Below are 66,614 nucleotides of genomic sequence, written 5' to 3' on the forward strand. Positions count from 1 at the left end.
ATGTCGCGACAGAAGGTGGCGATTGCGGTGAGGAAAAGCAGCAACACCTCTCCTCCTCCTCCTCCTCCAGCAGCTGTGGCTCGGAGCGAGCAGGTCCAGCAGGGCTGCCAGGGGAACAGCTCAAAATCACAGAATCAGGGAATATCCCGAGCTGGAAGGGACCCCACAGGGATCATCCAGTCCTGCACAGAACCATCCCCAAAAGTCGCATTTCCCTGGCGAGGATCCTGCAATGGGTCTCCTCTCTCCTGTGCTGGGTGCTTCTGAGTAAGGGAATGAATTATTGTGATTATCTGAATTATTGCGATTATCATGGAAATCTGGAATGGGTTGGGTCGGGAGGCACCTTCAAGACTGTCTCGTGAATTATTGTGGTTATCATGGAATGATCACAATTATGAATTACTGTGATTATCATGGAATTCTGGAATGGTTTGGGCTTGGAGGCACCTTCAAGAACATCTCATTATTGTGGTTATCATGGAATGATCACAGTTATGAATTAATGTGATTATCATGGAAATCTGGAATGGTTTGGGTTTGGAGGCACCTTCAAGACTGTCTCGTGAATTATTGTGATTATCATGGAATGAGAACCACAATTATGAATCATTGTGATTATCATGGAATGATCACAATTATGAGTTACTGTGATTATCATGGAATTCTGGAATGGTTTGGGCTTGGAGGCACCTTCAAGACGGTCTCATCCCAATCCCCTGAACAGACCAAATTCCCTCAGCTACCTCTCCTATGGTTCCACCTCAAAGTGCCACCTTTGGATGCTCTCCCATAGCTCAGTGTCTCATCTTTTGGTGACCAAAACTGCTCAACATACTCGAAGTGGGGCCAACCCCTGTGCAGAGTGTGGTGTTGTGGTCTTCACTAATGAAAAATGTAACTAATTATCTGTAAGAACCAATCAGGTCCTGGCAGAATGGGTGTGGGGGTTCTCAGTAATTAGATGAGCCATCGGTCTAAATGTGGCAACTAAATTGAAAAAAAAAAAAATTAGTCACTGGTGGAAAGGGTGTGGGGGTCGAAGTAATTGCAGGAGAAATGGGTGTTAATGTTTTTAGTAACGACACAATTTGAAAGAACCACTAATGTTCCGGAGGAATGCTTGTGAGGATTTAAGAACCTCAAACCGTTTGAAGGTCAGGACAAAACGTGCAGGCTTGATAGATTTGTGAGTATGAACTTCATCCAGAGCCAGTTTAAATCCAATATTAATGGGCGTACAACTGTGCTGGGGGATACATATGAAATGGGGAATATGTAGTATTTGGGACTGTACCTCCTTACTGCCTCGGCCAAGGGGGAAAAGAGCAGGGAAACGTGGTCGGGAAATGCGGATAAAAGGAAGCCGTGCCTTCCAAAAACTCCCGAGTGTCCCCACAGAGGTGTGGCGCAGTGGCCTCTCTCCGTTATCCGAAAGAAGTTGATTTTTGCAGGATGCTGTGTCTCTCGCTGGACACTGGCTCATCCCAGCAGCATTTCCCGCACAGCTTGTGGGGTGTGCAGGGGCCACCATGACACGGAGACAGACGGAGAGGGCGCTGCGCTGACGCCGATTTCGCGGAGAATAAAGCGTTTACTTAACGTTTTTCCTGAAAGAGTTATTTATTTAACGTGTGGCAGCCCCCAACCCGTGCCCTCAGCAAACATGGCAGCGCCCCTCAGCCCTCAGGGCCGCGGTGAGGGCGGAAGCGGCCGCGGGGCCCGGCCCGGAAGCGCTCGGGCCTTGAAAGAGTGGCGGGCGGCGGGAGCGGGAAAGCAAGCGCCGGGAATCCCGGGAAAACGCCGGGAATCCCGGGCAGAACGGCACGGCTGGAAGGGCTGAGCGGGCACCCGAGCTGCTTAGGGGGAGGTTGGTCGGCGGGGTGCGGTGTGGTTGTTGGGAGGGGGCGGTTGGGGCTGGGGGGGCGAGGGGCGTGAGGGGCGTGTGAGGCGTTGGGGGTGTCGGAGGGAGGGGAGAGGAGTGGAAATTAAAGGAAATTACTTTAAAGACCATCCAGATTCACCCCCCTGCCGTGGGCAAGTTCTGCTTCAGTTAAAACCCTTGCTAGATTTTCCTTAAGTGATTCTTGTTAGTGAGAAATTGCCTCGGAATCAGTGCTGAGATTTTTCCCTCCCTGGTGGCGTAACACCGTCACTTGTGGGGAGGGATGAGGAGGGGGATGTTGGGGTTTGGGAATGGGGATGTTGGGGTTTGGGAATGGGAAACGTGTGGCAGCCCCCAAGGTGGGAGGGGGAGATGTTGGAGTTTGGGAAGGGAGTGAAATGGGGGATATCAGAGTTTGGGAATGGGGATGTTGGGGTTTGGGAATGGGGTGAGATGGGGGATATCAGAGTTTGGGAGTGGGGATGTTGGAGTTTGGGAATGGAGTGAGATGGGAGATGTTGGAGTTTGGGAAGGGAGTGAAATGGGGGATATCAGAGTTTGGGAATGGGGATGTTGGAGTTTGGGAATGGAGTGAGATGGGAGATGTTGGAGTTTGGGAAGGAGTTGAGGTGGCAGATGTTTGAGTTTGGGAAGGAATTGAGGTGGGGAATACTGGAGTTTGGGGAAGGGGAGAGGCAGTAGCATTGTTCCAGTTTTTCCCGGTGTGGCTGGGTTAAAGGACAGCTGAATTGTTAATAGGAGTTGTTGTCGTGGAATTCTGGAACAATTTGGGATGGGAGGATCTTTAACAGCAAAATTCGGGGAGGATAAAAAACCCCTCCAGCACTACGTAGTGACAGTGAGTCAGGCTTTACTTTATTCTGGTCAGGATGTGCCACGGAAAATATTCCATATACAGATGGCTTTTTGCTGGACATGTTGCAGATTTATACACACAAAACCCAAAGCAATTCCCATCCATTGGCCCGAAATTTAATGTTCATCGTTTCCACCAGTCCAGTCCCACCACTTGCCGTGGGCAGGGACACCTTCCACTCAATCAGGATGCTCCAAGGAACATCCAGCCTGGCTTTGGGCACTCCCAGGGATCCAGGGGCAGCCACAGCTTCTCTGGGAACCTTTGCCAGGGCCTCCCCACACTCCCAGGATTTGTCCCAAAATCCCCTCTAACCCTTCCCTGTCAGTGGGAACTCATTCCCCTTCTCCTCATTCCACAGCCAGTCCCACCAGAAGAACAGCTCATCTCCTGTTTTCAAGTTTTTTCTTCTTTTTTCCTCTCCTTATTTTCAGGGATCTCTGAGCTCTGCATGGAAACTCCAGTGGGTTTTGAGGTTCTGAGTGCACTGAGGATGAAACATCTCTGTCTCTAGTGTAATTTACCCAGAAGAGAAGAAGAATTTGGGCCTCAGAGGAGTCTTTTTCTTCCCTTGTTGAAGGAAACACCTTAAAAGTACAAATGGACAGGCAGTGTTACCCTGGTGGCTGCCAGGTGGTTCCAGTTTGGAAGTTGGTGGCCATGTGGCCATCAGGAAAGGTGGAGGAGGAGGAGAATGTAATCCTGATCAGTGATGATGATGATGAAGAGGAGAGCACCCAAGGGAGTTCTGTCCTGTTTGTAGAGCCACAGGGTAAGAGCTGTTCCCTTGCTGCTGCTGGAGTTCCCTGAAAGATTTGGGGAATAAATGAATTAATTCTGTGTTATGCTTGAAATCTGTCCTTGTGCTGCACAAGTGAATAAAAGCAGGAGGAAATCCCCAGTTTGTTGGGATATCTTTGATGGCACTGCTTCAAAGGATGCTGCTGTGTGGTTTTCAAATACTTCAAACTGAGCTCAGGCTGGGCTTTTTCAGTGTCAGCTGGCTCCTTTTTGATTTGGTTTGGTAGTTCATGGAAGTTTTGTGTGCCATTCTGTCAGATCCCCCCAAAAAAAATGTTCAAAAAGTAAACCTCACTAATTTCTAACGCTGGTTTACACCTCGTGCTCTCTTTGCTGCAGAGAAGCCTTCCCTGCAAGAGAAGAAATCAGAAGAACTGGTGGATGAGGAGGGGGATTTAGTGGTCACCTACTGCAAACAAGCCAACGTGATGCCTCACGCCCGACACGACTGCACCACGCACCCCTTTGAGTATGTCCAGGGCTGGGCAATCCCCTTTGGGCTCCCCTCCTCCACGTTTACCTTTGTCACAGCTGCAGGCAGCAGTAGAGCTGGGTAAGGGTGTGATTTTTGCTAATTAACCTTCTGGTTTTCAACCTTGCAGGAGGAGAGAGAGTGATACTTGCTTCCCCCTTGGGGAAAATGCAGATATTTGTGACCAGTGCTACTGCTACATCTGTGACAAACTGGCTGCTGAGGTAAGGGCAGGGCACAGCCTGCAGGAGACAAAGCTGCATCAGATGGGAGCTTTAGCCAAGCCCTGCCTTAGGCTCAGATTTTTGGCAGCAGCTCTGCTCAGGTGACTGTGCCTAAATCACTCAGGCTCACGAGTTCTTAAGGTCAGGTCTAATATCAGATGAGTTATTTGTTGAATGGACAGGAGGGAGCAGAGAAAGGGCTTTTAACAATTATTTATTGCACAGGATAGAGCAAAGCAGGTTACATAAAGCAGTGCACAATAACAAGGTACCTGTACCAAAGCTGGCAATGAAATAGGATAGATTAGGAGTCAGTGATTCTACCCTCCCAGGAAAGAGTTAAGGGCTTTAAAAGAATAATACAGGAAATTTGATTAACAGCTCCTCATAACTACTCAAAGTGTGGTTCTGTTGGGGTTTATTTGTTGGAGTAAACATACATTTATTTATATGTCCTGTTTGCTTTGGGCACACAGTGCATTTTGTAAAACCAGATTACTCATTTTTTAATGAATTAGAGAAATGCCAGCTTTCTAGACTGTCCCCACTGGAGTTAGGAGTGGAGGGAATTGTGTGGGGATGCTTTATTTGCTTGGACCTTTTGTGAATTTCAGAAGACTTGGAGCTGTGGGCAAAGTTGGGGTGACCATGCAAAGACAGGGCTCTGTTTCCAGTTTCCATTGGGGAGGGTGCCAGCCCTGAGGCTCTCTGTGAGGGGCTCAGCAATGACAGGTAATCAATAAGGGACTTCTTTGAAATGATTGCCATGATACCAAATTGTTGCCTGTCAAAATATTTACTCAGGTGCAAGGAGGATAAAAGGAATTGGAGCCCCTCACTCAGTGCTGAGGGGAGAACACAAAAATCCAGCAACCTCTCCCTGTTTTGTATTTTCTGACACAGTGCCAGCTCTGGACAGTCCCTTCCCTGTGCCACTGCAATGCCCACAACAAGAGCAACTTCTGGAAGGCACAGAGGAACTTTGCCCTGGCTGGAGTCCTGGCCACCTTCAACCTGGAGCTGCTGGAGCTGGACACAGAGCTGCGGCACGGGGGTGGGTGCTCTGTCCTGGGGCTGCTCAGCTCCTGTCCTCTGTCCCCTCAGGGACCTGCTCAGGCTCTGCCCTGAATGCTCTGTCCCCTCAGGGACCTGCTCAGGTCCTGTCCTGAGTGCTCTGTCCCCAGGGACCTGCTCAGGCTCTGCCCTGAGTGCTCTGTTCCCAAAATCTGGGGCTGCTCATGCCCTGCCCTGGCTGCTCTGTCCCCAAAATCTGGGGCTGCTCAGGCCCTGCCCCGGGGAGCAGCTTGGCTGCTCCACTCCAATCCTTGGGGAGTTTTTAAGGAATAAATTGCTGTGCCTGCTTTCTTTTTCCATGCTTGGACCAGGGATGGGTTTGCAGGTACAGTTTCCTGCTTTCCTTCATCTGGGAGGATCATAGAATGGTTTGGGGTGGAATGGAGCTGGAAGATGGTCTCATTCCAGCCCCTTTCCTTGGGCAGGGACATCTCCCACTATCCCAGGGTGCTCCAAACCCCATCCAGCCTGGCCTTGGACACTTCAGGGCAGCCACAGCTTCTCTGGGCACCCTGTGCCAGGGCCTCCCCACCTTTCCAGGGAATAACTCCTTCCCAGTATCCCACCTAAATTTCCCTTCTTTCAGCAACAAAGCTTTCCTGACCAATAAAACTGGATGCAAACAATTTCCTAAATAATTTCACATGGGGAGCTTTCGTTTTTGATTTTGAAAAAAAACATGCAAAACTCATTGTGCAATTTTTATTTTTTTTTTGTCTTAGGAGATCTCCTAGAAAAATTCATCAGGGATCTTTCTGTAGCCTATAACAAATACCTGACAGGAGAAAGGATCTGTTCCCCACGACAGGAATGCTGCTGCCAGCCAAAATTGCCCCCGGGGCAGTGCAATCTCTGCAGCTCACGGAACATGGAGGTGGTGTACAAGTAAGTGACAACAGATTTGGGTTTGTCAGGGCAGCTTTGATTTATTTGATGAGTTGTAATCAAAACTGTGGTACCTGAGACAGCAAAAATAGAGGGGAGAGAACTTACAGTAACAATCCCAGCCCGGGCTGCAGCACAGCAAGAGTAACATGAACACGCTGAAGGACCAGTGGGATTTGGGGCAGGAGGGATTTGGGGGAAAAGAAGAGGTTGGATGTGAGAGGGAAAAGTTAAGCAGGAATGAGAGTTTGAGATGACTTAAAAATCCCTGCCGAGGGAAAGCCAGATTTAATATTAAACAACAAAGTTGGTTGGCAAGATTTGCTCCAGTGCTTACAGGAGAGTTTAGGCACAAGAAAGGAAAACAAGCAACAACAAAAGCCAACATAATCCAGGCATTCAGAAAAGGAAACGAACCGAGAACCACCGAGGGCAGTGTGGGACAAAAGGAACAGCAAAATGAAAAGGATCTCGCCTTAAAAGCTTAACAGCACTCCCACTTAATAGTGCTTTACATTATACCTTAAGCTTAACAATTCAACAAAGAAACAGCACTTACACCTAACTTAAGCTTAGTTTAAAACTTAACCTTAAGGATTTAAGGGGAATAACACTTTAACAGCATTTAACCTAACTTAGAACTTCGAAGTTAAACTCAGCAACTCAGCAAAACACTTCTCAACAGCGAACCTTAAGGATTTAAGGGGAATAACACTTTAACAGCATTTAACCGAACTTAGAACTTCGAAGTTACACTCAGCAACTCAGCAAAACCTCAACAGCACAAGGAGCTTTGTGGAAGCAGAACATTTTGGGGTTTGAATTCAGGGCTTTTGGTAAAAGAGAAGGAAATGATTTCTGGATTGGTTTGAAACAGCAGCTCCCTTGCAGTTCCTGCTGAGGAATGATCCAGGTTTGCAAGGAGCAGGCTGCTTTGTTAGCTGGGAATTTTTCACTGTCTTTTGCACTTCAGCACGTGTTTCAGTCTTTGCAGGAATGTTTTTCAGCATGCCAGCTTCCAAGATTTTTCCTTAAAAAGTGTTTTCCTCAACGGTTGAGTGCAAAGAAGGGGGAAAGGCAGGAAGGGGAGCCAGGCATTAATTAGTGTTGGTTTTTTCTAGGCTCAGGAGCTGTCAGAACCTTGGCCACACTGCTTCCCTAAGGATTGCTGTCCCATTTCTGTTCCAAAGGTGAGATTGGTTTCCTTGCTGGCTGCAGACTTTCTGCTGGCCTTTAAAATGTGTTTCAGGTGACAAATCCCCTGTTCAGTGGGAGTCCAGGGCAGGTTGTGGTTGTTCCACCAAGGTGTAAATAGTGGTTGGGAGAGGTCACAGCACAGCCTGGCAGGATTCCCCTGGGATGGAGCAAGAGAAGCTGCCCCAGAGGCTGGAGAATGAGGACACCCAGCTCCCTTGGCTTAATTCACTTCCCATTTTAGCTCTGTCCTTCACCTTTCCCCCCAAATTCACCTGCCACAGAAGGTTGATGAGTGAAGAATTCAATTCTTTCCAACCCAGTTCTATATTCTCACCATCTCTGGAACTAATGACAGGTACAACCCAAATCCTTCAGCAGCTCTCATTTTAAATTGCTCTTCTTGATTTTTTTAATTTCTGACTTGGAACAAAAAAGGGAAAAGTTTGTATTTAGCTCCCTGCCAAAATTTTGAAGAGTAAACTCTTCTTTTTTATCTCCACTTATCAATTAATACAGAAATGGCTCCAGAAATAGCAGGGAAGGTGCAGGAGCTTAGGCCCAGCACAGTTTGAAATGTTTGCTGTACACATTCCTTGGAGATCTTTGTTTTAAAGCTTAAACCTCACAGAACCTTGGTTTTAAAAATAACAGCACAGTAACAATTTTATTATTCACTACAAAACTTAAAGCAGAAATTCACATACAGATCCAAACAAAAAAAAAAAAAAAAAAAAAAAAAAAAAAAAAAAAAAAAACAAAAAAACAAAAACAAACTTGTGCAGTTTCCCATATGTTTAAAAAACACAGCTTGTTAGTAACTCACCTCATTTTAAAATACCCTTTTTCAATTATTTTTCTTTTCAAATCACAGGATTGTAACCCGACTTCAGAGGATGCTGGTGCTGTGTGACTTCCCAAAACTTCTGTATGACAAGTTTGTTGAGTTTTTCCAGTCCATCTCCCTTCCCTGCCACTGCTATGCCTTCTCAAACAGGTGACTTCTTGGGCCTCTGAGTATTCCCTTTGGATCCATTGCCTGTGGAATGTTCTTTCCCTGATAATAAAAGTGGGACCATTTTAGGAGAATATTTCAGCATTTGCTGCTTTCCCTGTTTGATGCCATGACTGAGCTGTTCTCCCTAAATTTATTTCCTTTCCCCCAGAACTGAGCTCTAAACCCCAAAACGTTTCATTAATCAAACTTCTCAATCCTTGAAGGAGCTAATTAATGATGTACACCAAAACACAGTTAAACATTATTTTATTTTTCTCCTTCCAGCTTGAATGTTTTGCCCTGGGACCACGTGTTACTGACCACAGTTTTAAAAGGCCAGAACATCACTGGGCAGAGGAGACAGAAGGGAAGGAAAACGTACCTGTGGGAAGCACTCCCTGTCGTGGAGGCTCGAGTGGAGAAACTGCTGGAGAAAAAGAAGTGAGATTGGTTTGGCTTTTTCACTTTGTGAACTCAGTTCTTACATTTTGACTGCTTCAAACTCCTGTATTTGGTATAATGGGGAAACACAAAACAAACTTCCTTTGGTAAGGTTTTTTTTTTTGTTTTGTTTTGTTTTTTCTTCTCAACAAGGCCAGAAGCTTTTTAAAGTTTCTCAAAGCCCTTTGAATGCCTCAGGACCAAAAAAAGATTGCTGGAGTGTCTCCATAAACTCTGCAGGTTTTACATGTTGATTTTCCAAGAAATTCCTCTTTGTCAAAGCCTGGCGAGTGGAAGGCAGCCAGAAGAGTCTGTTCTGGGTCTTCGGAGGGCTGTCCTCCAGAAAATCCAATATTCCAAAGAATCCAGTCCACTTAAAGAATCCAGCTGCAAGGCAACCTCTGCTTTTATTTTGCCAGAGCTGAGATAATCTGGGAATAACCTCTAGGAACTTCTTTCCAGTATTTCTGTCCTGCTGTGCAATGTCTCCTGCGTGGGAAGCTCTCCTGGTTTGCTTCTCTCACTGTAGGAAATGTTTGCCCTGTGCACAGTTCTGCACTTCCTGCCCCTTCCTTCTCACCTTGCTCTTCTCTCCCCAGGTACAGGGAAGTTGTTCGCTACCTGAGAGCTGTGAAATGCAATGAAAACCAAAGGTAAATGGCTTCTCCTTTTCCCTCTCTTTCCCCCTATTCCCCTCTCTTTCCTCCATTTCCTTTTCCCCTTCATTTTTCCTCCCTTACTTTTCCCCCTCTCTTTCCCCCCTCTTTTCCCCTATTCCCTTCTTTTTCCTCCCTTTCCTTTTCCCCTTCTTTTTCCTCCCTTGTTCATTTTCCCCTCTCTTCCCTCCCCTCTGTAATGGTCAAGCACAAGTAGATCTCTCCCAAATCCTACAAAAACCTCATCCAGATGAAAGCCAAACCTTCATTTCCTCTTGCCAGGCTCCGAGACCTTCGGGATCTGATCCCTTTCTACCTGTGCAAAACTGGGAATTTCCTGGATGCTGCCCACTCCCTGCTGTTCCCTGTGAACAGCCTGGCCTGCTGCTCTGCCTGCAGGATCACTCCCTGCCAGTTCAAGGTCTACCTCAAGATCTTCAGGACAGGCTGTGTTCCCTCTGGGAATGACATGCTGGACACAGGGCCCTGGGTTACAGCTGGCAAGTGTCACTTCTTCCTTCCTTCACTGGGAACTTCATTCCAGCTCTTCACTGGCAGTCAGAGGAGTGACATCCTGAGCCCAGCTGGGAATTGGGTGAGGGTGGGGAGGCCCCTGCATCCCTGGAAGTGTCCCAGGCAGGTTGGACAGGGCTTGGAGCACCCTGGGATAGAGGGAGGTGTTGGGTTGGAACTGGATGGGCTTTGAGGTTATTTCCACCCCAAACCATGAAAACACCAGGCAGGAAGGATGACTGTACTGGAGCATGGATTTATTCACTTCACTTACAACACTCATTTTGTCAGCTCATTTTCTGCTGAAAGCAAAGCAAGAGGAGCTATTCAAAGAAAATCCAAAGCCCTTCATTCCCTCCCAGCATCCCCACTGTCAGTGGGGGACTTGGCTGTATGTCTCAGCCATGACCTTGAGGAGAAAACCTCCTGATGGTAAATGTTTAATCATCAGAATCACGAGCTCAGCCTCTGATAATTGCCATCATCTGTCCTGGGCTTTGTCACTTCTCAGGGTGTCTTCTGCCACAAAAGATTTATTTGGGAGTTGTTCCCTACTGGCAGAATTCTTGGAAGTGTGAGATCCCTCAGTGGGGTGTGATGTCCACAGCAGACAGTTCCTCTGGGATCACCTGGCTCAGCCTGGATGGTGTCCAGACTTTGCAGCTTTCCAGAGCTCTGGTTTGTAGCTGATGTTTTTCTGTTCCACCACAAACCTGTGCAGAACAGCTGGAAACACTTGCTGGCTCTGCAGCAGCAGGTCTGGAACCAAGTGAACATCCTGGTGGTGTTCCTGCTCTGGAGTCATCTGGGGTGTGTAGGATCTGGGTTTGATTCTTTTCATTTCCATCCCTGCAGGCTCTCCCCTGAGGAACACTGTGCTAATTAAGCAGGCACTCAAACTGCTCTACAGCAGCAAGGCACTCTACAGGAATGTGAGTGAGGCCAAAATTCCCTCTTTTCTCCTGTTCCCACTCCTTGAGAGGGCAGGATTTACTCTGACCCCTTTTTTCCTCTGAATAATTCACCCCTCTGCCCAGATTTCACTTTGTAACACAAATGTGCTGTTGTTTTTTTAGGCCAAATGTTGGAGTTCCTTCATCACGATTTTGGGGAGCAGCAATATTTTGGAAAAGAGGGGGCACCTGCTTCCCTTACCCCTGGTAGAGCCCCCCCTTGGCTTCCAAGAGGTACCAAACAGTGCTGGGAGCTGGGAGAATCTCCTGGCTTGGCTTTGGACAAGATTCCTTTGGATGTGGGAATTGCTCCTTCTCCCAGATGCCAGAGTGAACTTCCAGTGCCTCGTCTGGTGCTCCTTTGCCAGGGTGGCTCTGCAGGGTGTGGGGGTTCAGGAATGTTGAAGGCAGCAGGAAATGGGTTCATTCTGCTCCCAGCTCAGGGCCTGGCACTGGTTCTGGCTCTGCTCGTGGTGAGATGGATCAGACCAGAAAGGGCCTGGACAGGGGGAATGGCTTCCCACTGCCAGAGGGCAGAGCCAGGTGGGAGATGGGGAAGGAATTCCTGGCTGGGAGGGTGGGCAGGCCCTGGCACAGGTGCCCAGAGCAGCTGGGGCTGCCCCTGGATCCCTGGCAGTGCCCAAGGCTAGGCTGGACAGGGCTTGGAGCACCCTGGGACAGTGGGAGGTGTCCCTGCCATGGCAGGGCTTGGACTGTGGTCATTTTTCCATCTCAGCCCTACAGAAATGAAGAGTTTTTGATAGGGTTTGGTTGGTGCTGCAGAGCCTCAATTCCCCTTGAGTGTGGTGTGGAATAGGCACCATCCTCTGCAGAAATGCTGAAGAAGTCACTGAAAAGCACATTAAACCCCCATTTCTGGTTTGGGATTTGTCTGGGGACGTTCTGCCATCCTTGTCCCTCACTGTCCCCTTGCAGAATGTGCTGGCAGCCAGTGGCAACTTCCTGGAGGATCTCAAGTCTGGAGTTAATGTCTCTTTGCCATCTGCTATTTTCTCTGGTCAGGTGAGTGATGACAACAAAGGAATTTCTCCCCAGCAGTGAAAAATGTTGGGTTATTAAGAAAAGCTTTCAAGAGAGGCCTGGAAGATTTTTTGGGGGGTGATTAACTTAAGATTAGCACAGTGAATTCTGGAGCAGATATGGAGGTAGAGAACTGAGGGTCTCTTCTGCCCTGCACATCTTCAGGCCAGGAGAAATCTTTATCCCTGTCCAAATTGATGGATTTATAAAGGAGGAGTGCTGGGAATAATTGATTGTGTCCTAACTTCTCCCAGGGTTTGGCTCAGACAGGACACTGGGGCTTCTCAAAACTCAGAATTGCCCAGAAGTTTTAAATTTCTTAAATTAAGGGTTTCAGGTATGTGAAACTTGTTTGAAGGTAGCAGGAAAAACATTCATATTCAATGCAGTCATCTAAGGGGCTGCCTTACTCTTTTTTGACTTTTTTTGGAGGAAATTTCAGTTTATTCTCCAAAGGTGTGACTCCTGAGCTGGATTTTTTTTCCCCTTTGATTCCCTATTTCTGCTCCTGTGTGAGATTTCACTTTTACGTGAACACTTTGAGAGCACCAGCAATAAAATCCCTGTTTATAACTCTTGATAAGGTTCTTGTGGATTTGTTGTGTGCCCTCCAAGCTCTCTGGCTGAACTGGCATAACTCAGTGCTGGTCTGAGTGGATAAATAAAGGGAAAGCAGCTGTTAAATCCATTTCTTTCCTTGTTTCTGTCTCTTGTGTAGCTGCACCACGAGGCTTCTCTCATCCTGGCAGTGCAGGCAGTGCAGCAGATGCTTTGTTGTGACCTTCCCCACTTGACTTCCTTCTTAGAGATAGTCCTGGCCTTTGGGGTGAGTCCTAGAAACTGATTCCTGTTCTCAGAGATGAAAACAAATCATGTTTAAAATCTCTGTGATGTTGAAAACACCATCCTGAAAGTTTTAGCCGCGTTTAATTTGACTCCGTTTCACCTTTATTCTTTTTTTCTTTTATTTATTTATTCTAAGGAACGATTAGCACTGAGGTTAAATCATCTTTTGTCTCGTGTTAGAAAAACTTCTGGGCTCTGAGGCTGTTGCTGGACCTGCTTTCCTGTGAGGAGCACACCCTGTGTGGCACTGCCAACCTGCTTTTGAGGGACCTGAGTCGGGAGGAAGGCACCGTGCTGAGAGTGTGAGTGCAGCCCTGCCCTGGGGGCCTTGGGAACGCAGCACAGGATGATGAGGGGTGCACAGCTGGGGTGAAATTCCCTCAGCATGGTTCTGGGGAGCAGGGATTTGCTGGGAGAGAGGGGGCAGCCTTATCCCCGGGGGTGCCTGGCTTGGCTTTGGATGGGATTCCAGTGGATGTGGGAATTGGCTCCTGCTCCCTGAGTGAACTTCCAGTGCCTCAGCCCTTGTGCTTTTGTTGTTCAGGTGGCAGAACCTTGGCCCCCAGTACGTGGGGGAGTTCCTGTGCCTCTTCCTGACCTGCAGACACAAGAGGATGCAATCTGTGGGGCTCTTCAGCCTCAACGTGGTCATAGAGAACCTGCATCTGTGAGTGAGTGGGGACTGCCCCAGGGCCCCCTGAAATAAATCCTGGGATTGTCCCACTGGGACTGCCCCAGGGCCACCTGAAATCCTGGGATTGTCTCACTGGGACTGCCCCAGGGCCCCCTGAAATCCTGGGATTGTCCCATTAGGAACTGCCCTAGAGCCACCTGAAATCCTGGGATTGTTCCATTAGGAACTGCCCTAGAGCCACCTGAAATCCTGGCATTGTCCCCCTAGAAAATACCCCAGAGCCACCTGAAATAAATCGTGGGATTGTCCCACTGGGAACTGCCCCAGGGCCACCTGAAATAAATCCTGGATTGTCCCACTGGGAACTGCCCCAGAGCCACCTGCAGATCCTGAGGTTCCCCCCAATCATTCTCCTGTAAATCTGGAAAACTGTTGGATTTCTGTGGGTTTTTGAGTCCTGCAAAGGCAGGAGTGGCTGCAGCTGTGGCCAGCTGGGAGGGACTGAGTGGGAATTTCTCTCTGTTGCAGATGTTCCTGGGCCAAGCAGCTCTGCACCTTTTTCCACGAGTCAGTGAGTATCCCAGGATTTGTGGGATTTAGCAGCAGAGCAGATCAATGATACCCCTTACCAATTAAATATTGAAATGGTTTTTGTATTTAAAAAAACATTCCTGAAGGGAATTAACTGTTTTTTTCTCTCTTCCCAGGGGTTGAGGCAGCTCCCCTTTGGCACCACAGTTCACCAGGAAGTTTCCAAGTTTGTCAGTGCTTTCCAGAAGCTCTGATTGGGATCAAATCCTCAGGAATATTTTCCAGTTGGTTTTTCATTTAACCAATCTCTTCCTGGAGAGTTCCTTGGGTTTGCTTTGGTTGTCACCTCCAGGAAGAGTTAGCTAAAAACTGACTTCCCTGGCTCTGGGGTGGGAGCAGAGCCACATTTTGGGCATTTCTTGCAGTTCCACATATTCAGGAGTTGTTGGAAGAGGCAGCAGGTTGGAATTGTTTCCAGAAACACGCATGGAGCAGCAAGCAGCAAAGAATTTTTCCTCCTGTTGGGACACAAACCTTGCAAGAGTCAACTGCTGAGAGCTTAAACCTGGAAAACAGGGAGCTGAGAACTCCCTCTGCAGCAGTTTGGGGTCAGGTGCTGTTTGCACAGCTCTGATTTTGGGTTTCATTGTAAACCAAGAGGCAGGAAGATAAAACTGAGCTTTATTTTCTTCCAACAACCCCAGTGTGGAGCAGTGGAGAGCTGATTTTATTTGGAAATAATCCAGCTTTCAGGCTGGGCCTTTATTTTCTGCTGAAAATAAGATTTAGATTGGTGCAGGTGGCTCTGTGCATTTCCCAAATCCTAATTCTGGGGGGAATTTGGAGTTCACTGACCTGGGCAGGTGAAAGAACTCTGGAGCCTGGGCTGGGCTCTGCCCTTTGGGATCCCCCTGTGGCCTGGGCAGGCAGGAAAACAAAACTCAGTGTGTGCCCAAGGGCACTTTGCACATTTCCACAGGGGGCTGGGGGCTTCTGCAGCTCTGCTTGTCCCAAAGTTCCCACCAAAAAATGCACCTGGGTGGAAATCTGACACCTTGTTCATTAAACTGTCCGTGTTACGTTGACATTTTGGGTGGTTTTTTTTTGGCTGGTTGCTTGGTTTGGGGTGGGATTTTTGGAGTTGGATTTTGTTTTGGGTTTGGTTTGGTTTTTTCTGGTTTTGGTTTCTTTGGGGTTATTTATATTGGGGTTTTTTTTAATTGGATTTTTTTTTGTTTTTTGAAGGTTGGATTTTTTTTTGCTTTGAGTTTATTTTTTTTTTTGCCTCTTTGGGTTTATTTTGCTGAGGGATTGGGTTTTTGGTTTTTTTTGGGAGGTTGATTTTTTAAGAAGGTGAGGATTTTGGCAAGGATTTGTGTTATTTTTAGGAAGCTGACAGATTTTGGGAGGTTGGGGGTTTTTAGGATGTTGGGGGTGGGGTTTTTTTGAAGTTGAGAGCGTTTTGGGGGGGTTTAGGGCTTTTTAGGAATTTTGAGGGTTTTTTTAGGAGGGATTTTGAGGGTTTAGGGGGTTTTTTTTGTGGAGTTAAGATTTTCCTTCGAGTGTTGGGTTTTTGGTTGGGTTTTTTTTGAGGTTTGAATTTTTGCCTGGGCCAGGCTGAGTCTCCTCCAGATCCCCCCATCCCAGAACCCCAGAGAGGGAGTGGGAGCAGATTTTGGGCAGGTGCTTTGTGTCCCCTTCCAGCCTGGATTTCTCCCCCTTGGCACAGGAAATCTGGGAAATCATTCCTGTGAGCAAACCCTTCTCCATTATTGATCCCTGCTCCGTTTTAATGCCTTGGAGCAGCCCTGTGGATCCTTTAGGTAATGATTTATTCTTTTATGGATGAGGAAAAAAACCTTTTCTGGAGCTCTGCACTTCCCTTTGGGCCTGGAGTGGTCCTGGAGGAAGGCTGAGCTCTGCTCCAGGTCAAATGGAGAGGGACAGAGCTCATTAAAAATGGAAAAGTGGCTTTTGGAGCAGGAGTGGGGCCCTGGAGCTGCCCCATCCCAGTGCTGGAGCACTCACAGCTCAGCAGGGCTGCCAAGGAAGGAGCAGAGCTGCAAGGAAGTGAGGGCACCAAAAATGGGATTTCACCTGGGAAGTGGTGAATTTCCCATGGAAAGTGGTGAGTTTCACCTGGAAAATTGTGAATTTCACATGGAAAGTGGTGAGTTTCACCTGGAAAATTGTGAATTTCACGTGGAAAATTGTGAATTTCACCTGGAAAGTTGTGAATTTCCCATGGAAGGTGGTGAATTTCACCTGGGAAATTGTGAATTTCCCATGGAAAGTGGTGAATTTCACCTGGGAAATTGTGAATTTCACCTGGAAAGTTATGAATTTCCCATGGAAAGTGGTGAATTTCACATGCAAAATTGTGAATTTCCCATGGGAAGTGGTGAATGTCCCCTGGAAAATTGTGAATTTCACGTGGAAAGTGGTGAACGTCCCCTGAAAAATTGTGAATTTCCCATGGAAAGTGGTGAGTTTCACCTGGAAAATTGTGAATTTCCCATGGAAAGTGGTGAATGTCCCCTGGAAAATTGTGAATTTCACCTGGAAAGTTATGAATTTCCCATGGAAAGTGGTGAATTTCACCTGGAAAGTGGTGAATTTCACCTGGGAAATGGTGAATTTCACCTGGAAATCATGAACAGGGACAGGAGGAGAGGGAACTCAGGCTCCCCCGGGTTGGATATTTGGGAAAATTCCTCGATGGAAGAGCTGGAAGGGGCTGCCCAGGGCAGGGACATCCCCGGGAGCGCTGGGGGCAGGAGCCAGTGTGGGCAGTGAGCAGGCAGGGATCCATCCGAGGTTGGATTTGGGGATCATGGAAGGGATTTTCCACCCTGAGCCTCCCCTGGCCCAGCCTGGGGCTGTTCCCTCTCCTGTCCCTGGTCACTTCCCTGCTGTCCCCTCCTGTCGGGGACTTGGCAGAGCCAAAAATCCCCCCTGATCCCCCCGAGCCCCTTCCTGGTGCTGCGCTCCCTGCCCCAGCCCCTTGTCCCTGTCCCTAAATCAGGCAGGGACAGCTCTGGGGAGCAGGGCTGAGTCCCTGCCCGGCTCCCCTGGGATCACGGGGACTTCTCCAGCTGCTCTCCCAGCCGGAAATCCCGGCTTTAATCCCGGGCCTGCGGAAATGCCAGGTTAACAGATGGCTCTGCTCGTGAGTACTGCAGAGCCCGGGGAGCCCCTTAATCTGCAAAAACCGGGGGGGCTGCACCCCAAATCCCTGGAATCACAGCCTGCTCCTGCCTGGGGAGTGGGATGGACCCCAAATCCCTGGAATCACAGCCTGCTCCTGCCTGGAGAGTGGGATGGACCCCAAATCCCTGGAATCACAGCCTGATCCTGCCTGGAGCATAGGACAGAACCCAAATCCATGGAATTACAGCCTGCTTCTGCCTGGAGCATGAGATGGACCCCAAAATCCCTGGAAAAACACCCTGCTCCTGCCTGGAGCATGGGATGAATCCCAAAATCCCTGGAATCACAGCCTGCTCCTGCCTGGAGAGTGGGATGGACCAAAATCCCTGGAATCACAGCCTGCTCCTGTCTGGGGAGTGGGATGGACCCCAAATCCCTGGAATCACAGCCTGCTCCTGCCTGGAGAGTGGGATGGACCCCAAATCCCTGGATGGAGCTGCATTCCCTGGGATCGGTGGCTCCTGAATCCCCTGCCCCGCTCAGCCCGGGAAATCCCGGGATTTCTCACTCGTCCTGGGTTTGGGATGGTCCCAAAGCTCAGCCTGGGTTTAGGATGTCCCAAAGCTCATTCCAGGTTTCAGATGTCCCAAAGCTCAGCCTGGGTTTGGAATGTCCCAAAGCTCATCCCAGGATTGGGATGTCCCAAAGCTCATTCCAGGTTTGGAATGTCCCAAAGCTCAGCCTGGGTTTGGAATGTCCCAAAGCTCATCCCAGGATTGGGATGTCCCAAAGCTCATTCCAGGTTTGGAATGTCCCAAAGCTCAGCCTGGGTTTGGAATGTCCCAAAGCTCATCCCTGGGGAGTGGGATGGACCCCAAATCCCTGGAATCACAGCCTGCTCCTGCCTGGGAAGTGGGATGGACCCCAAATCCCTGGAATCACAGCCTGATCCTGTCTGGGGAATGGGATGGACCCCAAATCCCTGGAATCACAGCCTGCTCCTGCCTGGGAAGTGGGATGGACCCCAAATCCCTGGAATCACAGCCTGCTCCTGTCTGGGGAGTGGAATGGACCCCAAAATCCCTGGAATCACAGCCTGCTCCTGCCTGGAGCATGGGATGGACCCCAAAATCCCTGGATGGAGCTGCATCCCCTGGGATCGGTGGCTCCTGAATCCCCTGCCCCACTCAGCCCGGGAAATCCCGGGAATCCTCACCCGTCCTGGGTTTGGGATGGTCCCAAAGCTCATCCCTGGTTTGAAATGTCCCAAAGCTCAGCCTGGGTTTGGGATGGTCCCAAAGCTCATTCCAGGTTTGGGATGTCCCAAAGCTCATCCCGGTTTCTGCCTGCAGGGCTGGAGGGGAGCCCAGGGCACCATCCTGCTCTGGCACGTCAGAGGGACACAGAAAAGCCATCATTTAAAATAGATTTTAAATATTTAATGTATCTATTTCCAGTATATGTTCTGTAAGATGCCTCTCTCAGGAAGCCTTTAAATTTTTATTTTTATTTTTAAAAATAATTTTAATTTTTTCTTTATTTTTAAAATATATTAATCTTTTTTTTATTTTTATATTTTTATATTCTTTCTTTTTATTTTTATATTTATTTTACTATTAGTATTTATTGTCATCAATTTTATTTTCTATAACTATTTATATAATAGCATGCTAATTCTAAATATTTATATAATTGATATATGTGTGTCTATTATTTATATCTTTATATTTTCCTATTTTATGTTTTATATATTTATTTTTATATTTATATCTATTTTGTGTATATATATTTATATTTTATATATAGACACATAAATGTAAGCATGCACGTGTATGTGTGCATATTATGTATTCTATACATTATTGGTTACCCATAACGCCTAAAAATTAATAAATCTGATCTAGAAATTGTATCCTATCTCCATAAACATATATGTGTAATATGAATTTATTTTCCACTGCAATTTGATAAGGATTAAAATATAGATTTGATTTTATATCTAATTCGGTATGTGTAAATATATTTTTATATATACACACGTGCACTCTCTTGTCTTTGTGTATATATATTAGACATAATTTATTTTTTTATTATTTATAAAATCGTGGCCCTGGATGGTCTTTAAGGTTCTTACCAACCCAAACCATTCCATGATTTTCTTCTATATATATATATTTTTAAAATTAAATATATATGTATATATTCTACTATATAATACCTTTATAATATTATTTATTCTGTCACATATTTATAATATTTATTCTATTTATATATTATATTTAATCTTAAATATAAATGATAATGTTTTTAATATTTTTATAATTTTATATTTCTATCTGGCCTTCATCTCCTCTGTCCCCCAGGGAATTCTCTCCCTCAGGAAGAGGGGATGGCTCCAGCCCCGGTTTTTGGGGAGGGACAAGCCCAGCCCAGCCCAGGTGTGATGCAGAGACACAAGATCCAATATTCAATCCAAATTTAAATCCCTATTCAATATTAATAAAATATCAAACCCATATATTAATATTAACCCGATATTAAATCCATATTGATATGATTTTTATGTCTATAAATATTCTATAAATATTTATCCCCCGGGGAAGGAGGAGCCCTGGGCTGGGCTTTGCTTTGTGCAAACCTTGTTTGTTTTATTTTTTTAAGCCACAACTTTTACCCCAAGTTCACTTTCAATGCCTGAACGAAGGTGTGGGGGTCACACCTCTGCTTTTCCATGGATTATTTTGGCTTTAATCAGCTCCAGCTGTCCCGGGCCTTTTGTCCTTCCCCACAAATCCCTCATCAATAATTGTGATTAATAATTCTGATTATTGGTGACGCTGCCCTTCCACCCACCAGATGTTCTGTCTCAGCTGCTCCCTTCTGCTGCTTATCCTTTTATTTTCCACTTTTTGAGTCATTCCCGGCCTCTCCAACTGCTCCAGCACCGGGAAGGGGAAAAGCCACAAAATCCAGAGGGGAGCAGAGCGGGAAAGGGATGAGGGGAGGATGAGGGAGGGGATGGGGAAAGAGATGAGCAAGAGATGAGGGAAGGGATGAAGGAAGGGATGAAGGCAGGCATCAGGGCAGGGATGCAGGAAGGGATGAGAAAAGGGATCCTAGCAGGGATGAGGGAAGGGATGAGGCAGCCGGGATAACCCCGATTCCAAAGCCCGGCCGGGATAACCCCAATTCCAGACCCGGCCGGGATAACCCCGGTTCCAAAGCCCGGCCGGGATAACCCCGATTCCAGACCCAGCTGGGATAACCCCAATTCCAGAGCCCGGCCGGGATAACCCCGATTCCAAAGCCCGGCCGGGATACCCCCGGTTCCAGAGCCCAGCCGGGATAACCCCGGTTCCAGAGCCCGCCGGGATAACCCCTCTTCCAGACCCGGCCTGGATAACCCCGATTCCAGGGGGAGCAGCCGGGATAACCCCGGTTCCAGACCCGGCCGGGATAACCCCAATTCCAGAGCCCGGCCGGGATAACCGCGGTTCCAGAGCCCGGCCGGGATAACCCCAATTCCAAAGGGGGCAGCCGGGATAACCCCAATTCCAGAGGGGGCAGCCGGGATAACCCCGGTTCCAGACCCGGCCGGGATAACCCCAATTCCAAAGCCCGGCCGGGATACCCCCGGTTCCAGACCCGGCCGGGTGCCGGGAGCTGCCTCCATCCCGGGCGCTCCAGCGTTGCCGAATCCCCCGGGAGCGGCGGGGGGAGGACGCTGCCGCGATCCCCCCGCACCAGGCGTGCACGACCAGATTATCCCGAGCCTTTGGCACCGCCGGGAGCCGGGAGCGCTGCGGGAGGAGCTGGGCAAGGCCAGGCTGCAGCCGCGGCCCCTTTTCTCTGCTGCCGGCATTCCCAAACCAGGTGGGAGCGGGAGGCGCTGGGGATGTGCGGGATGGGGGCCGGGGAAGGGGCTGATCCCGCTCCCGGTGCAGCTCCCGGGATGCCAGGCTGGGATGGAGCCGTGCCCTCGGCAGGGTTTCACCCTCCCGGCGCCTCCAGCCCGTTCTCCCGGAGCCGGGGCACCCCCGGGGGTCGTGGCTGGGCTTGGGGACAGGGGAATGTCTCCTTGTGCCACCAGGTTTTGGGGTGGCACGGGGGCCACCCCGCGGTGGGCGCTGCTCGAGCCCCCTCAGCGGCCGTGCCTCAGTTTCCCCATCACGCCCGTCCTCCCCCAGGGTCACTGCTGGGGGGCAATGGGGTGGGGGGTGCACAGGGGTTTGCTCTGCTCCCCAAATCTGTGCTGGCCGCCCCCTGAGCCGTTTCCAGCCCCCTTCAGAGCCGTGGCCAGGCAGGACAAGGACAAGCAGCCCCTTCCCAAACAGCCCCGGGCTGCTCTTGGCTGCTCCCCGCCCAAATTTCAGTCAAATCTGCCTCAGTCCCTGTGTTTTGCATGAGAAGGGCACCGGGCAGCCTTTGCCTCCACCAAAACAAACCCAAAAAAGGCTCCCGGAGCCCTTGCCTGCTCCTCTGTGGGCTTGGAAACCTCCCCACATCCTGGGACACGTTGTCCCCATCCTGGGGGAGCCTTTGGGGTGCAGTTGAGGGGTCAGGGCAGGACAAGGCACCAAAATCCCCGTTCGCAGCCCAACGGAGCCCTCGGAGAGCGCCATGGACGAGTGGGATCTCCCACAATGGAAAAAAGAGGTGGAAAGCCTCAAGTACCAGCTGGCCTACAAGAGGGAGATGTCCTCCAAGACCATACCTGAGTGAGTGGGGGTTCCCTTCCCTTCCCTTCCCTTCCCTTCCCTGTGCCCCCACGAGCAGAACCCAGCCCCCTTTTCCCCCCTCAGCTCCCCAGGGATGAGATTTTCCCTTTCTGGGTCTCCAAGCCCCAGGGTCAGAACCCCCCCCGGTGTCCCCAAGCCCCCTCCAGCTGTCCAGACTCTGGGGGTGCCAGGATGTGGTGGCACCATGGGTGCAGATCCCCCCTTCCCAGAACTTCCCAAAGCTCAAAACACTTTAAATCACCGATGGCTCTGTTCCCTGCCTGCTTTGTCACAGAGCTGGGGACACCCCCATGTCCCCCCACCCGAGCAGGATTTCCCCTGAGCCCCCACCCCCCCCGGGGCTGTGCCCACCCTCCCTCCCCTCCCTGCAGGTTCGTGAAGTGGATCGAGGACGGGATTCCCGAGGATCCCTTCCTGAACCCGGAGCTGATGAAGAACAACCCCTGGGTGGAGAAAGGCAAATGCATCATCCTCTGAGGCTGGCTCCCCCCTGCAGGGGGCTCGGCCTGCCCGAGCTCCAGTTCCAACACCAGAACCCGAGCAGAACCCTGCCCTCACCTCCTTCCTCCTCTGGTAGCTGTAGAAGGGGTTTTAGAAACAGGGGGACACGGGGGAACCCCCAGGATGGAGCAGCAAAAGCTGCTCCAGGGCTTCGCTGCAGCTTCATCTCTCACTGCTGCCACCCGAAAAAGGCAGATTTATGCAACTTGTAAAGAAGCTTTTTATAAAACCCGCCGTTTTTAGTGATTTTAGATACTTTAGATACTTTTAGAATCTGACACCTCGAGGTTTATGACTGAAATAAACAGAGCAATACTTCACCACTGATTTATTTTTTTTAAGATACATTTTATTTCTTCTTTTTTTTTTTTTTTTAACAAAATAAGAGGGTAATAAAAAGATCACGGCCCGAGATCATGGCCACAGAGCCCAGCCATGGGCTGGAGAGTTGGGGATCCCTGCAGCCCTAGAGCAGGTCCCTGATGTAGAGGTTCCTCCTGACAGCGTTGGAGAAGCCCTCGTTGAAGCGGAACCAGACGTCGCTCCTCCCCACGGCCTTTCCCATCTGCAGCTCCAGGGATTCCTCCTTGGAAACCTGAGGGGCTGAGCAGGAAAATCCACTTTAAAAACATGCAGGAAACCTTCAGGCTCTCAGCTGTGCCCTGGCTGGAGGGGGGGATTGGGGGAGGGTCTGCAAGGGCAGAGCTGGTGCTCCCAAATCTCAGATGCTGCAACCAAAAATTGACCCCAAATTCCCTTTGGATGGGGCCAGAATCCATGGATGTGCCCACAGGAGCTCCCTGCCAGCTGGGCTGGGCTGGGTTTGTCCCTGCTGCTGTCCCCTGGGGACGGGGCTGAGGGACAGGAGCCCCTCTTTGGGAATGGGGAGAGCCCCTGGTGGCAGCCAGGGCCACCCCATCCCTGTGCCACCCTCCCAGGGCTGGAGCCACCCTGTCCCTGTGCCACCCACCCAGGGCTGGAGCCACCCTGTCCCTGTGCCCTGGCTGGAGGGGGGGATTGGGGGAGGGTCTGCAAGGGCAGAGCTGGTGCTCCCAAATCTCAGATGCTGCAACCAAAAATTGACCCCAAATTCCCTTTGGATGGGGCCAGAATCCATGGATGTGCCCACAGGAGCTCCCTGCCAGCTGGGCTGGGCTGGGTTTGTCCCTGCTGCTGTCCCCTGGGGACGGGGCTGAGGGACAGGAGCCCCTCTTTGGGAATGGGGAGAGCCCCTGGTGGCAGCCAGGGCCACCCCATCCTGTGCCATCCTCCTGGGGCTGGAGCCACCCTGTCCCTGTGCCACCCACCCGGGGCTGCAGCCACCCCGTCCCTGTGCCACCCTCCTGGGGCTGGAGCCACCCTGTCCCTGTGCCACCCTCCTGGGGCTGGAGCCACCCTGTCCCTGTGCCACCCACCCAGGGCTGGAGCCACCCTGTCCCTGTGCCACCCACCCAGTTCTGAGTCCACCCTGTCCCTGTGCCACCCACCCAGGGCTCAGGGACACTCTGTCCCTGTGCCACCCCAGCCTGTGTCACCTACCCGGGGCCTTGGCTGCCTCTTTCCGCTGGAGTGGCCTCCCAAAAAAATCCAGTTCGGGCTGTGGGAAGCAAAAAGCAGGAATGGGGGTGGCTCTGGGGCACCTGCACTTCCAGCTGCTGCTCAGAGAGGGACAAAACCAGGGCAGGGTCGTCCCAAGGCTCTTCTGAGCAGAGCAGGAGCCAAATGCAAATCCTGCAGGAAGGGCCAGAGGCCTGGGAATGCAAACAGCATCCAAATTTGGGGGAAAGGCAAAATGTGAGGCTCAGGTGGGGTTTTACACCCAGGAAAGGGCTGGCAGCTGAGCCCTGGAGAGGGGCAGCGCCAGGGAAGGATCCCAGCTCCTCCTGGAGCCCGGGGTGGGATCATTCCAGAACAGCTTTTCCAAGCTGCTTTCCCACAGAGCCCAAACTCAGCTATTTCAGCCCAAATTCCCACAGCTCCTCCCTCCCCCAGCCCTGAAAACTTCCCGGGACACATCCAAAATGTCACCCAGCTCCAATTCATGCCAATCCCAGCGATGCCTTCACAGGACACAGCTGGGCTGGGCTATTATAGGAAATTGGACTAAAAAACCAAATTCCAGTGGAGCCAGGGAGAGCCTGGCAGGAAGAGCTGGTGGGAAGTGGGGCAGGAATTGGGGCAGGAATTGGGGCCTGACCTTGTCCTGCAGTGCTGCTCTCCTCACGATGTGCTCCAGGCGCTGCTGGTGGTTGGGGGTCCCCGCGTCCCCTCGCTCCTCCCTGAGGCCATTCCCGGGGTCCTGTGGGGAGGACAGAGCTCAGGCAGGCTCCCCTCGGGGTGTCTGAGCTCCAGGCTTGGGCACTGAGCATCTGTCACCCCCTGGCCCCCATCCCACCCAGCCCCTGCTCGCTGCCAGGCTGGACTGCAAGATCCCGGGGATTTTTCCATCATTTTCTGCCTCGTGGGATCAGCCCCTTTCTCTAGGATTTCACATCCATACCATGTAAACAAGGAGCCTTCAGAGATGTTTTTGCAGCTTCTCTTTGTCCCACACATCTCCCAGGAGCCCTTCTCCTGCTCCAAGGGGCTCCCAGGGATTCATTATCCCGCTGGCACCAGGGCAGGGCTGGTGCATCAGCTACACCCAGGATGTTTCTCCACTTTTTCCACCCCTTCCCATCTTTTTCTGCCTTCAGGAGAGTGGGCAGAGCCACTCTGCTGCTCCTGGGGGCTTTGGGACCCTTGGAAGTGTCAGCAACCAGGGAAGGGGAGGCAGGGAAGAGTTCACCTCCCACACGGCCAGGTACAAACACCAGCCAAAAATCCCCACCTAAAATTCCCACCTCCTCACACCCCTCACTGGAAGGGTTCAAAGCTTCAACTTCCCTCCAGAATTCCTACAAAAAGCTGAGCCCTGCAGCCCAGCTGTGCAGGGAAACATCTGCAGCCAGGGGGGTTAATCCTGGATTTCCACCCAGCAGCCAAAGCCAGCGGCTGCTTTGGGAAAAACAAATCCCTGGGGATTTCCTGCACATCCACAAGCCCTGGCAGCCCTTTGGGGGTGCCCACCTGGGCCAGGCTCCGTGTCTCTGCCCTCCTCATCTTCTCCAGCTCGATCTCCCTGGCAATGAGCTGCTTGGCCTGGTAGCTGAGCTGCCTGCGGGCCGGCAGCGCCGGGAAGTGGCACACAGCCTCCACGTCCCTGCAGCACAGAGAAACGGGGAAGCAACCCCAAAAATCAGCCAGCTCTGGGCAGCCTGAGAGCCCCAGACCTGCCCAACCCCAAAAATCAGCCAGCTCTGGGCAGCCTGAGAGCCCCAGACCCGCCCAACCCCAAAAATCAGCCAGCTCTGTGCAGCCTGAGAGCCCCAGAACCTCCTAGATCTGCCCCTGGGTCACTCCAAGGGGAACCAACCCCAAAAATCAGCCAGCTCTGTGCAGCCTGAGAGCCCCAGCACCACCCAGACCTACCCCTGGGTCATTCCAGGGGGAAGCAACCCCAAAAATCAGCCAGCTCTGGGCAGCCTGAGAGCCCCAGCACCTCCCAGCCCCGCCCCTGGGTCATTCCCCACTCAGTTTCCCCCCCGTGCAGGAATGGCAATGGGAATGCAGGAGGGATTAGAGGGGTTTAATCCTGGCTTGAAAGCAAAAAGAGGAGATTGGAGCTGTGCTGGACAGATTGCCCTGAAAAGCTCAGGGGCACAGCACAGCTCAGGCACGGCAGCAGCACGAGCTCCAGAGGCACCCCGAGGTGCCCCCCAGGACAGGTTTAATGGGAATCCAGCCAGGAACAGGAATTTGGGATCAGCAGAGCAGCTGGATTCTTAACAGGCCTGTTTCAGTTTCCCCAGCACTGAGGGAAACCAGTCCCCCTGCCAGCTCTGAATATTTCATCTTTATCCACTATTTATCCACTAATTTTTTGCTATTTGTCCACAATTTATCCACTACTATTGCCCTAAAATAAAAGGAGCAAAGCCTGGAGTCAGGTGGCTCTGCAGTCACTCAGAAATCAGTTGTCAAACCAATGCTTTAGAAAGTTTTAAAGAAATAAAAGCCAGGTTTTGCTGGTGACATCAGATTTGTTTGCCAGAGATGCTGGGCACTTCAGCCCTGTCCTGCCACCTCCTGGTGACAGCCACAGGAAGCTGCTCCCTTCCCTTTAATCCCATTAAATAAACCCAACCTGCTGAGCCTCAGCCCGAGGCAGTGATGGGGCAGCTGATCTGGGGAAGGAGCAAAGCCAAAAGTCCCAACTCCTTCCTGAGGATCATCACAGAATCCTGGAACGCTTTGGGTCGGGAGAGATCTTAAAATCACCCAGCTCCAACCCTGACACCTTCCACTTGCTCCAATTCCCATCCAACCCAGCCTTGGACACTTCCAGGGACGGGAGAGCCCCAGCTTCTCTGGGAATTCTGTTCCACCCTCCCAGGGGAGGATTTTGGCTCCCAGTCCCCCTCCCCAGCCCCGGCACTCACGGATCCAGCTTGAAGACGTACTGGCCCTCGGGCAGGCGCTCCTGCAGGTAGGTGAGGTTGTAGGTGAGCATGGTGCTGATGAGCTCAGCCAGCTGCTGCTTCTCCTTCAGGCTGTAGAGCTGCGTGTTCACCTGGCCAGGGGACAGCAGAGAACTTGGAAACCCCAAACAGCCCAAGCACGGGGTTTGTTTCTGGGTGAGGGAGGACCCAGATCAAGTTTAGTTTTCTCTTATGTGGTCACCATTTTGTCGAAGAAGGGAGAGGTGACACCAGATGGTCATCAGCAAACTCTAAATTTAATGATAGTCATACACTTGGTTAAATACAATACTTAATTAGCTCATGCATAGTGCAAGACTATAGCTCATCATTGGTTAATGTGTTATTTGCGTCATTACATCATCTGAAGGTCTCTTCTGCATTTTTGTGATTTTAGAGCTAACTCTCAGTCCCTAATTCTGCAACTTATTGATACAGTCTTACCGAGACTTTCCCTCCTGAAGGACACCGCGTCCTTCAAGATATCATTAGCCTCCTTTCCCATCTAGTTGTATCAGGCCAGTTTGACTGTGTCCTTTCTCATCAAGCCATTCCTGCACAAAATTCTCTACATTCTTAGGGACACATGTCCTTCCCAGAGCAGGGACAGACCCTCTCCTGGGTGGGGGTGACTAGGAGAGCTCCACAAAGCCCTGCTCAGCCCAGCCCAGCCCAGGTGGGGCCCGGGACCCCTCCACACAATTGGGAACCCCAACACCCCGCCCCGAGCTGCGACACCAAACCCAGCCCGGATTGGGGACAGCAATCCAGGCTGGCTCAGGGGGTGAGGTTTGCAGAGGGCTCCGTGGAGCGGGGCCAGGGGCTGGGGACACTCACAGGCCGCAGTTTGGGGGCGATGATGTCCAGCAGCAGGCACAGCACGTCCAGCACCAGCGCCTGCTGCCCCGCGCGGCTGCGGGCGCCGGCCGCGATCCCCGACACCATGGACAGCAGCACGTTCTGCATCCGGCTCAGCTTGGCCACGGCCTGGGGACAGCACGGGGACCCTCAGGCAGTGACAGGCACGGCGTCCCTGCAGGGACAGCGCTGTGGCAGGCTGGCAGCACTTACCTCGGGCTGGCTGCTGGGGTAGGCCAGCCGGGGGACGGCGGCGGCCGCGAAGAGCAGGTGGAAAGCCACGGGCAGGAAGGGCAGGTAGCGCAGCAGCTGGAAGCTCTGCCCCTGCAGCACGGCCCGGCCCAGCAGGTCAGAGAAGCCCAGCCACTCCAGGGCCAGGCACACGGAGCCCAGGCTGGAATCCCGCACCTTCATGTTCAGGAAGTTCTCAAAGAGGCCCTGCAGGAGGGTGTGGGGTCAGATGGAGCCCAGCTGGCGGGGGGTCTGAGCTTCCCTCCAGCCCCCTCTGGCTGCTCTCACCTGGGCCAGCTTCTCCTGTTCTCCCGAGGAGATGGAGAGGTGCAGGATGTGGTGGAAGCGGTGGGTGGAGGAATTGAAGCCTCCTGAGCCCCCAGGGTGGGACAGGTCCTCGTCCCCCAGCAGGAGCTGGGCTGGCAAAGAGGGGTCCATTCCTATCCTGTGCCTGGGGGAGGCCAAAGGGAAGAGCTGAGGGTTTGGGTTTCCCAGTGCTGGAGGAATATTTGGATCCTTGGAAACTGGATCCAAAGCTTATTGAATTATTGGGAGCTAAGTGGAGTGGTAACAAAGCATCTGGAATGGTTTTAAAGTGAGAGGAAACGTTTAAAAGGAACATTGAGAAGGAATATCCCCTGGGAGGGTGGGCAGGCCCTGGCACAGGTGCCCAGAGCACCTGTGGCTGCCCCTGGATCCCTGGCAGTGCCCCAGGCCAGGCTGGACAGGGCTTGGAGCAGCCTGGGACAGTGGAAGTTGTCCCTGCCAAGGCAGGGGTGGCACTGGGTGGGCTTTGAGGTCCCTTCCAACCCAAACCATTCCAGGATTCTATGATGAACACAAACCCCCTCAAGAAGCTGTTCTCCAGGACCTTGCAGGTCCCATCCAGCCTCCCTTGAACACTTCCAGGGATGAGGCAGCCACAGTTTCTCTGGGAAATGGGAATACCACTCCCCAAGCCCCCAAGAGATGTAAAAACCCCCTCCTCCTACCTCTGGGGCCTGGGCAGCTGGAAGATCTCTTGCCAGATGGAGAAGAGCCCCTTGTTCTGGTCCTTCAGGCCGATCCTCATGGTCTGCACCAGCTGCACACTCAGCTCCTTCTGCCCTCGGCCGTGCAGGAACTGCAGCAGAGCCAGGGGATGGAGGGGAGGGGATCCCAAAGCCCTTGGGAACAGCTGGGCACAGCCAGCCCCCTCTTCCTCCACGTGCAGGGCTCAAAACACCCCAGGGGCTTCAGGGATCTGCCTGGAAGGGACTTTTGTCCCCTCTGTGCCTGTATGAGCCTGGAGCTGCAGTGGGAGCATGTCCCCAGGGCCATTGCTGCGTCCCCAGGGTCATGGCCGTGTCCTGATGGCCATCCCTGTGTCCCTAGGGCCATTGCTGTGTCCCCAGGGCCATCCCCATGTCCCCATGGCCATCTTCATCTCCCCAGGGCCCTCCCCACGTCCCCAGGGCTATGGCCATGTCCTGATAGCCATCCTCATCTCCCCAGGGCCCTCCCCATGTCCCCAGAGTCATCCCCGTGTCCCCAAGGCCATCCCCGTGTCCCCAAGGCCATGTCCATGTTCCCAGAGCCCTCACTGTGTCCCCAGGGCCCTGGCAGTGTCCCCAGAGCTCTCTCCCTGTCCCCAAGGCCCTGGCAGTGTCCCCAGAGCTCTCTCCCTGTCCCCAGAGCTCTCTCTCCCTGTCCCCAGGGCCCTGGCAGTGTCCCCAGAGCTCTCTCCCTGTCCCCAGGGCCCTCTCCCTGTCCCCAGAGCTCTCTCCCTGTCCCCAGGGCCCTCTCCCTGTCCCCAGGGCCCTCTCCCTGTCCCCAGAGCCCTGGCAGTGTCCCCAGGGCCCTGGCAGTGTCCCCAGCACCTGCAGGGTGTTGATGCAGGAGCGGATGTCGCTGTCGGTTTTCTCGCAGAGCGCCAGCAGCGCGCCCGTGTCCGCCCGCATTCCCTGCCGGAGCGCGATCTGCGGGGCAGGACAGGGCTCAGCGGGGAGGGGACAGCGAGCCACGGGCACGGGGGACAGCGAGCCACGGGGAGCCCGGGGGAGCCCAGACCTCGCTGAGCCGCTGGGCGAGCCGGGAGGGCGCGGTGCGGGGGAAGCTGAGCAGGAAGGATTGCTGCCGGAGCGGGCGCAGCGCGGGCACGAACCTGGGGGAGGGAAACACGGGGTGAGAGAGCCCAGCAGGGAATTCCCTTCTTAATCCTGGAATTATTGAGCTTGGGAAAGATCTCCCACAGCACTGAGTCCAACTGTTCCACCAGCACTGCCAAGTCACCATGAAATGATGTCCCCAAGTGCCGCATCCACACAGCTCTGAAATCCCCTCTGGGATGGGGATGCCACCCCTGCCCTGAGCAGGACCAACCAATACCTGGCTACCCTTTCCATGAAGGAATTTTCCCAAAATCCACCCTGAGCTGCCCTGGCCCAGCCTGAGGCTGTTCCCTCTCCTCCTGTCCCTGTTCCCTGGAGCACAGCCCGACCCCCCCTGGCTGTCCCCTCCTGTCAGGAGTTGTGCAGAGCCACAAGGTCCCCCCTGATCCCCCTTTTCTCCAGGCTGAGCCCCTTCCCAGCTCCCTTAGGAATTCTCCAGCCCCTTCCCAGCTCCATTCCCTTCCCCACACACACTCCAGCCCCTCAATGTGAGGGGCCCAAACCAACCCCAGGACTGGAGCAGCTGCACTCAAACAGAGACACCCCCAGCAGCCACCTCCTGTCCGGGGGTAGGGTTTGGTGTCCCTGTCCCCCTCCCGGGCAGGTGACACTCACTGGTCATTGCAGATGCAGATGATGGGCCGGAGCAGGAGCCCCCCCTCGCGCCGCCGCCGCCGCCCCGCGCCCGCCTCGCCCTCGCCGTCCTTCCGCTGGATGATGGCCAGCAGGACATTGATGGAGGCCTGGGGGGAAGGAAACCAGGATGGCAGGGATGGGTTCCTGCCCGTGGAACGGTGGGGGAGCTGTTAATGGGGTGAGGTTTGAGGGGCTGGTGCCAGGGGCTCGGTGCAGGGCTCACCGCGGGCGCGCCGTCGATCTCGTCGATGATGAGGCAGTTGGGCCTCTCGTGGGAGCCCAGCACCGACCTCATCTGGGTGGCTGCTTCAATGCGGGTCTGGAACACCTCGGGGCTGCGGTCATCGCTGTCAGGGGACACGGGGACAGGTGATCTTGGGGGTGGGGATGCTGCCAGCATCACCTCCAGAACAGCAGCACCCCCGGGACAGCATCACCCCCGGGACAGCATCACCTCTGGGACAGCATCACCCCTGGGACAGCATCACCCCTGGGACAGCATCACCTCCAGAACATCTCCATCTCTGGGATACCATCATTCCCAGGACACCATCACCTCTAGGCCACCATCATCTCCAGCATCACCTCTGCGACAGCATCACCCCTGGGACAGCACCATCACCTCTAGAGCGCCATCACCTTCACAGCATCATCACCTCCAGCATAACCTCCAGAACATCTCCATCTCCGGGATACCATCATTCCCAGGACACCATCACCTCTAGGCCACCATCATCTCCAGCATCACCTCTGCTACAGCATCACCTGCCCCCTTTTGTGGGCAGGGCATGGGCTCACCTGGCACCCAGGGCTCACCTGGCACCCAGGGGCTCACCTGGCACCCAGGGCTCACCTGGCGTTCATCTCCACGGCGTTGTACCCCGCGTGCCTGGCGATGACGTGGGCCAGCGTGGTCTTGCCCAGGCCAGGGGGCCCACAGAGCAGGGCCACCTGTGGCACAGAGGGGAGGTCACCCCTGGAGGGCTTCCTCCTTGGAGGGGACAACACTACTCCTCAGCTGGTGGCAGCACAGGGCGCCGCAGCCACGTCCCCTCCTGCTCACCTTGTGTTTGGGTCTCTTGTGCTGGTCCAGCTCGGCCTCCAGCATCTCCTCGGTGAGCTGGACCTTGGTTTTCCACTTGTTGGGATGTTCCTTGGGATGGCTGAGTGGGGGATGAGCTACAGAGCTGGGCTTGGGCTTCTTGACAGCCTTGTCCTTGCCAAACACCACCGTGTCCCACAGCTTGAGCCACTTCAGCAGGCAACGGTTGGTGTACTGCAGGAGAGCAGGGAAAACCCAAGGAAAAAAACCATGGAACCTGGGAAAAACCCAGTTGAGGCAGAGGAAGGCTGTCCTTCATGGAGGAGGCTGCTCAGGGCTCCACCTGGCATCTCCCTGGGACAAGGTGGGAATGTTTCCCTTCCCAGCTCAGCCCCATCCCTCAGGGAAACCCTGGGTAAGTCACATCAGCCCCATCCCTGCTGTCTTGGCTCAACTCAGCAATCCCCAACCTCTCCCAGCACATCCAACTCCCTACAAATCTTCTAACATTCCCCAAAACAATTCAAAACGGCCAACAATTTCTGGTTAAAATCCTCTCAATGCTTTTTGTCTCATTTCGATGACGTTCCATAGGTTCATCTGCCAGAAGATCCCCAGCCTCCAGTGCAAACCTGCCATCCCAGGCTCCCAGGGACTCAGGACTGCTCCCAGGCAGAGCAGCACAGACACAGCCCCCTAGGCAGTGCTTCCAAAGGCAATTCCTGATCCCTGCAGAGGTGCTGACCCCACCCATCCCAACCCTCCCTTGTCCCAGCACCTCACATCATCACTGAGCAACTCTATGTAGCGCTGGGGGGTGAACTTGTCCACCCAGAGGCAGTGGGATGCAGACTCCTCCTCAGCTGCTGGAGCTGTGTCCATGCTGGCCTCCGGGCTCTCGGCGCTGGGCTCGCTCCCCAGGCAACTGCAGCATGGAATTAATTTACCCCAAAGCACCCCAGGAGCCAGGGCAGGGTGGGAACTCCACCCAGACTCCCCAAGCTGGGGGTGATGAGGGCAAAAAGGCTCCTCTGCTTGCACGTCCCCCAAAACTTGATTGTGAGGGAGGCAAACCCAGCAGCGTGGCAGGGACTGGGGAGGGATTTTATACCAACATCTCACCTGTTTATGATCTCTGTCAGCTGCTGGGAGGCCTCCAGAACCTGCCTGCGACGCTTGAGTAAAACAGAGAGAGGGGTCAGAGACACCCCCCAGTCCATGGCTGGGGACAGGAATTTGGGAGCCAGCCCTGTGGCCAGCAGGGGTGGCAGGGCCAGAGGGGAAGGTCAGGGAGATGTGGTACCTCCTCATCCACCTGCTCCTTTAGGTGGGAGAAGGGCACCCCCAGCAAGTGGAGCGGCCTGCGAGCGTTCCAGCCCAGGGAATCCGGGAGCTGCAAGGACACAGCACAGCCAGCTCCCTCCTGAGCCACCTGGAGGCCACAGAGGAGCAAAGCAAAACCTTCAGATCCCTCCTCACCTCCAGCCCTGTCCTGCAGGGATCATCCCTCAGCACCAGGAAGACCCTGGTGCCCTGGGTGGATGTCACGTTGATGTAATCCTCCAGGATGGGGGGTCTCCTCAGGACCCTCTTCTTTTCCAAGGGCGGTGTGGTCTGCATGGGGATCATTCCACTCATCTCCAGGTGGTTCGAGCTGGAAAACACCAAATTCCTTCAGTAGGAGAACGGCCCTTCCCCTCTCTCCTGTTAAAAATGGGGCTCAGGGTGGCCGACCTGGTATTGTGGGGAGCCAGAGGCGCCTCTGGGCCACCATCCCAGGAGACATCCGGAGCCAGCTCATCGTCTGCACCGAAATCCAGCTTCTTAACAGCTTCCAGGCGCTGCCGCTTCGGCTTCGGGGCTGCGGCGAGCGAGAGCATCACTGACGGACCGCGGTACCCAGGGGATGCTCCAGCACCCGGCACCGCGCAGGGCGGGGGCAGCAGCGCCCGGGGACGGGGTCAAACCTACTGCGGGGCTCGGCTGCTGCCGGGGACACGGCGGGGACACAGTCCCGGTCTCTCTTCTTGGCGCCGGTGCCGCCGGGAGAGTCCCCGGGAGCATCGGGCTCCTCCGGCGGCTCCCTCTTGCCCCGGAACTGGGATGTTTTGGGGCCGGCGGGTGGGGACGGCTCATCTGCAAGAGGGGTCAGACCACGGTGCCGGTCACCGGAGGGGACCCGCGGCGGGACGGGCACACGCGGGCGCGCAAAGCACGGTCCCGCCCGCTCCCTCCCTCCGCCGCCTCCCGTCCCGGTGCCGCAGCAGCGCCCACCTCCCAGCTCGGCCAGCACCTCCAGCTCGTCGGCGAAGCGCTCGTAGAAGCCATCCTCGGCCCCATCCTCGGCCCCATCCTCGGCCCCATCCTCGGGCTCGGGCTCGGGCTCGGCGCTCGCCATGGGCCCCGCGCCCGCCGCGCTTCCGCCCGCGCGCGCCGCAGGGCCAGCGCTGATTGGGCGCGGCACGCGCGGGCGGAGGCGGGGCCGGCGCTGATTGGACGCGGAGCGCGAGTGGACGCGGCGGGGGCGGCGCTGATTGGACGCGATGCGAGCGCTGCCGGGAGGCGCTGCGGGAGCGGGCGGGGCCGGCGCGGCGGGGGCACTGCGCGGGTTGCCCCAGCCGGCTCCGGGTCGCTCCGCCCGGCCCGGGTCACCGCTGCCCGGCCCGGGGTCCTCTCCGCCGTGCGCGACCCTTGTCCCCTCCCTTCTGTCCCGTGCCCTCCGGCCGGGCTGCGGCGGGGAGCGGGGCGAGGCCGATCGCCGCCGCCGGGATGGGCAGAGCCGGCAGCGCGCGGCTGCGGGGCCTCCACGCGTGACAGCGGGGCGGGCATGGGCCTTCCGCGCGTGGCGCCGGGGCGTCCCGGGACAGCGGGACAGCGGCGGAGCCGTGCGCTGTGACATCGGCATGGCGGCGGCTGGAGCGCTGCTGTAGCGTCCGTACCGCTGTGGGACCTGCATCCGCACGGGGACACCGGTGAGGCTGGGGCACAGGCAGGTGACAGCAGTGTTGCAGGTGACGCTGGTACTCGGCAGCACCGGTACATGTCCATTCCCTGCTGGGGTGGCCTCCAGGCCCTGCTCCCTGCCCGTCCCGTGTGTCCGGGGCTGCTGTGCCCGTCCCGCAGCTGGCGGATCCTCATCCCGATTCCCCCTCGCTGTCTCTGCCCCGCAGGGCTCTGGCCATGGAGCCGGGCACCATCGACAACCTGTCCATCCTGTACCAGAGCTCCGACTTCATCGTGGTCAACAAGCACTGGGACCTGCGCATCGACAGCAAGATGTGGTACGAGACGCTGACCCTGCAGAGCCAGCTCAAGCGCCGCTTCCCCGAGCTGGCCGACCCCGACACCTACTACGGCTTCAGGTGAGCACCCGGGCACCGAGCCCGGCTCTGCCCTCAGCTGGGGACACTCCTGAGATACCCAGGACGCTCCTTTACCCCCGTGTCCTTCCCAGGTTCTGCCACCAGCTGGATTTCTCCACCAGCGGGGCCCTGTGCGTGGCGCTCAACAAAGCGGCGGCGGGCAGCGCCTACAAGTGCTTCAAGGAGCGCCTGGTGACCAAAGCCTACCTGGCCCTGGTGAGCCCTCCCTGCCACCTCCTGCCTTGGCCTTCTGCTGTTCCTGAGCAACTCTGCCCTGAGGGAAAGCTGAGGAAGTTGGGAGTGTTCAGCTGGAGAAGAAAGATGCAGAATTGGAGCCTAAAGGGGCTCAAAGAGAGCTGGAGAGGGATTTGGACAAGGGCATGGAGGGATAAGACACAGGGAATGGCTTCCCACTGCCAGAGGGTGGGGTTAGGTGGGATATCAGGAAGGAATTCTGGCACAGGGTGCCCGGAGAAGCTGTGGCTGCCCCATCCCTGGAAGTGTCCAGGGCCAGCTTGGATGGCGCTGGGAGCAGTGTTGAAGGTGACCCTGCTGCCGACAAGGAGCTGGCCTTGGGGAAATGGATGGGATTTAAGGTCCTTCCAACCCCACCCTTTCTGTGATTCCGTGATTCCTGTCATGGGGGATGGGTGAGGAGCACCTGCCAGGGCTCAGTTTGCACGTTCCTGTCCCCAGGTGAGGGGCCACGTGAGCCAGAGCCGGATGACGATCCGCTACGCCATCGGGAAGAACACCACGGAGGGCATGACCCACATGATGTGCATCGAGGGCACCGAGGGTGAGCAGCCCCGTCCCCTGCTCTGCCCACACCCCCAGGGATGCTCTGGGGCATCACAAACCCCCTCTGGATCTCCTTGCAGGCTGTGAGAACCCCAAGCCGTGCCAGTCGGAGCTGATCGTGCTGGAACATGGATCCTACAGCGGAGACCCTGTCACCAAAGTGCTGCTGCAGCCACTGACAGGTGGGGAGCTCTGACGCTCTGACATGGAGCAGAGCCTGGAAAAGCTTGAGGAAGTTGAGAACTGGCATGCTCAGGGGGACAAATGCCATTAGTATTGTCACCATGCCCTGAAGGAAGGATTCAGGAATTTCCCTGTCCCTGATTCCCGCTCTCCCCCCAGGGAGGACTCACCAGCTCCGGGTTCACTGCAGCGCCATCGGCCACCCCATCGTGGGGGACTTCACCTACAGCCACAGGCAGGACAGCAATCCCTACAGGATGATGCTCCACGCCTACTACCTGCGCATTCCCACCCGCAAGGAGCTGATCGAGGTGTGCGCGCCCGACCCCTTCGTCACCGCCATGGACAGCAACTGGGTGCCCCAGCACGTCACCCAGCGGCTGGAGGATGTCATCCAGGAGCTCAAGGATAAGGGGACACAGATTGAGGAGGAGGAGGAGAGCCGGGAAGCTGCCAGAGAGGAGGGAGCGGGGGGTGAAGGCAGCAGGGAGGAGACGGAGGAGCAGCGGGCGCGGTGCGAGCAGTGGCTGGCTGAGTGGGCTCTGGAGTGAGCACGAAGCACATCCCTGCATTTCCAGCTCCAGCCTTGTCCCAGCGGGTCCCCACGGAGCCCAGCGCTGCCTCCACACCTGCACTCCCTCTGTGGCTTCCCTCGCTCCTGGGGCTGGCATCAGGTGGATTTTAGGAGTGGTTGAGGTGGGGTTGTTTTGTGGTGCCCATCGTCCATCTGGTCATGGGATGTCCCTTTCCCAGTCCTGGGCCTCGGCAGCAGAGTCAGTGTCACATTCCAGCTTAGAGTGACCCCAAAGCTTTCCATCCCTGTCCTGGGGCTGGGGCACAGCTGGGCACTGCCTTTGCCATGGACATTCCCACAACCTTTCCATGCTTGGATGCAGAATTGCAGCCCAGCACAGGGAGGGGAGAACATGCTGGGTGCAGCTCCAGTGTCCCTGTCCCCCATTCCCTCACTCCAGCTGCTGTATCGTGTGGGATGTGGGAAACTGGGGGCTGGAGCACATTTTGAGGACACTGATAGTCCCCCAGTCCCAGGGTGTCCTGTGAAACTGGACTGGGATGGGCATGGAAAGGTCCCTGCCCCTCACCCCCTCCCTCCCTCAGCCCACCTGGGTGGTTTTTAAAGGTGTGGTGAAGGTGAAGGAGTTGCTACCAATAGATTTTAAACTTTTTTTAAATTTCTAGAAAGAGAATCTAGTCTTTTAGGGTTTGTAAAATACAGGTGGTCTCAGGAATGAGGTATTTTTAGTACTTCTGTGGTCGGAGAGCCAGCAGCCCAAAGCTTTTTTAATGGATTTTATTATTCCTTTTACTAGCACTGCCTTTCCTGCTTTTATCCCTGCTGAGACAGGTCAGCGGACACAAGTCCCTTTCTGCTCACCCACCTGAGGAGGCATCAGTGTCCTGTGTAGGTCCCATGGGGTGGCTCCTGCCCGGCAGGTTTCCAGAGGGTCCTGCGGGCAGGTCCTTCAGCTGGGCAGTCTGGGAAAGCTCTGGAATAGTAGGAAAAGGACAAAGGTGAAAGAAAGGCTAAGAACTGATGTGAAGAGCAGGCAGGAGCTCAGCTTTGACAGATGCCAAGAAATTTCCTTGGAAGTGCCCTTGCTTTGCTGGTCATCCTGCTTTGCTTTCCCGTTCCCTGCTCATCCTCTGCAGCCCTTGGGGGACATTTGGAAATGAGGAAAAAAGGACAGCTGGGGAGGGACAGCTGGAGCCACACAGCCCCATCCCAGGGCTTTCAAGGACCACATCAGCACTTGCCCAGACCTGTCACCTCACCAGCCCCATCCCGTTGAAAACACCTGATGGGGTTCACACAGCTGATACTCCCACCCCGAGGGGGGAATAAAAAGTCACAGCCCTCTCCTTGTGGATAAACACGCCCTGCAAATCACCAAAATCCCTGGGGGGGGGGAGAATTGGATCACCTGTCCTGTGTGTCCCTTTCTGTTGTGGCTTGGTGCCACCGCTGCAGGGTGGGGATGGCCTGAGGTGCCAGCCCTGGGCACTGGGTGGGCACGGTGGGCTCCGGGCTGACGCCAGAGGAGCAGGAGCCCCTTGTCCTTCCTGCCAGAGCTCGTGGATGGAAGGGACCGGGCAGGTCCCGCAGCTGGGAAGGAACACAAGGAATCTGTTTGCCAAAGATTTGAGGGGTGATGCTGGAAAGGGACAAGGGATTCGCACGGGGGGACCCAGCCTTGTCCACGCTGGAACCTCATCCACGGCCGGGATGAGGGGTGGGGACATGGGGACATGGCTGGCACCCCGAGCCCGCCGTGTTTGCGTCTAGGAGCTCCCCACACCCCAGCCCAGCCTGTGCGTGCTGCTTTTCCCCAGCGCTACAGATAAAAGGGAATTTTCCTTACCCTGCAGAGGGAGTTTTCCAGGCGCCTTTCCCGGCTGCGTTCCAGGGCAAAGTCCCCGTCCTGTCCCCTCCTGCCCGCGGGGCTGTGGCTCCTCGGGTGCCCTGGGGTTGTGGTGTGGCTGTGATGTCCCGTGCACTCAGCAGTTCCAGTTTTCGTGTATTTGCTGTATTAAACGTGTCTCTGCCCTTCACTGTCTGCTCTCTGCATCCATCTTCCGGGGGCTTCCAGGAATGAGGGGAATGAGGCCGGACCGGCCCCGCAGGAGCCGGGCTCCGACCAGGCCGACCTGTTGTGTGAGGGAGGATCGAGCGCGAGAGGATTGTTGTGTGAGGGGCAGGATTATTGTGTGAGGGAGGATTGAGTGTGAGAAGATTGTTGTGTGAGAGGATTGTTGTGTGAGGGGATTGTTGTGTGAGGGAGGATCGAGTGCGAGAGGATTGTTGTGTGAGGGGCAGGATTGTTGTGTGAGAGGATTGTTGTGTGATGGAGGATTGAGTGTGAGAGGATTGTTGTGTGAGGATCAAGTGTGAGAGGATTGTTGTGTGAGAGAAGATTGTTGTGTGAGCTGTGGGATGGTTGTGTGAGGGGCTGGATTGTTGTGTGAGGATTGACTGAGAGGATTGTTGTGTGAGGGATACTCATCCTCAGGTTGGAGCAGAGAGAAAACCCATTGAAGACCCAAGGAATTATTGCAGTCTTTAAGACTGGGAGATTTTTTTGAAGGTTATGAACCAGACATTGACAGAGGACAAGTGGTAAAGGGAGAGGGGCATTCCCAGCCCTCCTGGCACAGGGAGGTGCAGTCAGAGCTCACAGCTGACCTGGGAATGTCCCCAGGAACAGCCTGGGGCAGATGTTCCTCCACATGTTCAAGTTCAGGGTGGATCCTCCAGTGGCAGCTCCCGAGGGGGTTTCAGGGCCAGCTTTGATCTCCACAGGGACACAGTGGACGCGGTGACCCCCAGAGTGGCCCTGGTGTGTCCCTGCCCTCCTGCTCCAGCCACCTCTGTCCAGCCAGCCCGGGGCAGGGGCTGTGTCCCTCCAGCAGCCTCATAGCATTCTGTAATTTTACTGCCCCAACAGGAGCTATTTTCACAGTAAATCCTTCCAAAATAGAAACCAGCAACACCCATGGGCGTGGACCCAGCCCTAGGGCTGCAGGACCGGTTGGGGACAGGACAGGGCTGGGGGTGACAAACCCCTCTTGACACTGTGCCAGCCACTCCAGGGACCCTTGGTGAGGGCTGGGACCCCCAAACCTGGCCGAGAGGGGGGTGCAGCCCTGCTCCAGCCTAGCCACCCTTCCCTTTTCCCAGGATAGACTCTCAGATAAAGGTTGTGCTCACAGCTCCTCCAGGTTGTCATCTCAGAGCCTCGGGAAGGATTTGATTCCTTTGGTCTTGGTCCCCTTCATGACACGTGCTCGACAGCATTTTGGAGCATGATCGGGGAAAAAGCTGAAAAAAAGGGCATGGGGTTGGCTGTGATCCAGGGAAAAAGGAGAGGCACAGGGGAAATATCTCCCAGAGGGTGCTGAGCCCATCACTGAGCTCAGTCTGTTCTGCACCCCAGCTGCCCTATAAAATAACCCCTGAGCAGCTCTACAGGTTTTCCCCTCACCGACAGCACCTTAATCCCCCTCAGGAGCACAGAAACTCCCAAACCAGGGGCTTTAACTCCTTCTGGGTTCATTTTCGGTTCAGCTGAACCCAGAGCTCAGTGACCCTTTATGAGAAGTAGGAAACAACCCCAAATCAAAACCAGGGAGAAGGAAAGGAGCCTGACAAAACAGAGTTGAGAAACTGCCCCGTCACACCCCGTGTGCGGAGCAACATCCCCACCCCGCACAGATAAAGTGCCGAGCGCTGCCCAGCCCCTGCCCCAGCCCCACCAGCACCTTCCCGGCCGAATCCTCCCATCCCGGAGCCAAATCCCCCTGGACAAGGGGAAGGAGAGCGGCTCGGCACAGCCACGGTAGGATTTGGGGGAGGAAAAAGGAGATTGAGGGGAGAAAATTCCTTGCGTTGAGTTCAAACGGCGATAACGGATTGTTGTGGGCAGCCCCCGGGGAATTTCAGGAGCAGGGATTGATTTTCTATCAGGGGATCACCCTGAGGGGTGTAGAGGGGTGGGGAACACCTGCTGGGTCCTCCCACTGCCTTACACTGGATTTCTCCCAGTCTGTGCTGGTGAGGAGCTGGGGGATGGAGGGGGACCCTGTCCCTGCCGGACAATTGTGAGGTTTCTTTTAAGAACGGGTGGGGAAAGTCCTGTTTTCTGTTATGTAGGATTTAAAATCTCACCTCTGGTCGCTGGGGGTTTGTGCAGCATCGCAGAGACGGGGTGGGCACAGTGAGACCCTTGACCCCACAGCTCCAGCCCCAGTGCTGGGTGACAGAATCAGCCCCAGGACCTCCAGTGCGGTCCCCAAGCTCTGACCCCGAGTGTGGAACAGCTCCAGCCCGTGTTGGGTGACAGAATCAGCCCCAGGACCTCCAGCAATCCCAAGTGTGGGACACGGCTCTCTGGACCGGCTCCAAGGACGAACCCCCGGCACCACACCATGGCGTGGGCAGCCCCAGCCCTGGCAGCTGCCACCCTCTGCCTCCGTGAGTCACATCCTGTCCCCAAAAACTGCCCCGGGACCCCCAGGCACCCTCTGGCACCAGGGATGCTCCAGCGGTGCTGCTCCTCATCCCAATCCCGCTTGGTTCAGCGCTCCCAGGGCTCTGCCTCCTGCTCCCCTCAGCATCTGCAGGCTTCTCCCAGGGACACATCTTCCCAGATTTCCAGGGATGGATTTAACCCTTTTTGTCTTCCACACCCTCCTGCAGGGAGCCGGGGGTGCTCGGTGCTCGGGATGGGGGCTTCATAGTGATCCGCAGCATTTCCTAAACATGAAATTAGCAAAGGAAAAGCTCTTCCCAGACTTCAAACCTGGAACTGCTTGGAGCAACCCCGAAGAGCCGTTCACAATCCAGGGATGTTTCCTAACCTGCTCTTGCTTCCTTGCAGGTGTCTCCGCAGACCCAGTGAAAGCCACAGCGGTGAGTCCCTGCCGGCTCTGCTGCCTCCCACCGTGCCGGGGCTTTCCCAAAATTCCCCAGCTGGCGCTGGAGGTGCCACCATTCCTGCCTGCTGTCCCCTGTGCAGAGCATGGCCCTGTCCTTGTCCCATCCCTCACCTCCATGCCCTGCTCCCAAACCCAGCTCCAGGCAAGCAGGGACAGACCCACCCGAGTGTCCCCGCTGCTGAGAGTGGCTTTGGTGGCTTTTGTCCCCACAAGTAACCCAGGGGCTGCTGCAGCTCCTGGCTGTTCCCACGGGCAGCAGTCTGGGTGCTCCAGCCGGGTCAGATCCCATTCCCTGCATCTCATTCTTCCCTTTCCTTACCGGGGCTGAGCGTCCCCCCATTCTCTCCCCAGGCTGCCCTGATTTTTGGAGCCGTCCTGTCCAACGCTGAGCATCCCCAGTAAGTACCAGCCCCGGCAGGGGCTCTGGGGGTCCCGGGGTGTCCGGCGGGATGAATTTGTGTTTATCCCACATCTGCTGCTGTGCCGGGTCACCGGAGCAGGGAGGATTTACAGCCCTGTGCAGCCGGTTCCGTGCTGGGATTCCGGCGGGCTGGGCTCCTGCAGAAACACAAACACACCGAGAATTCTCCTTCCTCCACGGGGCTGCAGCGGGAGCCTCGCCCCGGCTGAGACCCGGGCGCTGCTGCTTTGTCCCGCACCCAAACCCCGGGATACGGGGACACCCACCCGGCCGTGGGGATGGCAGCGCCCTGGCACTGATTTTAGGGGACATTTTCATGACACCCCACGTGTACAGCCTCGGGGCGCTGGTGTGTGACCTGGAGCCCGGCAGCATCCCAGCCTTGGATCCCAAAATCCTGGAGAAGCTGAAGCTCTGCCCGGCGCTGACGGCGGCACAGCAGGACGCCCTCAATGCCCTGCTCCTCTCGGGGGACACAGCGTACGGGTGAGCAGCCTTCCTGCTCGGACAGGAGGGGTGGGGATCCACGGCGATGCTGAGCTGGTCCTGCTCCTGCTGCCGCAGGCATCCCTCAAGCTGGGATTTACAGACTCTGCAAGATTTGGGGCCGCTCGTGCTGGCGTTGAACCAGACCACGCTGAGTTTGGTGGCCGAGGTAAGATCCCTCCTCGGGGGGGAGATGACCATCAGGCAGGTCAGCTTCGAGGCTGGGGGCCCAGCATCCTGTGCTCTCCGGACCTAGAACCCTCTGCCCCTGTGCCCCCGGTCCCAGCACCCTCTGTCCCTGTGCCCCCGGTCCCAGCACTCTCTGTCCCTGTGCCCTCGGTCCCAGCACCCTCTGTCCCTGTGCCCCCGGTCCCAGCACTCTCTGTCCCTGTGCCCTCGGTCCCAGCACCCTCTGTCCCTGTGCCCCCGGTCCCAGCACTCTCTGTCCCTGTGTCCCCCGGTCCCAGCACTCTGTCCCTGTGTCCCCGGTCCCAGCACCCTGTGTCCCCGCAGGCAGCACGGGAGGATTTCAGGAGGAGCATCGCTGCCGCCTACATCAGCCAGGGACGTTCCCAGCGGGAGAAATCCCTGATCCTCCTCAGGGCACTCGCAGCAGCATCAGCTGCCTCCCAGCCCCGGCTGAAGCGCAGCACGGACCGTGAGTGTTTCCCTTCCCTCCGGCCACGCCAGAGCTCTGGGAGGGGACAATGCCCGGGGCTGGCAGGATCTGGGAGCTCCTGGCTGGACCAGGCAGAAATCTGAGATTCCCACAAACTGGGGAAGTGGGGAAATGTCCTTGAGGCACAGAGAGGGTTTGCTCTTACCTGGGAGCAGGGATGTGGTGGCAGCACTCAGGAAGGAGCTGGGACAGTGGGACAGTCCCCAGGCAGGGCCAGAGCCAGGGCAGGACGCTGCAAGAGCAGAGGATGCTCATGTAGGGGACATGGAGCAGTTTGGGCTGCCTTTAACAGGACAAAGCACAAGTGGGCTGCAAAACATCACCAGGTTCTTCTGGAATGACTTTAGGGAATGACAGCAAATGAGGCACCTCCGTGGACTGGGGACCAGGGGATGGGAGCAGGATCCACCGTGGCTTGAGCCACGTTTTTGTGATTCCCTGTCCTTCACCAGGGCTCTGAGCCCTGTGGCAGCAGCAGGGCCAGGTGGGAAGGGCACAAACACAGCACACACCTCTGGCTGACACAATTCCTTGCCCTCAGGCTGCCAGTCCAAGCCCATCACTGCCAGCAACATCGGTGACATCATCTTCTACCTCTCCCCTGACATGCTCGACCAGCTTGACCTGTGCCTGAGCAATGATGTGCTAATACAAAACCTGGAGGATGTGCTGGCTTGGCCAATCACCTCAGATGCTTCCTGGGTCCTGAAAAAAAAGGTGGATGAGGTAAGGGGTGGCACAGGACAGGAGCCCCCCAGCAGCACGGGCCAAGCTGGGATGGGCAGGGAACAGGGCTCAGTGGGCACAGGGATGAAGGTGTCCAAGTGGCTCCTTTGCATTCATTCCTGCCCTATTTTCCCTTCCCTCACCCTTTGTCCTGCCCCCTGGGCTGGTCCCCACAGTTTTTCCAGGAGTCAGGGATCCCAGAGGAGCAGCTGAAGCGCCTGGGGGTGCTGTCCCGCCTGTACACAGAGCAGGAGATCAGCAAGTGGCCGGTGACATCCAGTGACACCCTCTCAGCCCTGCTCAGTGGCTCAGGAGGAGAGTGGGATGATTCCCAGGTAAATCCACGGCAGCAGAAGGGGATGGATGGTGAGGAACCCAAACTGGGAATGCCTCTGTTCCAGCCCATCTCAGGGCGAAGACATTGTGGGGTTTTTGGGGGTTGGCAGCACTGCCATCCTTACCAGGAGTGCCTCCCATCCCTGCCTGTGTCCTTCAGGTGCAGCAGCTGCTCAGCAGGTACCTGGCCCTGGGGGGCTCCTTGACGGGGCCCCTGCTCCAGGAAATCGGAGGCAGGCGCCTGTGCAACCTGCAGGAGGAGCAGATCCAGCAGATCCCTGCTGCAGCCATCGGGTGAGCCGCTTCTTGGGGCTGCTGCTCAGCCTGAGAGCCCCCAGGGCTCTGGGGAGGTGGGATGGAAGAGCCCCAGCTCTGTTGTGGATGTCCCCACTCCCAACCAGCACAGTGGGATGGCCGTGTCCAAATCCCAGATCTCACCTGAGCTCCAGGACCATGAGCAGGGATATCCCCCTCATCCCTCCCAGCACCAGAACAATTTATCTGCAATTTGGGGTGCTGTTGATGACTTGAGAGGCTGCCTGGAACAGAGGCTGGGCAGAGTTAAAGGAATAAAGCAGGGATTTATTAAAAGGCCTCAAAGGATACACCCTGGGCAGAACAAGAGCCTGGCTGTGGCTACCCCCAAGATGGACAATGGGTCAGGAGTTTTCACACTTTTATCAGTTTTGGTCCATTTCCACCTTGGGGTTCATTGTCCAATTCCAGCTCAGGTGATGCAGTCCCATCCTCCCAGACTGCTCTCCTCAATTCCCTGTTGTTTGCACTTTCTGGGGCTGAAGCTGCAGCGGTGTCCTTGGTTCTGGGGCTGGCAAAGGATTGTTCTGTGTGACTGAGCTGTGAGGAGAACTGCTGACACTTTATGTGAAGTCCAGAATGTACCAGGGCAGTCCAGAATCTGGAAATATGAAAGCTCAAACTTAAGGATCAGGGCTGACCTGTGCCCCCCTTCCAGGACTGCTGGGCAGTTGAAGATCTCTTCATGCTCCCAATCCAAGAAGAAGCAGCTCTATGGGAAGGCCCGGGAGGCCTTTGCCAGCCTGGCCAGCACCCCTGGCCCCTATTACTGCCAGATCCGGCCGTACCTGGGTAGGTGCTTCCCCTCCACCCTCCTTCCCACCACCAGGTTCGGGGTCTCTTCTCAGCCACAGACAGGTCTGGCAGTCTCCAGAACCTCCCCAAATCCTCCCCAGAAGTGCTGGAAGGGTTTGCACATCTCCAGGTGTCCCCTGGGCTGTCTTTAAGGTGGAGCTCCAGCAGAAGATCTGAAGAACTTGGCTAATGGTGGTGTGGCCATAAACATGGATCTGGACACCTTCCTCACCCTAAATCCTGAGGAATTGCAGGTACAGCCCTGGGTGCTGCTGTCCCTCTCCCCAGGGAAGGGCAGGGCTGGCTGAGGGCTGAGCAGGGGGAGCTGAGGTCAGAGCTCAACCAAATCACCAATTCTGCACTTTCCCACCTTTATAAATTTCCTTTAGGAAGTTCTAGCTGCTCTGCAGCCCCGTTAGCAAAGCCTTTGGGGCTGTGAGGGTGAGGGAAGGAGGTACTCTGTGTGTGTTGCAGAAACTCAGCGTCACTGACGTGAAACTTTTGCTGGGGGAAAACCTCCCTGAGCTGAAGGAGCACGAGCAGGAGCCCGCGGTGGTGAGCTGGGTGCAGCTGCAATCCCAGCGGGAGCTGGACTGCGTGCTGGGCATCGGCCTGCAGGGGGGGCGGCCCGAGCCCACGGGGACAGCCAGCCCTGCTGCCACCTCCACGGCCGCTGCCACCACCCCCGTGCCCACCACTGCAGCCAGTGTCACCTCCACAGCCACTGCCACCAGCCCTGTGCCCACCACTCCAGCCAGTGTCACCTCCACGGCCGCTGCCACCACCCCCGTGCCCACCACTGCAGCCAGTGTCACCTCCACGGCCGCTGCCACCACCCCCGTGCCCACCACCCCTGCCAGTGTCACCTCCACAGCCACTGCCACCAGCCCTGTGCCCACCCCTCCAGCCAGTGTCCCCTCCACGGCCGCTGCCACCACCCCCGTGCCCACCACCCCTGCCAGTGTCACCTCCACAGCCACTGCCACCAGCCCTGTGCCCACCCCTCCAGCCAGTGTCCCCTCCACGGCCGCTGCCACCACCCCCGTGCCCACCACCCCTGCCAGTGTCACCTCCACAGCCACTGCCACCAGCCCTGTGCCCACCCCTCCAGCCAGTGTCCCCTCCACGGCCGCTGCCACCACCCCCGTGCCCACCACCCCTGCCAGTGTCATCTCCATGGGCACTGCCACCACCCCTGTCACTGTCACCTCCATGGCCACTGTCCCCACCTCTCCTCACCCTGCCACCTCAGCCAATGTCACCCCTGTGCCCACCACTCCTGCCAGTGTCACCTCCACAGCCACTGCCACCACCCCTGTGCCCACCCCCCCTGCCAGTGTCATCTCCATGGGCACTGCCACCACCCCCGTGCCCACCACCCCTGCCAGTGTTACCTCCATGGGCACTGCCACCACCCCTGCTGGCCCCACCTCTGTCACTGTCACCTCCATGGCCAGTGTCCCCACCTCTCCTCACCCTGCCACCTCAGCCAATGTCACCCCTGTGCCCACCACTGTCCCCACTGTTCCCAGCACCTCGGGCAGTGCCACCACCCTCCCCACTGTCCCCAGCACCTCAGCCAGTGTCACCACCCTCCCCACTGTCCCCAGCACCTCAGCCAGTGTCACCACCATCCCCACTGTCCCCAGCACCTCAGCCAGTGCCACCTCCATGACCACTGTCCCCAGCCCTCCTCACCCCTCGGCCATTGTCACTGTCCCCACCACCACTGCCATTAGCAGCCACTCGACCCCTCAGCAGAGCACAGTCCCCCCCAGGACCCCAACCCCCCCAGGCACCCCCCCACACACTGGGGGTCCCCTTGTCCCCCCTGTCCCCACTGCCACCTCCACTGCCCATCCCTCTGTGACCAGCGCAGCGCCCTGCTCCACCCAGCAGGCCCCCAGCACAGACAGAGCCACCTCCCCTGCTGTCACCCTGCTCAGCACCCTCCTGGCCACCAGCAGCCCCAGTGCCACCCCAGTCCCTGCTGTCACCTCCGGGGCCACCACCAGCACTACTGTGGGCACTAACCCAGCTGGTACCACCCACAGCACTGTCACCCCTGTCCCCAATCCCACCTCTGCTCCCACTGTCACCTCTGTCCCCAATCCCACCTCTGCTCCCATTGCCACCCACAGCACTGTCACCACTGTCCCCAATCCCACCTCTTCTCCCACTGTCACCCCTGTCCCTAACCCCTCCTCTGCTCCCACTGCCACCCACAGCACTGTCACCACTGTCCCCAATCCCACCTCTTCTCCCACTCCCAAACCCTCCTGTGCTCACACTGCCACCCCTGTCCCTCACTCCTCCTCTGCTCCCACTGCCACCCACAGCACTGTCACCACTGTCCCCAATCCTACATCTTCTCCCACTGCCACCTCCGTCTCCAATCCCACCTCTGCTCCCAGTGCCACCCACAGCACTGTCACCACTGTCCCCAATCCTACATCTTCTCCCACTTCCAATCCCACCTCTGCTCCCAGTGCCACCCCTGTCCCTCCGTCCCCCTCTGTCCCCAGTGCCACCCCAGCCCCACACACGCCCACCCCAGTTCCCAGCTCCACCATCCCCACCCAGACAAGCCCGGGCTCCTCCACGGCCGCGCCGTGCCAGCCCAGCTCCCCTGCCAGCCCCAAACCCACAGCTGGGAGCGTCCCAGAGCCAGCACAGACACCCTCCAACGGCTACATCAACCTGCAGCCTGAGCCTGGTGAGCTGGGAACGTGGGAAACCTTGGGAATGCCGGGGAGGACCAAGCTGGCTGATCCCCCCAGCTCCTGCTGGGATTCAGCGCTGGGGGACGGGTGGGGACGTGGCCCTGGGGCTGCCCTCAGGTTCTCAGGTCACTTCAAGGTGTCCCATCACCTCCTGAGCCCACAGCCCTCCCCAGGCAGCTGGAGAATCCCATTGCTGCGTTCTCCCTGCAGGATCAGGATCCAGGCTCTGCTCCTGCCTCGCTCTCCTGCTGGCAGCCACCGTGGGGAACGTTCTGCTGCTCTGAGCCCCCCTCAGCACCAGCCACCCTGCACACCCCTCCCTCCATCCCAGTGCAACTGCGCCGGGCAAGTCCCTGCTGGGCAGCAGGACCCCAGGAAAGGGAGGAGAATGCATCCACATTTGATTCCAGCACAGGATTTGATTATTTTTTGAGGCTGGCCAGTGAAGGACAACTTCATTTGTTGTTTTTCCAGCCCAGAGAAGCCCCACAGGTCCTTACTAGAGATTTACTCCCTGTAGTACAACCAGCAGTGCTGCTGACTGCTCTGCCAAGGCAAGAACACCGGGCCCAGCTCCTGCAGGGATTTCCTGTCCATCCCATCCCACTGGGATCTGTTAAACAGTGGGAAACTCAGGGATTTGAGTCACTGGTGGCCCTGCACTGCAGCTGAGAGATCCCCAAAAATCCTATTTAACTTCTTTCACGAGCTGCTTTTTGATCAAGGTTTGTTCAAACCACACACAGACTGTCATGGGATGATTAGCTGGAGATAAATTATCTTGATTACTGTTCAGTGCTATACAATAAAACATCAGTCTGGTTTTTCCTAATCCAACGTGTCCTTTGAGGTGTTTAGTGCTTTGTGGGGAAGCTTTTCCAGCATAAATCCAAAATCTGCACTGAAGGACAGATTCCCTCTCTAGAAAGCTCAGACAGTGAAGATTTATAAGACATGAGATCTACAAATCCCTTTTTCCCTCCCAGATTCTCCTCCTGGAGGAAAGGGGAATGTCAGGAGCTGGATACAGGTTTCACTGATGGGTTTTTTTTTTTTGACAGATATTTCCAATGAGTGGGGAAAAAAATATGGAAAACCTTGTGCAAAGTTCCTTTCCTCCACGTGAGGAAGCTGAGAACAGTTTCAGCTCCTAAATGTTGAACAGCCAACTCCAAGGAACAGGAACAGGCAGATCCTGGGATTCTGAGCCTTCATTTTTGGGGATTCCTGCAGACAGGAAGGTGAGGGCAGCCCCAAGGAAGAGCAGACACTCATCAGTTTGCTTCTGGCATTTTTACTCAGTTCCAGGATTTATTTACAAGCAGCTGGCAAACTTCAGTCCCACCCTGAGGTCTTGGCAGTGTCACGAGGTCAGGCTCTGGGAAATGTCATTTTTAACCTGCAGGACTCACCCTTAAACCCAGCACTAAGATGGGGTTTAGCAGTGGTTTGGAGCTGAGCTGGGCTTGGGCTGTCCCAAAGGCAAAGATCCTGCACCAAAGAGTCTGAATCTTCCCTTCAGACAAAACTGGGATTTTTTTTTCCAAGTGATTTGAAAGCCAAAAGTACCTAAAAGTGAGTTCTGGGCTGATCCCAGCTGCCTGGAGCTCTGGGCACTCCTGAGGCCAGGCCTCAGAGCAGGTCACAGGCTGGTCCCTCTTGGTTCCTGGTGGGAGGAGATGGTCAGGAGAGGATGGACACCATGAAGAAGCTGAGGAGCAGGGCGGGCAGGAGGTGGAACACCGTGGCCACGGCGCCCAGAGGGGCTGAGGACATTGCTGGAGGACAAAGAGGGCATCAGAGCAGAGAAATCAGTGACTGAACTGTGGGAAACGGATTTGTAGAGATAAGATTTGTTCCAAGATAAGAAATGCTGGCTTAGAAATGCCATGGAATGAGACAGGAATTGTTGAGAGAGGGAAATGGAACTAGAAGCAAGTTTTAAAGGATGGCCTTGCAAATAAGGCTGGATACTTTGGAGAAGTAGAACTATGAAAGATGCATTTTAGGACCCACAAGGGGTAATTTTAGATTATTAACTTTAAGGCATTTACAGCATGGTGTGGCTAAAGCTGATAGGCCCAGAAATGCTTATAATATAATTCAGAAATAGTTGGATTCTGATTGTGCTGGTGTGAGTTGTAACATCTGCATTGTCTCACCCTTCACACGAGACTGAAAATGGAATAAAAGTTTTTAAAACACATCTCAGCTACCCCATCTTAAAGTAAGAAAACAACTTAATCTGACAACTGAACCACTCCTCCACGGGGAAAACATCTCCCTGTGCCCCCTGCAGGGATTCTCTTCTCCTGTGTAACCACGGCTAACACCAAGCTGAGTTTGGGTTGGAACTGGAGGATCCTCAAGTTTCCTCCAACCCCAACCCCTGTGATCCTGCTTCTAAGCGAGGAGGAAGGCCTGGAAGTGGTCAGAATGAACCCCAAAAGTGGATAAAATTAACCCAGAATTCACCCCAAAATTAACCTAAAAATGGCCAAAACTCACACAAAATTCACCCCAAATTTAACACAAAAATGGGCAAAATTAACCCAAAAATAACCCAAACTCCCCCCAAAACCATGCAAAATAAACCCAAAAATTCACCTAAAATAAACCCAAAATGAACCTAAGAATGGGAAAAATGAATCTCAAATTACCCCAAAATTAACCCAAAGTTCATCCAAAATGAGCCTAAAATTCACCCAAAATTCACCAAAAATTAACCCAAAAATAACCCAAACTCCCCCCAAAACCATGCAAAATAAACCCAAAAATTCACCTAAAATAAACCCAAAATGAACCTAAGAATGGGAAAAATGAATCTCAAATTACCCCAAAATTCATCCAAAATGAGCCTAAAATTAAGCCAAAATTCACCAAAAATTAACCCAAAGTTCACCCAAAATTCACCAAAAATTAACCCAAAGTTCATGCCAAAATTGAGCCAAAATTAACATGAAAAACAGGGAAAACTCACCAAAAATTAAGCCAAAATTTACCAAAAATTAAGCCAAAATTAAGCCAAAATTAACGTGAAAAACAGGGAAAAACAACCCAAAATTAAGCCAAAATTCACCAAAAATTAAGCCAAAATTCACCAAAAATTAAGCCAAAATTAACATGAAAAACAGGGAAAAACAACCCAAAATTCACCCAAAATTAAGCCAAAATTAACATGAAAAACAGGGAAAAACAACCCAAAATTCACCCAAAATCAACCCCAAAACCAGGAAATTCAACCCAAAATTCACCCAAAATTAAGCCAAAATTCACCCAAAATTAAGCCAAAATTCACCCAAAATTAAGCCAAAATTCACCCAAAATTAAGCCAAAATTAACATGAAAAACAGGGAAAAACAACCCAAAATTCACCCAAAATTCAACCAAAATCAACCCCAAAACCACGAAATTCCACCCCAGATTCACCCAAAACTCATTAAAAACCACCCCGAAACCACCCCAAAAGCACCCCAAAAGCAAGCCGTCACAGCCCGCCCGCCAGGCCCCCACGGCACCTGGGAATCTGGGGGCGGCGAGGTTGATGTAGCCCTCCTGCACGCCCCCCGTGAGCCCCGGCAGCAGCCGCTGCAGCTCCGCCTGCTTCTGCAGCGCCAGCCAGTCGCGCACGGGGCTGCGGCCGCGCCACCGCGCCAGCTCGGGCAGCTGCACGCCCAGCAGCCCCCGCACATCGGCGGGGCTCAGCAGCTGGGAAAACAAAAAGGGACACACAAGGGGTGCTGTGTTAGAGGTAGAAGTGAGAAGCAAAAAAAATTTAAATTATTACTTGAAACCCGATAAAATGATTTAATGCGGAATATTTTATATAGATTATATATGAACTATATATTTGTATTATTTGTAGTGTATATATACATTACACATTTTACATACATTACACATGATATATAAATACTTATCTATACTTAAATACATTTAAATATAAACATATGGACATAAATTTATAGAAAATAACTATAAATATAAATTAAGACATATAAATATATATTTATATTTAAATATATTTAAATATAAACACATACACATAAATGTATATAAAATAAATAGAAATATAAAATAAGACATATAAATACATAAATATATATTTACATTTAAATATATTTAAATATATTTAATTATATATATATATTATATTTATGGCCTGCCCCCTGCCACTGTGAGAGCCTGCCCTGAATGACCGCCACTGCCTTTGCATCCATCCAGGACTCCAAATTCTATTTTTCAAGGAATTTCAGGCCCTTTCCCCACTTTCTACTGGTCCAACAGAAGAAATTTTGGATTCGACGGAACTTGGATTTGACAGAATTTGGATTTGACGGAACTTGGGTTTGACGGAATTTGGATTCGACAGAATTTGGATTTGACGGAATTTGGATTCGACGGAATTTGGATTCGACGGAATTTGGATTCGACGGAATTTGGATTCGACGGAATTTGGATTCGACGGAATTTGGATTTGACGGAACTTGGGTTTGACGGAATTTGGGTTTGACAGAATTTGGGTTTGACAGAATTTGGATTTGACAGAATTTGAGTTTGACAGAATTTGGGTTTGACAGAATTTGGATTTGACAGAATTTGAGTTTGACAGAATTTGGGTTTGACAGAATTTGGATTTGACGGAACTTGGATTCGACGGAACTTGGATTCGACGGAATTTGGATTCGACGGAATTTGGATTCGACGGAATTTGGATTCAACGGAATTTGGATTCAACGGAATTTGGATTCAACGGAATTTGGGTTTGACAGCATTTGGGTTTGACGGAACTTGGATTTGCTGATTTCCACCAACGGACAACACGAGCAACCCCGAGCACTGAACCCCCCAAAACTCGGGGAACCAAAGAGCTCCGAGGCCCAGCTCACCATCAGGGCGTCTCTCCTCAAGGTCACAAAGGTGCTCACGTTCATGTTCACGTCGTCCCTGCTGAGAACCTTCAGGTCTGCGGCTGGAGCCCCCCCTGCGCCAAAGCAAGGAGAACACCGAGGATGGCAGAGCCCAGAGCGGCACAAAATGAGGATTGCTCCAAAACCCATCAGCCTGGGGCTGCTGGCACGCTGCTGCAAAACAGGGGGGTGCTCCTCCTTTTTTTATTGGCAGTTATTTTGTTGGGCAGTAAAAATCTGTGGCCAGAAAGTGGAAAGGAGGATGAGGAAAAGTTGGGAAAAATCTTGGCTTAAAGGGAAAAAAAACCCCAAAACCTTGGCTTAGAAAAAAAGAAAAACAAAAGTGACATGGAAAAGGGCTTTGAGATTCATTCTGAGTTTGATTTTCTTGGTCTGGAAACAGATTTGGGCAACTTAAAGCAGGCACAGAATATTTTGTGCTATCTAAAAGCTGGAAAGACAAACTTTTAACAACTTGACTAGGAAGATTTCCAAATCTTTGATGGATTTTGATACTCATTTCGTTTGTGGCTAAGAGTTCTCTTTCCCCACAACATCCTGGATTTGTACATACCCAGGTAAGGTAAAATCAGCTCATAGTAAGCAGGTGAATGGTGCTGGTCAGAGAAAGCTTCTTTGGCTTTCTGGTACAAGAGGTTCTTCGTCTCCTGAGAACAGGCTGAAGGATCCAGAGATACCAGCCTGCAGAAAAATAAAGGTTTAGGGTGAAAAAAGCTTTTGTTATCTTCAACAAGTTCAATTTTCCCATAGTCTGAGTGTTTTGCTGGGATTCTCTGCACGGCACAGGTGATCCCCAATTCCCAGCTCTATGGAGAGAAGCTGAGAGGAAAAACAATGGCCCAGGTTCCTGCTGAGAATTTGTCCCTCAAGTGATGATGGCTCTGATGGTGCCCAATAAATCTGCGTGTTTGCCAAGCATAATTCATTAATTGCCAAGATAATTTCATTTACCAGTCTTTAAGAGGAGTTCAAACTGGAAATGCTTAAAAACCACGAGGACGTGGCACTTGAGGACGTGGTTTAGTGGTGAGCTTGGTGATGATCTGAGAGGCCTTTTCCAACCTAAAGAACTCCGTAATTCCATGAAATTCTATTTAATTAACTCTTCTGCAGATGAAAGCAGGCACAGAGTCAGATTTGCAGCCCGCTGGGCTGAAATAGAGTTGGATCAGGAATCTGAGCCCCGCCTGGCAGCTCCTAAGGTGCTTCCTAAATTCCCTTTCTCTGGGAGCAAAAAAAAAAAGGAAAAGGATGGGAAAGGGCTTTTGGAAGAAGCCCAGGACACCCCAGCCTGGGACTCACTTGAGGCTGGAGGGGTCGATGGCCTTCAGCTCGGTGGCACTGAGCAGGCACACGTACTTGGTGCCAATGGCATCCAGGGCCGTGGCATTCAGGGCATTGCCCAGCTCCACGTAGCGTTTGATTGCCGCCGACGCCTGCAAACACAATTAATTTTACTGCACTGATTTAATGGCATCAGAAGGTGTGGTTTCACCCCCGAAAGAAACTCTGCCTTAGAATTGCAAAAATAAGATGGAACCGTTTTATTTTATCGTGTTGCGGTGAATTTCGTGTTAGAGATGGAAATGAGATAGTTGGTTTTTGGTGTAGAATAGTTATTTTTTTATTGTACGCCATTTTCATATTAATTTATTATTTTTAATTTTAATTTTATTCATCATTATTTATTTTTATTAATTTTAAGAATTATTTTTATCGCATACCATTTTTATATGGTATTAGAAGGTTTTGTGTTTGAATTTAATTGGTTAGTAATCTAATGAAATTTAGTTCATTGCTTGGTAAGGGTTATTGTTTATTAAACAATATATGTTATATATTTGTATATATAACATATATTTCTATATTTGTTATATATTTGTATACATAACATATTTCTATATGTAACATATATTTCTATACATGTTATCTATTTCTATATATGTTATATATTTCTATAGATGTTAAATATTCCTATGTGTAACACATATTTCTATAGATGTTATATATTCCTATAGATGTTATATATTCCTATATGTAACATATTTCTATATGTACAACATATATTTCTATATATGTTATATATTTCTATAGATGTTAAATATTCCTATGTGTAACACATATTTCTATAGATGTTATATATTCCTATAGATGTTATATATTCCTATATGTAACATATTTCTATATGTACAACATATATTTCTATATATGTTATATATTTCGATGTGTAACATATATTTCTATATATGTTATATATTTCTATATGTGTAACATATATTTCTATATATGCTATATATTTCTATATGCAACATATATTTCTATATATGTTATATGTTTATTAAACATTTTATAGATATGCTTATATCTTTTAAATGGAATTTTATGGGATAGACTTCTTGTTTTCATAGTCGTGAACTTTTTTTTACAACAACAGATTGTTGTGCTAACTGATTTTTATTATTTTTTTTAATAAATGGGAATTTAATAGGTTAGTTTACAACACAAAGCCTGATTTTACAAGGCCTTTCTTTGATAAAGTTCACGTTGATTGGGCCACCCAAAATTGTGGCACCAAAGATGCTCTGACCCCCTCAGAGCCCAAAGCAGCCCCCCCAAGAGCCGAGCCCCTACCAGGGAGTCCGAGGGCCGCGGCTCCGTTGTCAGGAACGCTGCCAGCGTGTCGGCGGAGCTCAGCTGCCAGGTGGAGATCTCCTCCGGGCTGAGCAGGGGCAGGAAAGGGCCCATCTCAGCGAGAACGTGCTGGGGATAACCACGGGGATAGCTCTGTGGAGACACCGCGGGCACGGGCTTGGAGCGGGGCTCGGGGAGCCGGGCTCAGCCTGGGCAAAGGTGGCACGGTTTTAGGGCTGTTTGCATCTCTCTGGTTGGGATTGGAGGGAGGACGGAGCCACGTTCCTGTCAGAGGGGGCCTGTGAAAGGCTGAGGGCCAACAGGGCAGGAAAACCCTGATTAGATGTAGAAATGAGAGATAAGAAATAAATGTATTCCCAGTAAAGGTGGTTAAACCGTGGGAGAGGAGCTGAGAGACAGTGGAGTCACATCCTTGGAGATCCTAAATTGTCCAGGACAAGGCCCTGAGAAATCCCATCAGTGGAAATTTGAGTCACACCCTTGGAGATCCTAAATTCCCCAAGACAAGGCTCTGAGTGATCCCATCAGTGGAAATTTGAGTCAAACCCTTGGAGATCCTAAATTCCCCAAGACAAGGCCCTGAGAAATCCCATCAGTGGAAATTTGAGTCACACCCTTGGAGATCCTAAATTGCCCAGGACAAGGCCCTGAACAATCCCACCAGTGGAAATTTAAATCATACCTTTGGAGATCCTAAATTGCCCAGGACAAGGCCCTGAGTGATCCCATCAGTGGAAATTTAAATCACACCCTTGGAGATCCTAAATTCCCCACAACAAGGCCCTGAGTGATCCCATCAGTGGAAATTTGAGTCAAACCCTTGGAGATCCTAAATTGCCCACGACAAAACCCTGAGTGATCCCATCAGTGGAAATTTGAGTCACATCATTGGAGATCCTAAATTGCCCATGACAAAACCCTGAGTGATCCCATCAGTGGAAACTGGACATTTTTGGGCTGGAATTACCTCGTGCAGGTATTCCTTCAGCACAGCCAGCTGGGGGATGCTGAAGGGGTAGGTGAGGACCTGGGAGAGGTGATTTTCCAGGAAGAGGCGATTTTCCTGGGAGATGTTCTGGAGGCAGGCACGCAGGATCTCCGGTGGGATGTAGAAGGCAGGCATCAGGTCATCACTCAGAACTTCCTCTGTTATCTCCCGCCCAGGTGGGCATCCTGCTGAAGCCATGGCAAACTCAGGGTTAAATTAAATCCTTCCACTCCAAGCTTTGGATCCCAGAATCATTTTGGTTGGAAAAACCTTCAAGGTTGAGCTCTGCCCGATCCCCACTTTGTCACCAGCACCGAGTTCCTTGGACACCTCCAGGGATGGGGACTCCAAACCTCCCTGGGAGCCTCTCCCAAGGCCTGAGGAGCTCCAGGGTGACCCCTGGTCCCAGAGGGAATGTCAGGGTGACCCCTGCTCCCAGGGGGAATGTCAGGGTGACCCCTGGTCCCAGAGGGAATGTCAGGGTGACCCCTGGTCCAGGAGGGAGTGTCAGGGTGACCCCTGCTCCCTGTGGGAATGTCAGGGTGACCCCTGCTCCCAGGGGGAATGTCAGGGTGACCCCTGGTCCCAGAGGGAATGTCAGGGTGACCCCTGCTCCCAGGGGGAATGTCAGGGTGACCCCTGCTCCCAGGGGGAATGTCAGGGTGACCCCTGCTTCCAGGGGGAATGTCAGGGTGACCCCTGCTCCCAGGGGGAATGCTCTGGGTCAGGGCAGCTCCGTACCTTCCGCTCGCTTGTGCCGCCGGGGCAGGAGCTCCCCGACGATGGTGCCCAGCTCCTCCCTGGACAGAGAGGAATCCCAGGCAAAGTTCCTCAGCCAGGTGATCAAAGCTTTCTGCAAGGAAAAGGGACCATCGGGGGGATTTGGGAATGCTGGATGTGCCTCCAGCACAGCTCCTGCTCCTCACACAGCGGGCTCTGAGCATGGAGATCCTGAACCAAAAGCAATTCCTTAAATGTTTGAACTCTCCCTTTGCCCAGCCCATCAGTGACTGGAGCTCCTCACAAAGCACTGGGAGAGTTATTCCTGCCCTTCCCAAGTGACAGGAAGGGACTGGCAGTGACCTGGATTTGCAGTTCCAGCCTGTCAGCTCTGATGCCTTCAGTTTGAGCTTTCATATTTCCAGATTCTGGACTGCACTGGTACATTCTGGACTTCACATAAAGTGTCAGCAGCTCTCCTCACAGCTCAGTCACACAGAACAATCCTTTGCCAGCCCCAGAACCAAGGACACCGCTGCAGCTTCAGCCCCAGAAAGTGCAAACAACAGGGAATTGAGGAGAGCAGTCTGGGAGGATGGGACTGCATCACCTGAGCTGGAACTGGACAATGAACCCCAAGGTGGAAATGGACCAAAACTGATAAAAGTGTGAAAACTCCTGACCCATTGTCCATCTTGGGGGTAGCCACAGCCAGGCTCTTGTACTGCCCAGGGTGTATCCTTTGAGGATTTTAATAAATCCCTGCTTTATTCCTTTAGCTCTGCCCAGCTCTGCTCCAGACCCCAGCCCCATGAACCCTCCCTCCCACACCCCCATCCCTCTGGCAGCAGCTGCTTTAAAGGAAGAACTGCTGGAATCAGCCTGGCTGAACCCCCCCAGCAGCCCCCAGCCCCATTCCCAGCCCAGCCGTGCCCCCCAAGCCCCCCAGGCCGGGGGCAGAGCCCACCTTGGGGATCTGCTGCAGGATGCTGGGGTCCAGCACGGGGAGCAGCCCGCCCAGCTCGCTCAGGGTGAAGGCTGACCACGCTGCAGGAGGCCTGCAGACAAAAAAAATGTGTTGCAAATAAGTGAAACCTTGTAAAAGAACAGCCTTATAAACGTGATTTAAACCTTACTACTCCAACTAAGCTGTTACATTCCCATAGGAAAAGAATTATAAAAATAAAAATCAATTTACATAACGATCTGTTCTTGTAAGAAAACAGTTGGCACCTATAAAAATAAGAAATAATCTTGTAAAAATTTATAAATAAAAAATATAAACTATCAAGAAAGAGAAAAGTTTAATAAACATGTACACTAACCATTACCAACCAATCAACTGAGTTTCAATCATTTACTAATCTGTTAAATTCAAACACAGTACCTTCTAATATCACATAAAATGAGCTATCTACAATAAAAATTCAGCTATTCTACACAAAAAAACAAGTGTCTCATCTGTCTCATTTCTATCCCTAACACAAGCCACAATGAAAATGAGCAGGTATCAGCTGTCAAGGAAGAACAAAAGGGAAAAAAACACCTTTAAATCCCCCAGGATTACATCCTTGCAACACGTGACGTTAAGAAAACATAAAGTTTAAGCCCTAAAACACCTCAACCACTTCCTGTTGCACAAAATGCCATTGCAGCAGAGCAGAAGTTGTCAAGGTCATAACTCAGGGCAGCTGGGTGGGAAAATGGCCTTGAACAAACACATTATTTTCTTAAGGCTCCTTCTGGAACCCAAAGAATTTCTGTTGCTTGCTGTGGTCCAATTCAGTGCCAAGATCCTGGGGCAATTGACCCAGGAAGGAAAATATTTTACTTCCCTGTGTGTTAGAATAGGGATTTATCTAACACCTCTCACTGGACAGGCAGAATGTCAGCACAGACTTCCAGGAGACAAACAGCTTGACCTCACCTGTGATCACCAGGCCAGGCAGAGAAGTCTGATTAATGAAAAATCAATTTTTGATACTGGGGGAAAAGCTTTTATAACGAGCAAGAGAGACACAGAAGTGACCACGTTTTTCAGGAGAATTTCACCCAGGCCTTTCAGCTGAAATAATTTCTACCAAACAACATAAAAGGCCCAGTGCAAAGCTCAAAAGCAAGAAGATTTTTGGGTTTTTGACCAAGCTGCTTGGCTGGAGTTCACCCAGGCCTTAACAGGACCACGGGTTTGATTAAGGGAACAACCCAGGAGGAAAATCCTTACCCAAAGGTGGTGTTGCCACTGCTGAGGACGTCCCTGATGGCCTCTTCTTGCTCAGGCAGGAAAGACCCACAGTGGCTCAAACCCCTCAGCAAAGTGCCCCCAGAACTCCTGATGTACTCCCCCCCCAGGTCACACACCAGCCAGCCCAGGATCTCAGCGTTTCCTTTATTTATTTGTGTGCCAGGAATGCCCTGGAATAAAGGCAGAGGCATTAGCTGGGATGGAGCATCCCCGGACCCCAGTTCCTGCAGGATCCCTGTTCCTGCAGGATCTCCATCCCTGCAGGACCCCCATCCCTGCAGGATCCCAATCAAGCCTGCAGGATTCTCATCCCTGTGGGATCCCCAATCCCTGCAGGATCCCAATCAAGCCCTGCAGGATCCCCATCCCTGCAGGAACCCAGTTCCTTCAGGATCCCAAACCAATCCCTGCAGGATCCCAATCAAGCCCTGCAGGACCCCAAGCCCTGCAAGATCCCAGTCCCTGCAGGATCCCACATTCCTGCAGGACCCCAGTTCCTTCAGGATCCCAAATCCCTGCAGGATCCCAGTCCATCAAGCCCTGTGGGACCCCAATTCCTGCAGGATCCCAATCAAGCCCTGCAGGACCCCAGTTCCTTCAGGATCCTCAATCCCTGCAGGATCCCAATCAAGCCCTGCAGGATCCCCATCCCTGTGGAATCCCCATCCCTGCAGGATCCAAATTCCTGTAGGATCCCAGTCCATCAAGCCCTGCAGGACCCCAGTTCCTTCAGGACCCCAATCCCTGCAGGATCCCAGTCCCTCAAGCCCTGCAGGATCCCCATCCCTGCAGGACCCCAATTCCTGCAGGATCCCCATCCCTGCAGGATCCCAATTCCTGCAGGATCCCAGTCCATCAAGCCCTGCAGGACCCCCAATCCCTGCAGGATCCCATCCCTCTCCTCCTACCAGGCACTCCAGAGCCTCCAGGAGCAGCTGCTGCCTCTGCGGGGCCTCTCTGGGCAGAACATCCCCGTTTGCCTTCCCAACGTGGATGAAGAACTGGCTGCAGTTCCCTGCATAGTCCGAGGGGCTGGAAAGACAAACTCCATGGATTTTGGGGAATGAGACCAAGCTCAAGGCACCCCATGTCTGACAAAACATCTTCTACACCTGCGCACCGAACTCCAGGAGCTGCTCTTCCCCAGTTTTCTGCTGCGCCATTAAATCCTTCAAAAATTCCTGAAGTTTAAAAAATGGTTCTTTAAAAATCTGTTTTGACCTGAAGGAATTTGTTGTGTGAGGCACAGCTTAAAATTGTTCAAGGTTTGGGTGCAGAACCACAGCAGGAAGGTACTGGAACAGGGGAATTCACTTTATTCCCTGTTTTCTTTGGTGTTGTAAGGGAAAAGCACATTCAGAGGCCTGGGAATGCTAAACTTGGCCTTGGCCTCTGCCTGGGATGGGGCAGCCTCAGCTTCTCTGGGAAACCTGGGCCTCCCCACCCTGACAAGGAAGGATTTATTCCAATATCTCATACAAATCTCCTCCTCCAGCTTTCTGCAATCCCATTTTTAATTCCCCAGGAAGAGGCCTAAACAAGCTCTGAAATAGAAATCAAATTAGCCAGCCTGGTTATAAACTAATCTTTATTTTTTCTATGTTGCTCTAAGGCAAGATGATGAAAAGCACAGCACAGTTACCTTAAAAACAGCAGCAGGTCTTGGGGATAACTGTCCAAATCCTTGGGAATCCCATGCAGAGTCACCATCTTCAGCAAGCAGCTCAGCTGGAAGGACACCAGAGATTGCAGCAAGGACAGAAACCACCACGAAACACAAGGAAAAGATAAAATAATGTAAACATTTTATGCTGCTCTGAAGAAAGAAAAAAAAAAAACAAGAGAGGGGGAAAAAATGGAAATCAAAGGGCTTGGATTTCTCCTTTTTTCAGGGAAACTCAGCTGTGGGAGGGACACCCAGGACTTTTGTCCATAGGAAGGGACCACAGGGACCACCCTGACACCCCAACAACCCCCCCTGTCCCTGGGTCACCCTCTGGGGGCAGAACCTGTCCCTAAAACCCATCCTAACCCCCCTGGCACATCCCTGCTCCAGCCCCTGGGCTCCAGGGGCTGCTCTGGCTGAACAATTTCCTTTAGCTCATGCAGGACACCATCAAACCCTTGGGAATGTGGGCATTACCTGGTCCTGGCCCAGCCTGACCTTCTTCTTCCTCATGACCCTGGCCAGCTCCTGGAACCTCTCTGCCCCCACAGCGCTGGCAGCCGCACAGGTGAAGCCCTGGAGCACAGACTGGGAGAGCCTGGGAATTCCCAGCAGGAAAATCAGAAGGGAAAAGCCTTCAGGAAGGTGAATTCAGAGCAAAACTCTGCTGACCCCACCGTTTTTTCCAGATATAAATCTTTGTTTTCATAATTTTCATCTCAAATACGTCAAAAGACAGAGCGGCCCCTTTAAATGAATCCCTGGAATTGCCCTCTGGAAGGTTTGGAAATGCATTCCCTGCTTGGAAATGCCTTCCAGAGGCAATCTGGAGCAAGATTCCAGGTGCAGCCTGAGCCAGCAGCATCATTTTAGGAAGAAAATGTGGCTCCTGGGTGCATCTGACAGCTGAGCCCTGGGAAATCTCCGTGTTCCACGTCTGTGTTTGGGCTCCCATCCCATTTCCCATCTGTTCCCGTGGATTCCAGGGGGTGGATGTGGATGCTCCATGGGAAAGGTGGGAATTGCCAGGAAAACAAACAGAAAATGGAAGGAGAGGAGGAAAATCTTTACCTGCTGAAGTCAGGCTCTGCCTTCACCACATCACTGAAAAACATGGCAGCCTGGGGAGCAAAGGCAGAGCTCAGAGGTTTTCCAGGGAAAAGGGCTCCGTTTCCAGGGGGGGTTGTGGAATTCATGGCCCCACAGAGGGCAGGGCTGCCAGGGAGGGGAGGGAGGAGCCCTTTACCTGCTCTCTGGTCCATGGCTTGTTGTTGAGATCCTGCACGTTTGGCTTCTCTTCCCCAAAAACCAGCAGGGATTTTGGGATGGAGCTGGCCAGAGCACTGGGAATGAGTCTAACCAGCTCAGAGGGGTGGCCAACTCTGGAGGAAACCTTGGAGAAACCCAAGAGAACAAACCATGGCCATCTCACTTCAGTGAGATTTGCTTCAGTGCAAACCACGGCACGATCAGAACCAGAGAATTATTTGGGTTGGAAAAGCCCCTCCAGGACCAAGTCCAACCTTGAATTATTCTGCTCCATTAACATCCTCCCACTGGGAAGCAGCTTCTGGGAGCAACCCCACGACACAAATCCCTCCTGGCCTTGTCCCCAAGAGGCTGAGCAGGCCAGGGACAGTGACAGCACCGGAGTGGCCCTGTCCTGCTGCCACCCTGCCAGGCTGTGCCCATCCCACAGGGAACGCTGCCGGGGCGGGCAGCTGTGCCACAGCTGGCCCAGGTGAGCTGTGCCCCGCTCCTGCTCCTGGCTGAGCACACAAAACAAGGTCACCTTTTCCACCAGGGTCCTCTTCAGAGCCGAGGGCAGGGCGTCCACGTGCTGGGAGAAGCCTGGCAGCTGGATGGCCTCCAGGACAACCTCTGGGGACAAACTCCTGAGCATGCTGCTGTTGAGGCCGGCCACCAAGGTGCCCAGCTCTGCCAGGCTCTGTCCATCCAGGATCTGCCAGGGAATCCCAGGAAAAAATCAGCTTGGAAAAGAAGACCTTTGAGACCCTCGACCCCACCTGGTCCCCAGCCCAGAGCTCTGAGTGCTCATGCCTTAAGCTTGAACTTTTACATTTTCCAGATTCTGCATTGGTTTCTAACTCTGAACTCCATATAAAGTGTCAGCAAGTTCTCCTCACAGCTCAGCCACACAAAGCAATCCTTTTCTTTTTCAGATTAAGCCCTTTTCTGACCCAGAGATGGGGTTGCTGAGAGGTGTTTTATAAACTTTTATTCCATTTTCAGTCTCGTGTGAAGGGTGAGACAATACAGATGTTGTCATTCACACCACCACAATCAAAATTTAACTATTTCCTAATTGCAATACATAATAAGTATTTCTTGGGCTAGCAGTTTCAGCCACACCATGCTGTAAATTCCTTAAAGTTAATAATCTAAAATTACCCCTTGTGAGTCCTACTATAATGCATCTTTCACAGTCCTATTCCTCCAAAGTATCCAGTCTTATTTGCAAGGCCATCATTTAAAACTTGTTTCTAGTTCCATTTCTCTCTCTCAACAATGCCTGTTTCTCTAGAAGTTCGTATTTCACTACAAATGCTTCTCTACAAATTCATTTCCTGCATTTTTCCAGCCCCAGAACCAAGGACACCGCTGCAGCTTCAGCCCCAAAAGTGCAAACAACAGGGAATTGAGGAGAGCAGTCCGGGAGGATGGGACTGCATCATCTGAGCTGGAATTGGACAATGAACCCCAAGGTGGAAATGGACCAAAACTGATAAAAGTGTGAAATCTCCTGACCCATTGTCCATCTTGGGGGTAGCCACAGCCAGGCTCTTGTGCTGCCCAAGGTGTATCCACAGAATTCACAGAATCCCCAGGTTGGGAAAGATCTCCAAGACCACAGGTGTATCCACAGAATTCACAGAATCCCCAGGTTGGGAAAGACCTCCAACATCATCGAGTCCAGCCCAGCCCCAACCCCTCAGCTCAACCCTGGCCCCCAGTGCCACATCCAGGCTTTGTTAAACACACCAGGGATGGGGAGTGCAGCCATTCCAGAACTTTATCACCTTTCTGTAAAAAACTTTTTCCTAATACCCCACCTGAATTTCCCTTGGAGCAGTTTGAGGCTGTGTGCTCTGGTTGTGTCAGAATCCTTTGAAGTCCCTTTAATAAATCCCACACCCCACCTGAATTTCCCTTGGAGCAGTTTGAGGCTGTGTGCTCTGGTTCTGTCAGAATCCTTTGAAATCCTTTTAATAAATCCTGACTTTACTCCTTGAACTCTGCCCACCCTCTGTCCCAGGCTGCCTCTCAACGCACCAGAGCCACCTCCAGACATCCCTTGGACACCTCCAGGATGAGGATTCCCAACCTCCCTGGGCACTCCCAGTGCCTGAAACCCTTCCCAGGAGGAGGATGTGAGGAGCTCAGTACCTGGTAGCCAGAGAGGAGCAGTTTGCTGACCACAGCCCTGGCCTGCTCAGCCCTCCAGCCCTGGACTGTCCCCAGGGCAGGCAGAGCTGCCTCCAGCTGCTCCTCAGGGATGCTCTCCTGGATCCTGGAGACCGAGAGCCCCAGGGCAGCCTGGCCCAAGGCTCCCAGCTCGGCTGGGGACAAATCATCCAAATTCCTCAGCAGGGAGGCTGCCACCTGTGAGACAGAGCAGAGTCAGAGCAGCAGCGATGGATCCCACAGCCTTAAATCCCTGGGTTTCTGCTCAGGTTTGCCCGTGGATGTGTGGAAGAGGTTTTACACAACTTCTGTGAGCCAGAGAGGACTTTGAGAAGAGGATCCATGGTTGTCCCTGAAAGAATTTCCAACCAAGGTTGTTGACAGAGAAATCAAGAAAGAAAAAAGGAGAAATAAGAGAAACCAAGAAAGACAGAAGAAATAAGACAGAAGAAATAAGACAGAAGAAATAAGAGAAAACAAAAAAGACAGAAGAAATTATAAGAGAAACCAAGAAAGAAAGAAGGAGAAATAAGAGAAACCAAGAAAGAAGAAATAAGAGAAACCAAGAAATACAGAAGGAGAAATAAGAGAAACCAAGAAGAAATAAGAGAAACCAAGAAAGAAAGAAGAAATAAGAGAAACCAAGAAAGAAATGAGAAATAAGAGAAACCAAGAAGAAATAAGAGAAACCAAGACAGAAAGAAGAAGAAATAAGAGAAACCAAGAAAGAAAGAAGAAATAAGAGAAACCAAGAAAGACAGAAGAAGAAAAAAGAGAAACCTGCAATTCTCTATCCCAATGAGCACTTTGTTTGTCTTTCCTGACCAACGAGTGAAGTGTAAGCTTGGGAGTTTTGTAAGAATGTACAAAAATGCAGGAATATTGCATGCATAAATTCATGCAGGAATAAAGACAGCTTGAAGCCTTCTGGCAATGGGGTGCTGCTTTGCACTGTGTCCCTCCCAAAGTGCACGGACCATTCCCACCCCTGAGCCCCGTGAGGTGACAAAAGCCCAGCCAGACACCACAACAGAGACACGGGGTGACCCAGAGGAGGGTGACAAGAGGGGACACAGAGCTGGGCACCACCACCCCCGGCAGGTTGTGTGCAGCTGAGAGGATGCCCAGGTGCTCACCTGCAGCTCCCGAGGTGCCAGGGAGGCTCGGGGCATCCCCCTGCTCCAGGGGCAGCTCCTCCCGAGCCTCTGGGCCACTCCCAAAGCCTCCTCCCTGCTCAGGTTGGCCACTGCCCCGGGGCTCAGGTGACAAATAAACCTGTCCGGGAGGCTGCGGGGGGGAAAGGAGAGGCTGGCTCAGAGACCTTCCCTCTGCTCCAGGGGATGTCCTTCTCCAGGCACCTTTCTCCATCCTTTCAGCTCCGCTGGTGCCGAAGCTGCAGCTCAGGGAGCTGGAAAAGCCTGGGAGCACTGCAGGGAAATCGTGTCCCAGGAAAAGAACTGGGGATTGGCCCTCCTCGAGGGCAAGGGCAGTGGGGTTACCTGAAAATGGAGCCCTCAAAGAGAAAATGAATGGAACCTTTAAAGGGAAAATGAATGGAACCCTTAAAGGGAAAATGAAGAGAACCCTTAAAGAAAAAATGAGTAGAACCTTTAAAGGGAAAATTAATAGAACTTTTAAAGGGAAAATTAATAGAACCTTTAAAGAGGAAATTAATAGAACCTTTAAAAAGGAAATTAATAGAACCTTTAAAGGGAAAATTAATAGAACCTTTAAAGAGATAATTAATAGAATCTTTAAAGAGAAAAAGAATGGAACCTTTAAAGGGAAAATGAATGGAACCTTTAAATAAAAAATTAATAGAACCCTTAAAGAGAAAATTAATGAAAACTTTAA

At 53.0% G+C, this 66,614-nt stretch overlaps 6 protein-coding genes across 9 annotated transcripts in view; 4 read left to right on the top strand and 2 right to left on the bottom strand.

The window, feature by feature from the left end:
• The first annotated feature begins 1,740 nt into the window (after nt 1–1,740).
• Nucleotides 1,741–6,222, top strand: LOC121334446. The gene is made up of 6 exons (XM_041401597.1): nt 1,741–1,870; nt 3,197–3,534; nt 3,903–4,032; nt 4,166–4,259; nt 5,163–5,313; nt 6,056–6,222. The coding sequence occupies exons 2-6, from the start codon at nt 3,363–3,365 to the stop codon at nt 6,220–6,222; spliced, it is 714 nt and encodes a 237-aa protein (XP_041257531.1). The 5' UTR covers nt 1,741–1,870; nt 3,197–3,362.
• Nucleotides 6,223–7,345: 1,123 nt separating this feature from the next.
• LOC121334519 lies at nt 7,346–15,082 on the top strand. Its single transcript, XM_041401747.1, has 13 exons — nt 7,346–7,408; nt 8,287–8,409; nt 8,695–8,850; nt 9,450–9,503; nt 9,789–10,006; nt 10,875–10,951; nt 11,096–11,206; nt 11,909–11,995; nt 12,732–12,839; nt 13,040–13,161; nt 13,404–13,526; nt 14,022–14,064; nt 14,201–15,082. The coding sequence occupies exons 2-13, from the start codon at nt 8,309–8,311 to the stop codon at nt 14,276–14,278; spliced, it is 1,278 nt and encodes a 425-aa protein (XP_041257681.1). The 5' UTR covers nt 7,346–7,408; nt 8,287–8,308; the 3' UTR covers nt 14,279–15,082.
• Nucleotides 15,083–21,794: 6,712 nt separating this feature from the next.
• On the top strand, nt 21,795–22,390 carry GNG13 (G protein subunit gamma 13). Its single transcript, XM_041401932.1, has 2 exons — nt 21,795–21,892; nt 22,285–22,390. Exons 1-2 carry the CDS (start codon nt 21,795–21,797, stop codon nt 22,388–22,390), a joined length of 204 nt encoding a protein of 67 aa, XP_041257866.1.
• Nucleotides 22,391–22,807: 417 nt separating this feature from the next.
• CHTF18 (chromosome transmission fidelity factor 18) lies at nt 22,808–34,249 on the bottom strand. The gene is made up of 22 exons (XM_041401696.1): nt 34,126–34,249; nt 33,823–33,987; nt 33,586–33,712; nt 33,331–33,505; nt 33,155–33,244; nt 32,974–33,026; nt 32,635–32,776; nt 31,873–32,085; nt 31,663–31,760; nt 31,033–31,156; nt 30,789–30,916; nt 30,073–30,166; nt 29,883–29,981; nt 29,016–29,146; nt 28,312–28,474; nt 28,006–28,230; nt 27,772–27,921; nt 26,896–27,026; nt 25,484–25,616; nt 24,612–24,713; nt 23,954–24,011; nt 22,808–23,017 (listed from the first exon to the last, which is right to left on the bottom strand). The coding sequence occupies exons 1-22, from the start codon at nt 34,247–34,249 to the stop codon at nt 22,881–22,883; spliced, it is 2,862 nt and encodes a 953-aa protein (XP_041257630.1). The 3' UTR covers nt 22,808–22,880.
• A 244-nt stretch (nt 34,250–34,493) lies between these two features.
• On the top strand, nt 34,494–38,768 carry RPUSD1 (RNA pseudouridine synthase domain containing 1). Of its 4 annotated transcripts, none has more exons than XM_041401883.1 (6): nt 34,494–34,887; nt 35,022–35,213; nt 35,306–35,429; nt 35,910–36,012; nt 36,095–36,196; nt 36,357–38,768. In XM_041401883.1, the coding sequence occupies exons 2-6, from the start codon at nt 35,032–35,034 to the stop codon at nt 36,746–36,748; spliced, it is 903 nt and encodes a 300-aa protein (XP_041257817.1). In that variant the 5' UTR covers nt 34,494–34,887; nt 35,022–35,031; the 3' UTR covers nt 36,749–38,768. The 4 variants fall into 4 exon arrangements, with proteins under 4 accessions (XP_041257817.1, XP_041257819.1, XP_041257816.1 ...); XM_041401885.1 differs by having other exon boundaries at nt 34,494–34,840; XM_041401882.1 differs by having other exon boundaries at nt 34,494–34,823.
• A 10,699-nt stretch (nt 38,769–49,467) lies between these two features.
• The window catches only part of MSLN (mesothelin), a 19,646-nt gene continuing 2,499 nt past the window's right edge, over nt 49,468–66,614 (bottom strand). Inside the window, exons 6-23 of the mRNA XM_041401830.1 lie at nt 65,897–66,047; nt 64,743–64,958; nt 63,127–63,297; nt 62,581–62,727; nt 62,406–62,455; nt 61,812–61,932; nt 61,311–61,396; nt 60,577–60,700; nt 59,648–59,838; nt 58,391–58,481; nt 57,445–57,556; nt 56,683–56,888; nt 55,695–55,847; nt 54,366–54,499; nt 53,617–53,744; nt 53,022–53,116; nt 51,651–51,840; nt 49,468–49,910 (exon numbers count right to left, since the gene is read on the bottom strand). Coding sequence (XP_041257764.1) covers nt 49,816–49,910; nt 51,651–51,840; nt 53,022–53,116; nt 53,617–53,744; nt 54,366–54,499; nt 55,695–55,847; nt 56,683–56,888; nt 57,445–57,556; nt 58,391–58,481; nt 59,648–59,838; nt 60,577–60,700; nt 61,311–61,396; nt 61,812–61,932; nt 62,406–62,455; nt 62,581–62,727; nt 63,127–63,297; nt 64,743–64,958; nt 65,897–66,047 — 2,461 coding nt within the window. The 3' untranslated portion in view covers nt 49,468–49,815. The remainder of the gene's footprint in view (nt 49,911–51,650; nt 51,841–53,021; nt 53,117–53,616; nt 53,745–54,365; nt 54,500–55,694; nt 55,848–56,682; nt 56,889–57,444; nt 57,557–58,390; nt 58,482–59,647; nt 59,839–60,576; nt 60,701–61,310; nt 61,397–61,811; nt 61,933–62,405; nt 62,456–62,580; nt 62,728–63,126; nt 63,298–64,742; nt 64,959–65,896; nt 66,048–66,614) is intronic.

The sequence above is a fragment of the Onychostruthus taczanowskii genome, unplaced genomic scaffold (genome assembly GCF_017590055.1).
Source record: "Onychostruthus taczanowskii isolate IOZ18803 unplaced genomic scaffold, ASM1759005v1 scaffold19, whole genome shotgun sequence".
NCBI lineage: Eukaryota > Metazoa > Chordata > Aves > Passeriformes > Passeridae > Onychostruthus > Onychostruthus taczanowskii.

What these genes read in the sequence shown, in the direction of transcription:
- LOC121334446 (XM_041401597.1), top strand. Translation starts at nt 3,363, where the DNA reads ATGGACAGGCAGTGTTACCCTGGTGGCTGCCAGGTGGTTCCAGTTTGG. An exon ending in CCTGTTTGTAGAGCCACAGG is followed by an intron (nt 3,535 to 3,902) that starts GTAAGAGCTGTT and finishes TCTTTGCTGCAG; the next exon opens with AGAAGCCTTCCCTGCAAGAG. An exon ending in GTGACAAACTGGCTGCTGAG is followed by an intron (nt 4,260 to 5,162) that starts GTAAGGGCAGGG and finishes TTTCTGACACAG; the next exon opens with TGCCAGCTCTGGACAGTCCC.
- LOC121334519 (XM_041401747.1), top strand. Translation starts at nt 8,309, where the DNA reads ATGCTGGTGCTGTGTGACTTCCCAAAACTTCTGTATGACAAGTTTGTT. An exon ending in CCCCCCTTGGCTTCCAAGAG is followed by an intron (nt 11,207 to 11,908) that starts GTACCAAACAGT and finishes GTCCCCTTGCAG; the next exon opens with AATGTGCTGGCAGCCAGTGG. An exon ending in GAAGGCACCGTGCTGAGAGT is followed by an intron (nt 13,162 to 13,403) that starts GTGAGTGCAGCC and finishes TTTGTTGTTCAG; the next exon opens with GTGGCAGAACCTTGGCCCCC.
- GNG13 (XM_041401932.1), top strand. Translation starts at nt 21,795, where the DNA reads ATGGACGAGTGGGATCTCCCACAATGGAAAAAAGAGGTGGAAAGCCTC. An exon ending in TCCTCCAAGACCATACCTGA is followed by an intron (nt 21,893 to 22,284) that starts GTGAGTGGGGGT and finishes CCCTCCCTGCAG; the next exon opens with GTTCGTGAAGTGGATCGAGG.
- CHTF18 (XM_041401696.1), bottom strand. Translation starts at nt 34,249, where the DNA reads ATGGCGAGCGCCGAGCCCGAGCCCGAGCCCGAGGATGGGGCCGAGGAT. An exon ending in AGGAGCAGGTGGATGAGGAG is followed by an intron (nt 33,027 to 33,154) that starts GTACCACATCTC and finishes GTTTTACTCAAG; the next exon opens with CGTCGCAGGCAGGTTCTGGA. An exon ending in ACAAGAGACCCAAACACAAG is followed by an intron (nt 31,761 to 31,872) that starts GTGAGCAGGAGG and finishes TCTGTGCCACAG; the next exon opens with GTGGCCCTGCTCTGTGGGCC.
- RPUSD1 (XM_041401883.1), top strand. Translation starts at nt 35,032, where the DNA reads ATGGAGCCGGGCACCATCGACAACCTGTCCATCCTGTACCAGAGCTCC. An exon ending in GACACCTACTACGGCTTCAG is followed by an intron (nt 35,214 to 35,305) that starts GTGAGCACCCGG and finishes TGTCCTTCCCAG; the next exon opens with GTTCTGCCACCAGCTGGATT. An exon ending in GCTGCTGCAGCCACTGACAG is followed by an intron (nt 36,197 to 36,356) that starts GTGGGGAGCTCT and finishes CTCTCCCCCCAG; the next exon opens with GGAGGACTCACCAGCTCCGG.